The sequence below is a fragment of the Ochotona curzoniae genome, unplaced genomic scaffold, assembly GCF_017591425.1.
Source record: "Ochotona curzoniae isolate NIBS_2020 unplaced genomic scaffold, NIBS_Ocur_1.0 contig_2927, whole genome shotgun sequence".
Lineage (NCBI taxonomy): Eukaryota > Metazoa > Chordata > Mammalia > Lagomorpha > Ochotonidae > Ochotona > Ochotona curzoniae.
In genome coordinates this window covers 3460936-3530871 of record NW_024465654.1, presented here as the reverse complement: position 1 = coordinate 3530871, position 69936 = coordinate 3460936, and the positions used below count along the sequence as shown (strand labels likewise).

General features: G+C 50.9%; 2 protein-coding genes across 5 annotated transcripts; one reads left to right on the top strand and one right to left on the bottom strand.

The window, feature by feature from the left end:
- The first annotated feature begins 27786 nt into the window (after positions 1-27786).
- On the top strand, positions 27787-48733 carry FOXJ2 (forkhead box J2). 2 transcript variants are annotated; one of them, XM_040978846.1, is made up of 11 exons: positions 27787-28793; positions 35572-35918; positions 37309-37383; positions 38555-38623; positions 38765-38905; positions 39414-39609; positions 43109-43504; positions 43831-43932; positions 44746-44955; positions 45521-45619; positions 47540-48733. In XM_040978846.1, exons 2-11 carry the CDS (start codon positions 35586-35588, stop codon positions 47626-47628), a joined length of 1710 nt encoding a protein of 569 aa, XP_040834780.1. In that variant the 5' UTR covers positions 27787-28793; positions 35572-35585; the 3' UTR covers positions 47629-48733. The 2 variants fall into 2 exon arrangements, with proteins under 2 accessions (XP_040834780.1, XP_040834781.1); XM_040978847.1 differs by lacking the exon at positions 27787-28793 and adding an exon at positions 31014-32598.
- Positions 48734-52387: 3654 nt separating this feature from the next.
- On the bottom strand, positions 52388-59985 carry C3AR1 (complement C3a receptor 1). Of its 3 annotated transcripts, XM_040978848.1 has the most exons (3): positions 59847-59985; positions 55459-55519; positions 52388-54248 (listed from the first exon to the last, which is right to left on the bottom strand). In XM_040978848.1, exon 3 carries the CDS (start codon positions 54239-54241, stop codon positions 52796-52798), a length of 1446 nt encoding a protein of 481 aa, XP_040834782.1. In that variant the 5' UTR covers positions 54242-54248; positions 55459-55519; positions 59847-59985; the 3' UTR covers positions 52388-52795. The 3 variants fall into 3 exon arrangements, with proteins under 3 accessions (XP_040834782.1, XP_040834783.1, XP_040834784.1); XM_040978849.1 differs by lacking the exon at positions 55459-55519; XM_040978850.1 differs by lacking the exon at positions 55459-55519 and having other exon boundaries at positions 52388-54132.
- Positions 59986-69936: the final 9951 nt, after the last annotated feature.

The window sequence follows — 69936 nt, the reverse complement described above, 5'->3', positions numbered from 1 at the left end:
ACACTTTGCACAATGCATCTGGGTGGTCCAGGTGCTTGAATTCCTGGCACCCACTGGGATCCTGGCTTTGGGTTGGCCTAATCCTGGGTGCTGTGGGAGAGCTTGGGGAGTGAACCAGCAGAAGGAGCCTTCAGTCCTGCCCCTGCCTGCCTGCCTGCCTGCCAAATAACAGACAAATAAAAACGTAAAAGCCCACCAAATCCATAAACAGATCAGAAGAAAAGCAGAAGAGGTGACACATGCCTCAGGTGGGGGATTCTGCCACACTACAGAGCAGCAGGAAAGAAGACAAAAATTATAAAAATGGACCTATTTCTGAATAACAAAGCAGAGGAATAACAACAGTCCTACATATTTGTGTGTGCATGTGTGTGTGTGTGTGTGTGTGTGCACGCGTGCGTTCCCCAGTGGTTCTGGGCACCCTATCTTGAAAAGGACATGACCAGGATAACGAAGTATATGGAAGCAGTCATGTGTTGCAGAAGGAGCTGGGGTAATTAGGGGAATTAAAGATGTTAGGGCAGAATATAACAACGTGCTTTTCAGTAGCCCCAAAGAGAAGCGGGCAAACCACGCACGGCATACTCATACCCAGCACGCTGAAAGAGAAACAGCTTTCTGGTGAGTACAGCTACGCCTCGAAGTAACGTGCAGCTGACACCCTGTGCATAAGGCTCTCATTGCTGTCTTCTCCCGTTTCTAGGTAGCCACAGCCTGTCCTCACGTCTCCTCGAGTGGGAAAAAGTGCTTTTCAAACTTGGCCCAGCCAAAGAAGCCCTGATTTCTCTTCTAGGACCCCAACCTGTTCCTTTGCAAGCCTTCTCAGCAAATGTGATCACTGATCAATCACCCTGTTACAACAGCCTAGGCTCCAGGAGTGACCCAGGGCGTTTCCCACACACCCAATTCTCATCCATCAGCAAAGGCTGTCAGCATTTCCTCCCAAACAGCCAGATTCCTCGCACTCTCAGGAAAGCATCAGCATGTGTCACCTGACCCCTGCAGGTTTTGTGGTCGCCCAGGCCACTCCTCTGCTCTAACTCACCTTTCAAGAGCTGTCAGCACAGCATCTGGCCCCCACCTCCGTGCCCAGCCTCAAGCCTGCCACGTTTGCCTTCATTCATGCAATTCCAGTCACACGGGAATTTTTTTTTCTCTTTAGTATGAAATTCATTTCTGTCTCACGGCTGCCTAGAGATGCCTTTACGGAGCTTCAAATGCCTGGTTCTTTCTAGTTACACACATCAGGGCTCAGAAGCCAGCTCTCCCAGAGGCCTCCTTGAGAGCTAACACTGCCCTACGGCCACCCACACCTACCACATTACCCTGTCTTTGTTTTTTTTCCCCATGGATTCTATCATTATTAGAAATTCTTTTTTAAAAACTTTTTTTTAATTGTAAAGTGAGATAGAGAGGAAGAGAGACAGAGAGGAAGATCTGTCCAATGACTTACTCCCCAAGTGTCTGCAATGACCAGAGCTGAGCCGATGCAAAGCCAGAAGACAGGAGCCTCTTCCAGGTCTCCCACGTGGGTAAAGGGTCCCAAGACTCTGGGCCATCCTCGACTGCCTTCCTAGGCCACAAGCAGGGAGCTGGATGGGAAGTGGGGCTGCCAGGATTAGAACCGATGCTCACAGGGGATCCCGGCATATGCAAGGTGAGGAATTTAGTCACTAGGATACTGTGCCGGGCCCAGAAATTCTTTCTTTTAGAGAGAAGAACTAACCTACCCACTGGTTCACATCCCGGATGGCCACCACAAGCAGGACAGGGCTAGGACGGGTCAGGACGGGGCCAGGACGGGGCCAGGACGGGGCCAGGCAGGAGCCAGGACCTCCATCTGGGCCTCTCACCTGAAGGACACGTCCTTCTCCTGCCTTCCCATCAGCAGGAAGCTGGCAGAAAGCAGCACTTGGATAGGGATGCCAGGATTTCAAGTGGCAGCTTAGGCTGGTGTGCTACCACGCTGGCCCCAGGATGTCTTCTTTGCTTAGGTCCTGTTGTGACAGGGGCCTAACAGTAGTGCTCCCATTCCCAAAGTCTGGGAAGAACCTGAAATAAAACGCTCAAGTAAAATCTGTTAAATAAATGAAGGCTAAACAATGACATGGATAAACCAGGCAACACTTTCTATGTTGAGCAGGAAATTGAACCAGATGATCACATTCCTTTTTTTTTATGGAATTTTTTGTTTTAGTTGAAAGCCAGATTTACAAAGAGAAAGATCTTCCATCGGCTGGCTCACTCTCCAAGTGGCTGCAACAGCTGGAACTGAGCCACTCTGAAGTCAGGAGCCTCCTCTGGGTCTCCCACGTGGGTTCAAGACCCCCAAGATCTTGGGCCATTCTCTACAGCTTTCCCAAGCCATAAGCAGAGCTGGATGGGAAGTGCAGCAGCTGGGACACGAACTGGCGCCCGCAAGGTGAAGGTTTAGGCACTGAGCCATTGCTCCGGGCTCAGTGTAATGTGTAATTACAAAATGTAAAAAATGACATTTGTAATTACTGAGCATTACTGATCATTTAATGAGATTAATGACTATGAACTTAGTACTGACACCAGCCCTCTGCCCCGCAGTATCATTTTTCCAACATTCTAGATAGTTACCAAAGAAGGTATAAGCCAGCTCTAGGGACGTCTCCAGGGGGGGAAAGCAAGGGGCTGCAGGGTAGGACTCCTTCTGCAAAAGGCCAAGTATTTCAGACTCGATGGTGCATGTGGCCTCTGTAGGATGCACTTAACCTGGCAGCTGTGGCTCAGAAGTAGCCATAGACAATGAGACATAACGGCTGAGGCTGCGTTCCAGTACAACTATATTTGCAAACTGGTGATGGGCCCATCAGCGTTTCTTGACCCCTGATTTAGGAAACTTTAAAGAAAATGACAGAAGTGATAGACAACAGAATCTAACTGTATGGGTAAGAGAATTAAAAGGGATGAGGCAGATGCTCACGTGACAGCTGGAAGATCCACGGCCCTGACCACTCACTCACACGGCCAACAGGCACGATCGGCCTCGGCCCACAGTGCCAGCTCCATCTCTCCAAAGCACAGTTCTCTGCAGGGACCACTCAGTTGGCACTGTGCGGGGCTTGGCCCCTGCCACACAGGCTGGTCCATGGAGCTGCTAAGGCAGCACCCTGGTGGCATCGTAGCTGAGCTCCAGAGGCCTGGAGGCTGCAAGGCACCCTGTGGTCTCAGGAAACCTAGGACAGGCTAGAACATCACTTTTGTCGCATGTTACTGGGCTGTGACTGAGGCCGGTCCTGACAAAAGGAAAGGGAGCAAGGAGCTTTACACTCCACATTTCAGCAGGTGGAAAAGCAAACACTTTGTGGCCAGCTTTAATTTGCCAGGTGAAAACAGTATATTAGAAGTCTGAACAAGGTAGAAGACAGTTACTTTTAAGTATATGGTTTTTCCGGCTTGTGCAAAGCATCCATATGGGATCCCAGCGTGCACAAGGTGATGACTTGAGCCACCAAGCTACTGTGCCAGGCCCTGGAATGACTTCATTTTTAACAGGTAAATTAATCATATATAAACATATACATAAGTGCACATATGCGCACCAAATATGAAACAAACCAACATATTAACAGCTAATGCTAGCGTCAGTCTAACCTTTCATTTATCCGATACATATTTCTTCTGGGACAAAATAAAAGCTTACAGTGGAAAACAATTTTGAACGAGAGATATTTAAATACAGATCCAATTATATCACTATTGTGCTCTAAACCATTCAATGGCTTGCTGCCAACAAAACAAAACTCACAGTGATTAACGTTGCACTTACGGGTTTACACAGTTTATCTGGATTTTCATTCTGTTCACTTTCGGGGGGTGTGTGTGTGTGTGTGTGTCGTTTCCTCTGCTTAAAATCTGATCGTGCACTTTTCCTGCTTGTTGGCACATGGACAAGTCCAAGCTCAACTGTCCTTGCCCTTTTCACCCCTTAGAAACAATTAATGATGCGCTCTTGAGTGTTTGCAATAATATGCTTCTAGAAATAGTTCTGTAACTGAATCAGCCATAGCTGGTTGTTTATTTTGCAAAGATTCGTTTATTTACTTGAAAGGCAGAGTGACAAGAGAGGTAGAAATCTATTCACTGCTTCACTCCCCAGTGGCCACAACACTTAGGGCTGGACCAGGCTCAAGCCAGGCGCCAGGAACTCCAACTGGGATTCCCACAAACATGGCAGAAACCCAAGCACTCGGACCGCCATTTGCTGAATCGTTTAGCAGGATTTAGATTGGAAGTGGAATAGGCAGGTCTTTTTTTTTTTTTTTTTTTTTTTTTTTTTAAATTGGAAGGTCAGATATACAGAAAGGAAGATTTTTCGTCTATTGATTCATTCCTCAAGCAGCCGCAACAGCCAGAGCTGTGCCGATCCGGACCCAGGGGCCTCTTCTGTGCCTCCCATGCAGCTGTAAGGTCCCAAGGCTGGAGCTGAGTCAATCCGAAGCCAGGAGCCAGGAGTTTCTTCCAGGTCTCCCACGCAGGTGCAGGGTTCCAAGGCCTTGGGCCACCCTCAACTGCTTTCCCAAGCCACAAGCAAGAAGCCAGATTGGAAGCAGGGATGCTTGGAGTAGCACTGATGTCCATACGGGATCCTGGCATGTGCAAGGTGAGGACTTTAGCCGCTAGGCTACCATGCTGGTCCTAGGCAGGTCTTATACCAACACTGTCATAGGGGAAACAGGTGTGCCACGTCCCACTGTGCCACAGCACCTGCCCGTTCATATTACATCTAGGGGCACATATTGATTCCTATAGGGTCCCTTTTTTCTTCCAGCACTCAGGAACAGGGCCTAGAATTAGCGTTACGGTTCTGTGGGGAAGAAGGACAAGAGGCACCGTGGCTAGAGTAGCAGTGTGTCAGTGAGAGAAGCACAGCAGGCGAGAGGCCACCGAGAGGCAGGCATCGTGTCTGAGTTCACAGGAAGGTTCCCCCTGGCACGGGGGAGTGCACAGCCACCAGACCAGCATGGGGGACGCGGGGAGAGACACGCGGGGAGTGGCAGAGTCTGGGGGCATCAGAAGATGGCAGAGGGGACAACAGTTCCTGGATTGGGCACACCCGATGAACAAGGGCGTAGAGCACGGAACGTGGCCTGCTTCTGATTTTGCAAAGATTTCAACATACTAGTAGTAGAACTGCCAAGGGTGAGACGAGGCCAAGCCAAGGGGTTTGAATTCGATTCTGCAGAACTGGAGTATTGTCTAAACATTACTGAAGAACTGCCACTCGGCGGACCCTCCTCGCCCTATCTGCTGTATAGTCACAGAAAAACAAAAAAAAACATGACATTCTTGCGGCTTAAAGCCCCCGGTTAAGTTTCCGGCTAGGTGCCATCTGCATGTAGAGAACTTTCCCGAGGCCGGGTGGCCTTTCCTGCAAAGCAGCAAGTCACTAGAAAATGTTTCTGCTAAGCTCAGCGAGTCTATATTCATCCCAAACTGCTTTGAGCTGCTTGCCCTCTCCTGTGGTGCTGTTATCACCGCCCCTTTGGAGCCACTGATAAGACTTTTAAACCAAAGAACAAAAGCGATTTGGAATGTTGGGGACTCAAACAAGAAGAGCTGCCTGGGGGGAGTGCAGGTGGGAGAAGCAGGGAGAGGCGAGGCAAGCAAGAATGCCTGCTCGCCACATTCCCTCGCTGTCAGGAGCCACCAGTCCCTGCTTCAGATCTAAGAGGCTCCAGGATCTGAGGGATTAGAGCATCCAGGGTCCTTTCTACTTTTAACATTTTACAACTGTCACCCCAAGATAAGCCATCCACAGGCTGATTTCTGAAGAGAAGGAAATCTTTAACTAAGATGTATTTGACAGGCAGAGACAGAACCCCCAGTATCAGTCCACACCCCAAACGCCCCATCACAGCCCGAGGCTCCACGCGGGGAGCACGGCCCCCAGCGCTGACCCGTCCCCGCGCTCTCCTAACGGGCACGTCAGCAGGAAACTGGGACAGCAGCCCTGGGACTCGGATGTGGACTGCGGTGTCTGCTGCAGCTGGCATCTTAATTTTTGTTTAAAGATTTGTTTTTATTATTTTTTGAAAGTCAGATATACAGAGAGGAGGATCTTCCATACAATGGGTTACTCCCTAAATGGACCCAACAGCTGGCGCTGGGCCAGACTGACGTCAGGAGTCTCCTGGGTCTCCTACGTGGAACCAAGGGCCCAAGCGCTCGGTCCTCCACCGCTTTCCCAGGCACACACAGTGAACTGGATGGGAAGTGGAGCAGCCAGGGCTTGAACTGGCGTACTTGTGGGATGCTGGCATTGCAGGTATTGGCTTAACCCACTACAGCACAATGCTGGTCCCTCAAACGGCATCTGAAGCACCATTCCAAACCCTCATCTCCAGAACTAGACAGTAATTAAGGTTCAAGATTTGAGACTCAGACAAGTCTAGGAAGAGCACAAGTTGGGACTTGCAGTAATTCTTTCAATAGACTCCCTCCAAAGACATTGAGCACAGCAACAGCCCTTCAGCTCCAGCTTTCCACTAGAAGTCCAGTTAAATACGAATTTCATACCAATTTTACAATAATATTTTTCTTTTTAGCCTAAATCTACCTAAACATTTTTAAAAAGATGTATTTTATTTTTATTGGAAACTCAGATATATAGAGAGAAGAGATGGAAAGACAGGGATCCTGGCGCAAGCAAGGCGAGGACTTTGGCTGCTGGGCTACTGTGCCAGGCCCTGACCTAAACAATCCTTGAGACATGATACCTACACTGGGGGCTTCAGTATTGATCATTTTCAACTGCCTAGATTGTCCATAAAAGCGTTCAATTCCACTCACTCGGTACACTGCTGGTTCATTTTCCCACTTCCCATCTGTCTTAACTGTGGAAGAGGCAACATTTAACACTGGATAAAACAATTAAGAAAGGATAGCCGCCAGTGACTATTGAGAAAGTAATGAATCCGTCACAGCGGATTCACTGGGCAGCGGCTCGGGTCAGGCTGACTGGGAAGGGCCGTGGGCTGACATTGGGCTTAAGATTTGCACTTGCAGGATGGCGGCCCACGCTGTGCTAACAAGGCTAGCACATACATTTTAAAGTTGTCTGCAAACTGTAAAGTGTCCAGCCTGTTTTGAGCCTCCCAGTGTACCCGGAGTCAGTTTCCTGGCGGAGGGGTCACGCAGCAGTTTATCCTATGGGCAAACTCTATTCAAAGGCATTCCTGTTTACCTTCAGCTCGGCCGGTGGAGAGCAGTCGGCCCGGGAGGCATCACCTGCTCTTGAGACAAGCTTGACTCCCGCTCTGGACATGAGGCAACAGGCCTTCGCATCCTCCTAACACTCCGGCCACTTGCAGCTGCTGCTGGCTCTGTGATGTTGGCCCCTGCCCACCAGATGGCTGGGTCAGGCGTGCTCTCAGGTCACATCACCTCAGCTGCCGTGCATCCTCATCACAACACACACCTCCCGACCCACACATTCTCTTTCTTAGCATGCGCTCCAGTCTCATACCCTGAGACTGACTTTAAAGATAATTTTAGGGCCCAGTGCGGTAACCTAGTGGCTAAAGTCCTCACCTTGATTGTACCAGGATCCCATTTGGGTGTCGGTTCTGGTCCCGGCAGCTCCACTTGCCATCTAGCTCCCTGCTTGTGGCTTAGGAAAGCAGTGGAGGACGGCCCAAAGCCTTGGGACCCTGCACCCGCGTGGGAGACCCAGAAGAGGAACTGGGCTCCTGGCTTCGGATTGGCGCAGCTCCAGCTGTTGCGGTCACTTGGGGAGTGAACCACTGGACGGAAGCTCTTTCTCTCTGTCTCTCCCCATCTCTGTAACTCTGACTTTCCAATAAAAATAAATGAATCTTTTTTAAAAAAGGGATAATTTCATAGTTTGTAATCCATTTTATGCCATATCCCTTAAAAAGTTTTTAGTGTACAATCTGATGTGTAAAATTCTGACTTACCTTTGTTCACACTTTTTTTTAGGCCCAGCAGCCTTCAAATTTAGACACTTTTTTTTTTTGGTAAAGATTTATTTATTTTTATTGAAAAGTCAGATATACAGAGAGAAAAGACAGAGAGGAAGATCTTCCATCTGATGATTCACTTCCCAAGTGGCCACAACGGCTGGAGCTGAGCTGATCTGAAGCCAGGAGCCAGTAGCTCTTCAGGGTCTCCCACTCGGGTGCATGGGTCCCAAGGCTTTGGGCCATCCAGGATTAGAACTGGCACCCATGTGGGATCCCGGTACATACAAGGTGAGGACATTAGCCATTAGGCTCTCGTGCCAGGCCCAGTATGTAATTTTCCGGATCTCTGAATTTCATTTGTTTCCTTTCGTAAAACCTCTTTTTCCTTTAAAACATCCTGCCTGGGCACTCCTTTTTTTCTTCCTTATTTTGTTTATGTATTGACTTGAAAGATGAGACAGAGAGAGAATCTTTCATCTGCTGGTTTACTCTCCTGATGGCAGCAGCCAGCACTGGGCCTGGCCAAAGGCAGGAGCATGCTCTGGGTTTCCTGCCTAAGTGGCGGGGGCCCAAGCACAGGCCCGCCCTGCGCTGCTCTCCCAGGCCACTGGCAGGGTGCTGGAGCGGAAGCAGGGCAGCCAGGGCACCAACCACTGATGCCCTCCTCTGGGCACTGCACGACCCTGTTATAGAAAAGCTCACCCGTAAGCCATCTGCAACTGTCCCGACGCTACAACAAGGCACCGGATGCCCGCTGCCTGAAGAATGGTGCTGTCCCAAAAGGGCAGCGCCCCACATGAGCCAGAGCTAGTGCAGTGTGGTCTTCCAGGGAACTTGTTAGACACGCACTCTGTTCCACCCCAGCTCTGAGTCAGCCCCAGCCTGGGTGGCCCGGGAGCACCCAGAGCGCTCTACTTCATGAGCCCTCCAAGGGACACGGACTGAAGCCCGTGGAGAGGTTGGCACCATCAGTGGGCAAACAGGCCATTAAGACCCTCAGCATCTGTCTGCCTGAGTCAGGGGAGATGGCTGGCCTGAGCACATATGTTGAACATTTTTACTTGAAATAGAAAAGGAAGTGAGACTTTTTCTGGCAGGAGTCTGACTGGGCTCACAAGATGACCAACAAACCAACCACGGCTTGGTCCTCAGCATTCGGTTCCATAAGCCGAACGGGCCGTGTCTGCGGCCCCAGGTTTACACAGACACACAGCACAGGAAGTCCACAGGCCTAGGTGTCCGGCTGCCCTTGGGGACGCGGGGGTTCAACCCTGGTTGTGCAGCAGCTTTGGGGCTTCCCAGAACCTGCAACGCCGGCCAGACATTAACCCTTGGCAGCCAAGCAAAATACCTAAACGCCATGGCATTTCAACAAGGCGTCGTTTCGGCAGCAGAGCAGCCCCCCACACGGTGGTGGCGGGTGAGGAAGCCCAGGGGCAGAGTCCGGGCCCACTTCACCGCAGGCTGCCGGTAAGTCTGTCTTTTCTTGGGTTCCTCCTTCCGGCCTCCACTTCCTCTTCTCTCGACAGCGGATAATCGCTCTGCTGGACGTGGGTGGATGCACCTGCTTCGGAGTCAGGCCCTGGCTGCCCGCAGCTCCTCTAGGCGCCGCGGTGCCCTTCCCCTCCGGGAAGCTGGTCCTCCGTGCCGCCCGCCATCCTTCCCAGCGTCTCCGGCGAGGCAGCCGGGCACGCCCCGTCCAGGCCCGGCCGTCTGCCACCCTGCCCTTTCCCGCCAGCCGCCTCACGCGTTCTCCCGTCGGACGGCGCCCCCTGGCGGCCGCGGCCGAGGCTGCCGGCGCCATGGCAACAGGGCGCGTGGGCGGAGCGCTGCGCGGGGCTCCTTCCTCGGCACAGGCGTGTCCGTGCCAGGGGCTAACCGCACAGACCCATTTCTCCCCGGATCCTTTTCGTCGTTCGGAGCCCTGGGCCGGTGCCACTTTGACCAAGATGCCCTGCCCGAGGCTTCCGCTCGGCGGCTGCCTCTCGCTGGAGAAGCTCGGGAACTCCCTCCCCTGGGGCACGTGCCAGCAGGGTGCTGCAATCACCCACTGCTTTCTTAGTCACCGTATCCCTTCTCTCCCCGGGGATTTAAAAAAAAAACGGATTTACACCACCTCCTACTGGTCTCTCCCGCGCGTGAGCCAAAAGAGGATGTCCTACGGAATCCCGGTGCCACAGGCCCAGCAGGCCTAGCAGGCCCAGCCTGGTCATTCTCTGGACTTGGACCACTAACACCATCGCGCCTGGTGACGCCATCATCCTTGGAGACATGGCTCCGCAGACATGGCATCACTCTAACTGGAACATCAGGCCACTCACTTCCAGTCACCTCGTGTTCCAGCCCACCGCAGTCACTTGTGTCCACGGGAACAATCGGTCATGGTCATTACCAGCAAGGGAAGCTCAGGCTGCCCATCACTTACTCTCCACACTATTCACCCTTTCAAGTTTTCACTGCCACTTGTTACTCCTGCTTTTTCTTTCCATATCTCCTAACTTAAGCTTTTTTGATCTGTCACTCCCCTGTATAAACTGGCAACCCCCTGATATCTCGTTGCCCCTGCGGCATTCTATGGCAAAACCTTGACCTTTGGTTAACTCAACTTTATTTACTCCACATACTTGGAATCACCAACTAAATCAACATGACTAGAGGAAAAAACAAGATCATTCAAAGTGGTCTGGCACGAAAATTGGGCCAGGCGCAGTAACCTAACAGCTAAAGCCCTTGCCTTGCATGTACTACAATCCCATATGGGCGCCAGTTCTAATCCCGGCAGCCCTGCTTCTCATCCAGCTCCCTGCTTGTGGACAGGCAGTGGAGCACAGCCCAACTTGGGACCCTGCACTCGCATGGGAGACTGGAGGAAGTGCCTGGCTCCTGGCTTCAGACTGGCTCAGCACTGGCTGTTGTGGTCACTTGGGGAGTGAACCAGCAGATGGAAGATGTCTTCCTCTTTCTTCCTCTGTCATTCTCAAATAAGTCCAAAAGCAGGGCCTGGCATGATGGCTTAGTGGCTAAATTCTCACCTTGCACACGCCAGGTTCCCATAGGTGCCAGTTCTAATCCCGGCAGCCCTGCTTCTCATCCAGCTCCCTGTCTGTGGCCTGGGAGAAAACTGGAGGATGGCTGAAAGGCTTTTGAATCCTGCACCTGTGTCGGAGACCTGGAAGGAGCTCCTGACTCCTGGCTTCAAAGGGCTCAGCTGTGGCTATTGTGGCCACTTGGGCAGTAAACAGCAGATGGAAGATCTTTCTCTGTCTCTCCTTTTCTTTATAAATTGGACTTTTCAATCAAAATAAATCTTTTTTAAAAATTTAAAAAGCAAAAATAAGTAGTTAGTTCATCTGGGAAATAAGCTATAGGGCACCTGTTGATTTTCTTTTCTTTCTTTTTTTTTAGTGTCTTTTTTTAAAAGATTTATTTATTTATTGCAAAGTCAGATATACAGAGAGGAGGAGAGACAGAGAGGAAGATCTTCCATTGCAGCCACTTGTTGCGTGAACCAGCAGATGGAAGACCTTCCTCTGTGTCTCTCATCCTCTCTATATATCTAACTTTCCAATAAAAATAAATAAATCTTATCGTTTTAATTTGAAAGGTAGAGTTACAAGAATATACAGAGAGAGAGACTGAGAGAAAAATCTTCCATCCACTGGTTTACTCCCAAGATAGCTATAATAACCGGAGCTGAGCCCATCTGATCCAAAGCCAGAAGCCAGGAGCCTCCTCCTGGTCCCCACATGGGTGCAGGGACCCAAGGACTTGAGCCATCTTCTGCTGCTTTCCCACACCGTAAGCAGAGAACTGGACGGGAAGGGAAGCAGCACAAACCGGTGTCTATATGGGATGCCAGCTCTGCAGCTAGAAGCTTAACCTATGCCACAGCACTAGCCCAAACATTTTTTTTTTTGTAAAGAAAAATAAACAAAGGTTGCCTTTTATTTTGGCAAGTATTATTGGGGAAAAAATTGAAAGCTGGTAGGCATTCTGGAACTGGCCAAATTTGTGTTAACTGTACAAGCATGCCAGCATAATTGCCTTTTTCTTTCACTTTCTTCAAGAGAAGTGGGAACAGTGGGGAACGAGGGGACTGCAGATGGCCCAGGGAAGGGAGTCTGGGGATGTGTTGGAGCCGGGGAGGAATGACTTCTGTGGCCTTCCACGGGTCAGGCCTCTGCACCTGCAGGCAGGCAAGGGAGCCGAGACAGGCTGGCTTAGAGGGAGGAAACCGCTGGGCATGTCTGAAGTCAATCCAGGGCCCCCGTTCATGTGCGAGACCCAGGCTGGGCCAAACAGTATCACCGGCCACAAGCAGGGGCCGGGGGGCATGCCTGGCTAGGCTAGGCCACATCATCACCCACTTGTGGGCAGAGGGTGGGCCCCTGCACATCAGGTTGGTCCACTGCACTCACCAGAATGTAAGAGAACCAGGTGTGGGGGCAGATTCTGGACGGGCCTGTGGGTTTGCCTCTATGGGACTGTAGCATCCTTCAGTTTAAGCAAATAACTGCGGGGTGGTGATGGGCTGAACCAGGCAAGACCACAGAGCTCAGCTGACAGGAACCCTCCTGACATTTGCAGAGCTGGGGCTGGAAGAAAGCTGGGCTGGGCCAGACAGCAGCATCCACTGGCACAAGCAAGGGCTCGGGCAGAGGGCACATCATTCCAACCAGGCTTACTGCCTCTGTTGGCACGTATGCCATGGGGCTGGCTCAGTTGCAGTACCCAAAGGTAAGTGCTAGGACTAGGGGCCATAAAAGCACCCACCAGCACATGTGAGATCTGCTGCTAGAGGTGGGCCTGGAAGGGGAACTTGGGGAACTTCCCCTGCTAGGCTGCAGCTCCCTCTGGTGAGCATGAGAGCTGGGAAGACACGCAGGCTAGATCAGGTTGGGTTACAACAACGGTTGACATACACAGGAGCCAGGTCTGAGGGCAGGCCAGGCAGAGTCAGCCCACAGCATAGACTGGCACAAGTGAGAGCCAGAACAGGGTGCAGGCCAGGCTGGGTCGGACTGCAACACCCCTACTTCAAACAAGGGCTGGACCTGGGAGTGGGCCAGGCTGGGTCGGACTGCAACACCCCTATTTCAAACGAGGGCTGGACCTGGGAGTGGGCCAGGCTGTTAAGTGGCTGTACTCACTGTCAAGAGTTGGGATTGGGGGCAGCCCTGGCTGAGCCAGGCTGTAGCAACTGCTGGTGAATGCCAACACACGGAGTGAGCCATTTCAGACCAGGCCGCAGAACCTGTTGGCAGATGCAAGACTTGGGGCTGGGGGTGGGGCTGGTGGGGCACTTGAGTCTGAGAGTGGACCAGACTGCATCAGTAGTGCCTGAAGAGCCTTCTGAAGACGCTGGAATGAATCAGTGAGTCCCAGAGAACTACTCCATCTTTCCTGTGACACAAGAACAGTGTCTGACTTGCATCAGGTTTGAGTGGGCACCACCCATGTCTCACCCGCCCTGTTACTCTGCACCAGTCTGAGCTGAGCAGCGGGCAGAGTGGAAAACAAGCATGTTTGGAAGTGCTTGGGTTTGTTTTCCGGTTCTGCATTCCTTCCCGATGGCCCCTGGAACCTCAACTGGAATCCATGGGTAGATAAGAATCCAGGTTGCATTTTTCACAGTCCATATGCGCATGTATTCCTACTGACTTCTCTGGAATTTTGAACCTCCTGATCCATCTACTAGTATGACATGGAACAAATGTTCCCGGTCACTTTTATCTAGTTCGGTCAAAATGGCTTTGTCAACAGCAGAATCACTGTCATCATTGCCAGTCACAACACCAATAAATATTTTTAATCTTTATTTATCCTTAAGTGCCCCCATTTTCAGGGGGTTTTGTCCTTTAACTTCTGTATTAGAATGCGTCACAGATGTTCTGATCTTTTACAATAACAGCAATGAGGAGACATGACACCTTTACAATGATTATAGGGTAGGCAGCATTAGAGGCTATCCCATGATTTTTTAAATGAACACCAAAGTTATGCCGAGTCTCAACCAGAAAAATCTAATTATTACATGAAATGAATATGGCACGTCACACCCAGGAGAGCTTGGTGGGGACTCAGCAGGGACACAGAGACTCTACTCTTGGTAAATAAATGAACTCCTCTTCTGGGTACTGATGTGGTTGGGATGCTGGGTGTGGCTTCTCTTCCCTCCCTACTCCCCCAGTACAGGAAGAAGAAAAAAGAAGTTGGAACCAATGGTCTCATCCACATTCGTCTATTTCTTGACCCTTCTCAATCAGTGGTCCACATGGGCACATATCCTTCTCATCTCTATGAACACCAGCAAAAATACATTTTCTAAAGATGCAGAAGAAAGATGAACACCTATTTAAAGGCATCGTTCTTTGAATTCCATGTCTCAAACCTTCCTCTTACCATGCTTTGTTAAGACCAATGTCTTAACAACCCAAAAAACGTGTTGACTTGCCAGCTTTTCCCAAAAGATACGCTTTCCAGAAAAGCCACTGTTTCCCTCTGGGAAGCTCGTGGTCCCTACATGGAACCGTCACAATACTGAGAACAAAGGAAATCTGCTGATGGCAGATCTGAGCGCCTGCCGCACACCACCCAAGTGAGTTGTCAGGGAACAAGCTAATGGAACTGGACAGACCCCCAAGGGAAACCCCCAACGCTCAGGCAGTGGGCAAGCTGACGGCAGAGGGATGCCTTGCCTACCCACTTCCTGAGGCTCATATCTGATGCCCTCCGCCCATCTCCTCACAACACATCAGCAGTGACGTCACTCACGCAGCCGCTAGAGCCGCCTGCACAGGACCAGCGGCTGCCACCGCGCCTTTCTGTGGCTCGGCTCCTGTGATCACAGCTGTATCACGGCTCCTGTGCGGATTTCCTTCAGAACCAGCCACGGGTCATTTTTTACAGAGGCTGAACGTGGCTCTGTCATCCTTCTTCTACTCCTGCCGGTCCACGTATAAAGGCACACACCACCACAAGGGGCAAATTCCAATTCCCCCTGAAAGGCATCACGCCACCTGGAAGGAAGAGGTCCTCCCCCACTGCCACCGTGTACAGCACGCATGACCAAGACAAGCCCGGGAGCAGCCGGTACTGTGAGGACCACTGGGAGCGTGACCGACCGAGGCGCACCGCCCATCAGTTCTCAGTACTCACATCCTTGTCGCTCTCCTCCATTTCTCCGCTATTCTGAGACACCACTCGTCCTCCAATTCCTCTTCAGCGCAATGCTTCCTGTAAATCGTAATTGGCCATTTATTATTTGTTCTACCTGCTGAAGCTCCTGGAGACAAGAGGATGTGATGACATGCCCTGGACGAGGGGTATCATGCAAAATACAAAAGATCTTCCCAAAGCTCGTGGAAATATGTACAACCCAAACAAACAAGTATGGATTTCAAAATATCTCACCCTGAACCAATCTTTTATGGTTCCACAAATCAAAGTACCCTCGTATCTGTGTTAGAAGGTGAAATCTCACACAGCTCTAATGGTGTCTTAGATTAATCGGCGCTAAGCTCTCCAACAAAGCTCTCTACACTTGTCTGGCAGCCAGTGGGAAGAAGCTGACCAAGTGAGGAGTTTGGGAAAGGTATCACGGCCCTGTGGTTAAGCCTCGGCTGCTGACGCTGACATTCCACCCCGGAGGGATGGTTCACGTCCCGAGAATGTGCCAGGGAAGGCAGCAGAGGATGCCCCACGTGCTAGGACCGCTGTCCTCCACATGGGTGACCAGAAAGGGGTCTTGGGTCTCTGTCCCGGCTGTTGTGCACAGTGTCTGGGAATGAACCACCAGATGGAAGATCTGCCTTGTCTCCCTGTAACTGGCCCTTTCAGACTAAAAAAGTGGTTTTTGGGGAGGGGGGTGGTCCGTACAGTGGCATAATAAGCTAATCCTTCACCAATGTCACTGGTATCCCATATGGGCACCAGTTAGTCTTGGCTACTCCACTTCTGCCTCCCCCTCATTTGTTCTTTTACTATTATTATTATTATATTTTTTTATTGGAAAGGCAGATATACAGAAAGGAGGAGAGACAGAGAGAAAGAATTCTGTCTGATGATTCACTCCCCAAGCGGCCGCAATGGCCAGAGCTGAGTCAATCCAAAGCCAGCATCCCAAGAGCTTCTTCCAGGTCTCCCACGTGGGTACAGGGTCCCAAGGCTTTGGGCCATCCTCGACTACTTTCCCAGGCCACAAGCAGGGAGGTGGGTGTGGGAAGCAGGGCCACCAGGATTAGAACCAGCGCCCATATGGGATCCTGGCACGTTCAAGACTTCAGCTGTTCAAGGACTAGGCTATTGCGCTGAGTGCCTCTCCCTCACTTCTTCATCTCTCTCTCTCTCTCTCTCACACACACACACACTCAAAACTCCAGCACTGGGTGGATAATGGATGGCTTGGCATTTCCTAAGACAATACCAACTTTCCACTAAAACACTCCCACCTCTCCCCAGCTCCAGGCCTTGCTGCATTCCCCCCCGCCCCCCTTTCCTAGACTGAAGGGCACGGTCCGGGAGGAGTTGAGTAACCATTCCTTTCCACCTGTAGCTGCTGGGAGGGGCTGGGGATATGGCAGATGACCAGTAACAAATACCAGCACCGATGTTCCAGAGCTACCTGCCACCTCCTCCATGCCTGCTGGACCCGCCTGTCCCTTAAGTCCAGTCCACCTCTGAGAAGCCTCCCACTACTACCCGCCCTCCCCACTCGCCACGACTCCCTCAGCCTGGATCCTCGGTCTCCCACCTGCGAACCCACCATCCAGACCGGGGAAAACTGCGGTTGGCTCCTCCGGCGCCGCTCAACCGCCCATCACCCGGGCCACGTGCGCCTCGGGGCTGCTCCGGGGTGGCCGCCGGGGAGCTCCCCACAGGGACGCGGCCCGCTGCGCTCCAGGCCGCCGCGCCGCGCAGCCGTTAGGACACCGCCCGCTGCCCGGACGAGCCGAGGATTCCACGGCCAGCGATCCGTTGAGGGGGTGGCGAAACGTGGCGGCTCGAGTTCCCCGCGCCTGGCGCACGGAGGAGAACCGAGCGCGGCCACCCCGCCCCGCAGTCCCCAAACGTCTCACCTCCCACGCCCAACGGACGGACGGCAACCCGGCAGCCGCTGCAGCCGCCGTCTGGGGTCCCTCAAGGCGCCCCCCAGGCGTCTTCCTACAACGGAAGCGAGGGCAAGCTTTATGGGGAAACGGCCGTGGGCCCCAAGGTCCTTCGCGCAGCCGCCCAGGGGGTGATAACCTTGCTGCTTTAAGAGATATTCGCGTTCCCAGCCTCCTCCACGCCCCCCAGCCCCATCACCCAATGGCCGCCCCCCTCTTTCCCTCCTCATTTTCCCCTGAGAGGCCGACCGGAGTCCCGGGTCTTGGGGATGCTGAGGGCCGGCTCTGGTCATGTGTTCGAGGAGAGCTGTTTCATTTAAAAATATTTTAAAATGTGAGAGACAGCCGGTCGACAAGACAGTGGCTGTAGCTGGGCCAGGGGAAGCCGGGTGTCCCACGTGGAGCCCAAGGAACCCAGTTATTGGCGCCGTCGCCTGCTGCCTCCCAGCGGGGAGCCCAGCCCCGACTCCCCCACAGGACATCGGCCATCCTAACCTTTAGGGTGGCTGTGGTACATGCCTGCCTCCTCTCCCTCCCGGCCTGGTCGCCCACTAGCTGACTTTTTCCTTCACTGCTTTGAATGAACTTTAAATCAGTTCCCTGCTGTTCCCTGCTGCCTTCTAAGGGAGACCTTAGTAAAAAAAAAAAAAAAGTAGGAAAAAGTTGTGCTTCCTATCCCATCCCCAGCCCAAACAGGACCTAACCTGGAGCCTCCACACCACGTTGTGGACTTTAGCAAGGTGTTGTGAAGAGGGATTTTTTTTTAAAATCTTGTTATTAAAGATTTCATACATATAGACTACATTAGTTGTATTTCATGTGCTAATTACCACAGATCAAGGAAAACATAATATTTGTTCTGGGAATGGTTTGTTTTGCTGAGCATAATGGTTTCAAGTTGTGTCCATTTTTATTGCAAAAGACATGATTTCATTCTTTTTTTTTTAAAGATTTATTTTTACTAGGAAGTCAGATTTACAGAGAGAAGGAAAGACAGAGAAAGATTTTCCATCCACTGGTTCACTCCTCAAGTGGCCGCTATGGCTGGAGCTGAGCTGATCCAAAGGCAGGAGCCAGGAGCTTCTGTTGGAATTCCCACGCAGGTGCAGGATCCCAAAGCTTTGGGTCATCTTCTATTGCTTTCCTAGGCCACGAGCAGGGAGCTGGAAGGGAAGTAGGGCAGCCCACGAACCAGCACCAATACGGGAATCTGGCACATTCAAGATGAAGACTTTAGCCGCTAGAGTACTGTACTGGGAACCAGGACTTCATTCCTTTTATGGTTAAGTAGTGTTCCATTGTACATACACATTTTCTTTATCTGGTCACTGTGGACATTTGGGTTAATTCCATATCTTAGCTATTGTGAATTGAGCTGCAATAACATGACTATATGAGTATATAAGTACTCTCTTATATATTAACTTCATTTCACTTGGGTAAATTCTAAGGAACAGAATCACTGTGTCATATGGTAGATCTATGTCCGGATTTCTAAGGAACTTCCAGACTTCCATAGTGATTGTACTAGTTTATATTCTCACCAACAGTGGATGAGGGCACATTTCCCCACCCCATCCCCACATTCTCATCAGCATTTATTGATTTTTAATTTTTTATTTTTTATATTCTAATAGGCAAGGTGTTTTATTTGTATTTCCCTTATGGGTAGAGATCCGGAGCATTTTGTCATGTTTTTGTTGGCCATTTGTATTTATTTTATCCTTTGAATATTGCCTATTTATGTCCTTTACCTGCAATGGAATATTAGATAACAATGAGAGTGCACCCTGAAGCTGTATGGGTGAATCTCCCAACATTGAAGGAAACCAGCTGCAAAAAAGAACATAGTGAATTTATATAAAGGCCCCAAAACCACAAAACTAATCTGCAGTGTCAAAAATCCGGACTGTGGTTATGTGCTTTGGTTTGCTTATGGTTTCTTTCACTGAAAGTCACAATTTAATCCTGGGCCAGTTATTATGTGACAACCTGCCTTCTGATATGGGATGCCAGCATTGTAAGGCGTGGATTAACCTATTGTACCATAAGGCTAGCTTCTCAATGAATGTTATTCTGCTAGTGTTTTATTTTAAGATATATTTTTTAAAAGATTTATTTATTTTTGTTGGAAAGGCAGATACACAGAGAAGAGGAGAGACAGGAAGATCTTCCATCTGATGGTTCACTCCCCAAGTGGCCGCAACAGCCAGAGCTGCACCAATCCAAAGCCAGGATCCCAAGAGCTTCTTCCGGGTCTACCACACGGGTGTAGGGTCCCAAGGCTTTGGGCCGTCCTCGACTGCTTTCCCAGGCCACAAGCAGGGAGCTGGATGGGAAGCAGGGCTGCCGGGATTAAAACCAGCACCCATTTGGGATCCTGGCACGTTCAAGGTGAGGATTTCAGCTGCACTGGGCACCCAAAATTTTCTTTCTAATATTGTTTACATACCTGAGAGGCATGCACACTCGTGTGGGTTTCCAGTTAGGGTGGTGATGGTCAGGTATGGAGGAAGGTGGATGAAATAAATGTTTTCATTTTTTTTCTCCTGTGTTCATAAGGGAGGAGGGGGCCACTCCTTGCTGTTTAACCACATTAGAACCCAGGGATGGAAGACAGTCCTTGGATGATGCCTTAGAGACGCCAGTGTGAGGGAGAGGGTTTTGAGGCTCTTATTTGAATGATCTTGGCAATTCTGAGCAAATGCTGGTTTCATTGTTCCAGGGCTAAGAAAATATTTCAAAGATCTATTGAGAAAAATAATAAAAAGATCTATTGATTGGCCAAATCCACTTTAGTGCAACCACAGACCCAGGAACGTGTTGTAAAGCTTAGCCAGGAGAATCATCCAACCTGTTGTGCGTTCCATCCTCTAATGAGGCAGTTGATGTCCCCCGTTGACCTGGGTGAGCTGCCTAGGACGTCCTGGTGTGCCTCTGAACATACTGTTTACTGCACAGGCATCAGCAACCGAGGAGGCCCAGTCCTGATACACAACCTCTAATGATGGACTACATATTCTCTGATTTTTTTCCTCCCCTGAGGATAGTGTCTAGCTGGGGAGTCCCCCAAGAAACTTTGTCTAGAATGACCTCAGACTTGACTCTCATGGGGACCAGCCACTGCAGGGCCAGGTGTGGTTTGTCATTGCACCAGTCAACACACTTACGGGTGGATGCAGTTGCCAGATCAGTTCAGCCCCAGCCCCCTTTGTCTCGCGAACTGACAGGTGCTACAGACCAGCCAAGCCAGTCAGCCACAGACCCAGTCCTCACGCATGCCAGTGGGTGCTGGGACCTAGTCAGGGTGACCTCCATTAATCCCCTCCAAGCGCACTCCCAGACCTGGTTTTTGTGCATTTCAGCCTTTGCTGTGACTTAATCCAGCCCAGCTCTTGTAAACAATGGGTCCTGCAGCTTAACTCAACCCACCACGCTTCCAGGCCTAGTTCTCACTGTGCCCACAGGTGCTGCTGCCTAGACCAGCCTGGCCCACCTCAATCCCTGGTTCTTCTGCTCATAAGTGATAGGCATAGCCTAGCAGGGGACTGAAGAACAGTTCGCCTGTCAGGCATGTTCCCAGCCCCAGATTTTGCACCTGCATGAGGTACTGTGATCCAGCTTGACATGATTCACACCCAGTCATACTTGCTTGCTGGTGCCTCGCTGGCACACACCCCTGCCTCATCCCCACTTTTTAAAAAAGATTTATTTTACTTGAAAGTCTGAATTACACACAGAGAGGAGAGACAGGTAGATGTCCCATCTGCTAGTTGACTCCCCAAAGAGCTACCATGGCCAGAGCTGCACCAATCCAAAGCTGGGAGCCAGAAGCCTCTTCCAGGTCTCTTACATGGATGCAAGGACCCCAAAATTTGGGTCATTCCTATTGCTTTCCAAAACACATTAGTAGTGTTTAAGGTGGACCTGCTGGGACTCAAATCCAAGTTCACATCCTCACGCTCCCTTTTGTTCAGGTTAATTTTATTGATTTGAAAGAGAAACAGAGAGAAATATCTTCCACCCACTGCTTCACTCCCTAAATGGTCACAGTGGCCAGAGCTGAGCTGATCCAAAGGCAGGAGCCAGGAGCCTCTTCCGGGTCTCCATGTGGGTACAAGATCTCCCATGATGCCTTGGGCCATCCTCCACTGCTTTCCCAGGCCACAAGCAGGGAGCTGAAAGGGAAGTAGAGCAGCCAGGACACGAATCAGTGCCCATATGGGATCCCAGTATATACAAAATTTTCTTTAAAGATGTATTTATTTTTATTACAAAGTCAGATATACAGAGAGGAGGAAAGACAGAGAGGAAGATCTTCTGTCCAATGATTCACTCCCCAAGTAAGCGCAACAGCCAGTTCCGTGCCGATCCGGAGCCAGGAGCCAGAACATCAGTCTGGGACTCCTACACGGGCGGCAGGGACCTGAGTCCTGGATCCCTCATCTGCTGCCTCCCTCCCAGGGCCCTTCACTGGCAGGAAGCTGGAATTGGGAGCTGCAGCCAGAGTCAGAAATTCAACCTAGTCACTCACACATGGGACCCGAGTGTGCTGAGCAGGACCCCAAACACAGATCTAACACCTGCTCCAAGGGACTTGAGGTCCCCTCCTACAAGTCATGCTGGGAGCTAAAAGATTCTATCATGAACATAGTATACATGGTATACATGGTATCGCTCAAGTCTCCACTTGATTTTCTGTTCTGTGGGTGCAGATGGCATCTTTTCACAGATCCCATCCATTATTATTATTATTATTATTATTATTATTTTCTAGGAAGGCAATAGCCTCCCTTTAAAGTTTGAAGGTCTGAAGGCAGCATTTTCCTCTGCCAGGCAGCTTCCCAGCTTGGTCCGGAAGTCAACTGACTCCTGAGCTTCAGGCTAGAGTAAGGCAAGCACTAAAGGTGTAACACTTTTTTCAGGGTTGTAGAATGAGTGTAAACACTATTCGAAACCTCTGGCACCTCTGGATGCATCCAGCATATTATACAAGGGTCTTAGCGCTCTCTGCAGTTCATCCTACCATGTCAGGCAGGAGACACGGCTAACAAAACGCGGTCCGCACCCAGCAAAGGTTTCTGTAAGCCCTTCTTACAGATCTTCGCAGTTCCCTGCCTCCACGTTCTCCAGCCACTGAACCAATGGTTTCTTTAGTAACCACTCGCCCCGGCCCCGCCTGGAGGCTGCAGCGATGGTCAGTCTTAGTTCTCCAATATTAACGCCTGCTTTCCCATTCTTCACTACTGGCAGGATTTAAAGCCAGGGTTTTTGTTTTTTGTTTTTTTCCTGTAGCTCATTCATTTTTAGGTAACACAGATTCTGGGTATGCCTGGGACCAAAGGTGCATACGAATTTAATTATGCATATTCCAGACAGGCAGCGCAGCCGCCGACTGCGGAGAAGTAAACAGGAAACTATCGATCCCAAGCAGGAAATGACCTTATTTGAGGGCCGCGAAGGTGCTGCGGATTCCCCTTGGTTTCCCTCCATTCTAAACTCATTTCCGGGCTTCAACCAATTTGGTCCTTCCCTACAAAATGCCAGAGTCGGGATGGTTTTCCCAAGTCCCAACCCGCGGCCAATAAGCCCTTCCCCGTATTGACAATTTTACGCCTCGCTTGACGTCACTGCAAATCTCAACCAATCGTCAGTTGCGATAGGAGGTACCAAAATAGTCTTCACTTCCTCCCCTCGTCTGCGTCAATCTGTGATAGATGATCGGCCAGACCAATCAGCCAGCAGGTTTGGGCCCAGCCCACCCCAAACCCAGCCAATCAAAACGAGGACAGGGAATTGGGGGGGCGGGAAATGGAAAACTTGCCCCCTCTTTTGGAAATGGTTGGAAAAGGTGCGTCGCGAACCAGGGAAGTTTTAAGTCTTCGCGAACGATCGCGGCTGCCTCGTGCCTTAGGGGCGCAGGTGTCTTCCCCCCTCCGACCCGCCTCAGGATGGGCCCCTCACGGCTCACATTTTGCATTCGCATCCCTGGAGAGATCCCAGCCCCACACGGCCCGGGCTTCCCACGCTCCACCCGGCGTGGGAAGGGAGACCCCGCGGCCGAGGCGCCAGGCTTTCCGTTCAGCGCGTCTCTCCTCCCCGCCCCACGTTCCCGGGCCGGAGCCGACACGGGGCTGGGAGGAGCCGCGGGCCTGTTCGCTTTGGGAGAGGAGAAAGCTTCTTAAGGTGGACCGGCACGATCGAGTGGCCAGGCCCGCGATGCGCCCCTTCTGCCTCCACAGCTTGCCTTCTCACCTGAGCTAGTCTGGTTTTCAGGGAAAACTCAGCAGGTTGGCTGTAGACCGCAAAGGCGAGAAAGGCAGGGAACTTGGTACTGCAGGATCGCCTTTCTATGTTTGAGAGTCTTTTTTTTCCCTCAGAGATGACCTTTTAAAGTAGCAGCCGGAATTTTTCTGCTGTGCTCAAGTTGGTGCCTGCGTATGAAGGAGTCGTGTGTCTGGCTAATCTCCCCTGCTAAACCTGATCACAGCTGAAAGGGAGCGAGAGCCTGGTGTTCACTGGCTCAGGGTCCCTCCTGCGCGGTGGCGCACCGTCAAGGGGGAATGGAGGCGGCACCTCGCAGGTTATTTTAAAATGAAGAGCATCCCTCGGTGTGAGTGCTCCAAGATAGTGTGCAAATGAAAATGGGTCTTAATCGAGCCTTGTGAACAACCAATGAGGTACACTGCGCATGCAAAACACAGAAGCAATATCAAACAGCCCTTGCTATTCTCCAGCGTCTTTAACCGGATTTTAAAACAAGTTGACCAAACAGATACAAAAGTCCAGAACAATAATTTTTGAAAAGTTGTAACCAGCAACATTTAGCCATTCTAGTATCATCAATTCCCCTCTCGTCCATCACTTGGTTACTTCGAAGCTGACTTATTTCAAACCTAAATAGTCCATGATGCATTTTAAAAAATTAAAATTTCTAAAAAACAAACAAAAAAACACAGCTCCAGTAACATAAACTTTAGCAATAACTCTGAGTCACTACTGAGATTTCACAAGTCATCTCATAATATTTTCCCAGTTGTTTGTTTCCACTCAGGATCCTGCCCAAAGAACCACATACTGGGCCCAGTGCGGTAGCCCAGCGGCTAAAGTGTCTTTTAAGCCTCTGTTCATCTATGGCTCTTCCCCTTTTCACACAGTTCTTCACAATGCGGTAGGTTCTCTTGTCATTTCTGTTTTACTGATGACAAAACTGAATCACAAAGCAATGAAGTGACTTACCCAAGGACTCAGTTATTGCGTATTAAAACTAAGATTTGAACATTTGAGTCTTAGCCGCATTGTCTGTTTTGTGTAATACCATGGTCTGTATAAATGCTTTCAACGTGTGTGTATTGTGGGTACTGGTTGTCAATATTATGACAAAGTTTTACTCAAGGAAGACTTGAGCAAGGATGCATACAGAAATTTATACTCATATACTTGCGGGCATATATTTCAAAAGATAACTAGACAATTATACTTTAAAAACATGGTTTCTGGGCCCAGCGTGGTAGCCTAGTGGCTAAAGTCCTTCCTTTGAAACGCTCCAGGATTCCATATGGGTGCTGGTTTGAGTCTCAGCGGCCCTGCTTCCCATCCAGCTTCCTGCTTGTGGCCTGGGAAGGCAGTCAAAGATGGCCCAAAGCCTTGGCACCCTGCACCCGCATGCAGGGCCCAGAGGAAGCTCCTGGCTCCTGGCTTGGGATTGGCTTAGTTCCAGTGATTGCAGCTGCTTGGGGAGTGAACCAGCAGATGACAGCTCTTCCTCTCTGTCTCTCCTCCTATCTGTGTATCTGACTTTCCAATAAAAAAGAAAAGTGAGCTTCCCATACTTAATTTTAAAAAAGCATGATTCCCTTACTTAAGTACATTAGGACTATTACAAAATGGCTCCTGAAAATAATACTTACAGGGTTGGAGTTGTGTTTCACTGGCTTCAGCAGGGCTCGGGACACTGGAGCCCGTGGGGGTCAGTGCGGCTGCTCCCCTCCTGATCCGGCTATGTGTGGATACACGTGGGACGGCATGGCCGATCCTTGGACTCCTGTTACCTTAGGTGGAAGACAGTGGAGTACCGGCTCCTGGCTTCTGCCCGGCTCAGACCTGCCATTACAGGCATTTAGGGAGCGAACCAGTGATAGAAGACCTCAGCTTTAGTCTTGCCTTCTCTTGCTCTCATCTGCCTTTTGAATAAATCATTAAATCTTTAAAAGGACCTCTTGTGGGCCCAGCATGGTAACCTAGTGGTAACCTTGAACACGCCTGGATCCTATATGGGCACTGATTCATGTCAAGGCTGCCCCACTTCTCATCCAGCTCCCTACTTGTGCCTGGGAAAGCAGTCGAGGACAGCCCAAAGCCTTGGGACCCTGCACCTGCATGGGAGACCTGGAAGAAGCTTCTGGCTCCCAATCAGGGATCAGCTGTTGGCAGCCAACTGGGGAGTGAACCAGCAGATGGAAGATCTCTGTCCCTTCTCTCTCTATAAAATCTGTTTTTCCAGTAAAAATAAAATAAATCTTTACATTCTAATAGCATTCAGGCCTGGTGCGGTAGCCTAGTGACTAAAGTCCTTGTGTTGCATACACTGAGATCCCATATGGCCGCTGGTTCTAATCCTGGCAGCCCCACTTCCCATCCAGCTCCCTGCTTGTAGCCTGGGAAAGCAATGGAGGATAGCTTAAAGCCTTGGGACCTGCACCCACATGGGAGACTGGGAAGAAACTCTGGGCTCCTCGCTTTGGGTTGGTGTAGTTCTGGCCATTGCGGCCACTTGGGGAGTTAGTCAGCGGACAGAAGATCTTCTCTGTCTCTCCTCCTCTCTGGATATCTGACTTTGCAATAAAAATAAATAAATCTTTTTAAAAATAAATTCTAATAGCATTCTATTATTCAGGGGCAGCAAAATCTTTTCTATGTGTATAAAGTGAACACATTTCCTATTTTTAGCAAAATTTTTACCACTTATTCTAGTCAGAATATTTAGGTTGTTTCTGGTTTTCTGGTTACCCACAATGCTGCAGCTATAATACAGAACTTTTAGATTTCCAGGAAAGGGGAGTCTAATCTTCTGGTATTTCTGTTCCCCCACCTCTGCCCTCTAGGAAATGTCTTAAAGCGTTGAAAAAGGAAAAAATAAAATGCCCAACAAATGTAAACATTTGGCGTCCAACTATTTGTGTGTGGGAAGTTATTTAATACCTGCGGGTGGCGGGGATGCAGTTTCCAAGTGGCTCCGGGGAGCCAGCGAGGGAGAGCAGCTTGGCCACGCTCCCGTCCCAGGAGGCCCTTCAGCGGCTCTGCGCAATGGTCAGAGGTGACGGACCGGCTTTGCGTTCCTGGACGTAAGCCTCACTGCTGCTGCTACTACCCATTAGGTGAACCACGGGGGAATTATGTGAGCTAATTATGGGAATTCAGACACAGGCAGTCTCTCTAAATCATAATTTGCCCATCCGTCACAGAGGTTTAATCACAGAGCTGACGGGATTGCTAGAAGCAACAAATGGGGTAACACATCTGAAGTGTTCGGCATGTTGTAAATATAATTGTGATAAACCAACCTTCAGCGAGGTATGTTATCATATACTTAGCCAGCCCAGAAAAAGACTATCCGAAGGCAATATAAATGCGTGGTCTTGAGAATACAGCCTTTTTGTTTGTTCTGGGAAACTCAAAGATTATATAAACTTTGTTTTTTCTTGCGCTCACCTATTTTATGTGACACAAGTAGAACAGTTTTGAGAAAAGCTTCATAAAAGCAGAGGATGAAATACATAAGCACTGTTGGTGAGACAGTTGGATTCCAGCAGGAAAACGGGGATGGCATTGTCTGTCTTTGAGGGGGCGTGCTGTGCCACGCGGGGAGCTCACTGTATGTCCCCTTGCTGCTCAGAAAGATGTGTGCTAACGTTTGGTCAAGGGTACGACCAAGGCATGTCATATTCTTTAGCGTCCTGCGTAATGTAAACAGCATGCTAACATCACTCACCTTTGACCTTTGCTACAGCCTTTTTTGGGGGGTGGGGGGAGCAGGCCAGAGTACGGAAGTGCCCTCCGTGCTCACTAACCAAGGTGCCCCAAACTGGGGTCCCACACAAGCTGACAAAGGTGGACCACGGGGCAAGAACCGGAGCTTCGGCTTTGCCTGTCCCACATGCTCGCGAGGCCCTGCATGTTTTCACTTACTCAAGGAGCTGAACCCCAAGACGCCACCAGGGTGGTCCCATTCGGCTCGCCCCAATCCCTTGCCACCCCGGTATACGCTGACTGGGTGGCCGGGGCTGGGGGGATTGGAGTGGGTGGGGGGAGAGGAAGCCCATGCGAACCCTTTTCTGAAGAAGGCGCCAGAATGCTCCTCTGCACGCGCAGTACAATAGCATGACAAAAGGTCAGCGTGCCGGAGTTAGTGTGTCCATCCCAAGAGACAGCGCGGGCCGGGGTGTCCCGGAGGAGGCCGGCGGCCGGTGGTCCTCGGCCGCGGCCTGAGGTGAGCGGCGCGCCGGGGGCCGCGCGGGAGCGCACGGCCCTGGGCGCGGCGACGCCGCCCGCGCCTCCTTAACCCGCGCCGGGAGGCGGCGGCGGCGGCGGCCCGGCGGGCGGGGGCGGGGGAGGGGCGCCGAGTGCGGCGCCGAGGCCGGGGAGGAGCCGGGGCCTGCAGCGGAGCCGAGCCGCGAGCCCGACACCGGCCGTCCGCCGCCCTCTGGCTCTCCGGGAGCCCCCGGGCCGGCCTGAGCGCGAGAGCTGGCAGCGCCGGGGAGCTCCCCCGGCACGCGCCCGAAGCGAGGGGAGCGAGCGGACGGGACGGGACGGGACTGGAAGGAGGCGCGGCCGCCGCCGCCGGAGCCGGGGACGCCGAGTCCCGGAGCCGCGGCCTCCCCGGAACCCTTGCAGCCCAGGCCAGCTCCCGGAGAACCGGGGAGCGCGAAAACCCCACCCTGTGCGGGGCAGCCTGGGAGTGCGGGCGACCGGAGCTGCCTGTCCCCGCCCCACCCCACCCCCCACCCCCGCGTGGGAGAGGAGACCCCCGCGACCACGAGGGTGAAGGCAAGAGGACACCCCTGCTGGGGACCCGTCTGTGCTTCGTAGGGGCGAGGACGCCGCCCCCGCCCCGCCCGCGCGCCCACGCCGGCCCGGGAGGAGACCCCCAGAAGTAGAAGAGGGGGGGACCTTGCCGGACGGAGCCCGCCCCAGTGTCGCCGCCGCCCTCCGAAGAGAAAGGGGGCTGTGTGCACCCGAGCCGTCCAGTCCTCGCCTCGGAAGCCAAGGCCACCCCCGGGAGCGCCCCAGAGGAGTCGGCTGTCAGCCTTCCTGGAGTGGGGACGTCCTGCTTGCTGCACTCCCGTCACTGCCACCCTCAACTTCTTCCGAGCCAGACGTGGGCTTGGGGGGAACCTGGGCACTGCCCCCGCAGACGCGGGGCTCCCACAGGCGGAAGGAGCCCTCCAGCCACGAAAAAGGTCCACTTGTTGGGGAAGACACAGCTCCTGGCCGGGAGAGGCCGCCTCCCCAGAGCCAGAGAGAGGCTGCGGGGGGTGTGCCACCTTGCCCAGCCGGGTCCTCCCCATCCACGGGTGACCCTGCGCACCCTCTGGCTCAGGAGGCCCAGCCAGGTAGCCGGGAAGAGCTGCTGAGGATGACACCCGTCGGCTGTGTCTAAAGAGGGGGAGCCCTCCAGCCCCCAGCTCCAGGACCCGGTGGTCCCCTGCCTCCAGGTGGGAACCTAAAAGAGGTCAGTATCTTCTTGCGCCTTCCACCCGTGGGTGGTCATCGTTGTGGGCACCAGCTGGGAGTGCTGTGGTGGGGCTTGGCTGTCCCTCTGCTGGGGAAGGGCTCTCAGAGGGGCCTGTGGGTTTGAATGTGTGTCCCAGACACTCTGGGACTCGAACCCAGCACTTGGCTCCAGGGAGGGGGAGGGGCTTGGGGATTGATGGGGTGGCAATGTGGACGTTTCCATGCAGAGAACATAGGACATCGGACCCCCTGCCTTACCTCCCCATCACTGGGGGCCGTGTAGTAGCACGGTTCCTCCCAGCCAGGTGCCCAGGAGTGTGGTCCATGGGCCATTCCACCTACAGTTGGCCTTCCCAAAGGCAGGGTGGTGGCTGTGTGCCTGCCTTGTCTGAGGGGCGAGGCCTGGGTCATCCAGAGGCATCCGCTGTAATGACCGTCCCCTCTGGCAAGTTGGAAAGCTGTGTGTGCTCACTCGGCCGGTCTCAGACACCAGAGGCCTCCTTCAGCCAGTAGCCCCAGTCCTGAGCATACGAGCCCTCTACCCTTACATCTCAATGGAAATGGAAATCTCTTGTGGTGAGAAGGAGGTGTGTGCGGTGACCCTGGGTGCCTGGGCTCACATTCCCCCGACCCCAGGATGCCTGCCCTTGGCCGAGGACTCCTGAGGACGAGTTGGAGCGTGGAGAGGAAGACAGGAGGCCTGCCTTCTAGCTGCCTCCCAGCTGCTCACTCAGGCTGCACCACCGGAGAGGTTGTTCTTAGGAGGGCAGTAGAATTTCCTTCCAGGAAAGCACCTGCTGCGTCCAGTCTTCTCCTTTGCTGCTTCCTCTGTAGTACTGGAGTCCCTGTAACTTGCGTTGTAAGACAGAGAATTGTGAGGTTTTATAGTCTCCAGGAAAAGCAGAAGGGACTGGGAGACCTTGACAGCTCAGGCCAGTCCCGAGCTTGCTAGCTGGGTTCTCACCTGGCCATAAGAGGCGACATTACATGAGGCATGTAATGTATGCATGCCAAGATGCATACAGGCAGACCAAGGCGCGGAGGAGGCGACATCTGATGGGGCTTTCATGCTGGCCTCTCCAAGCCCTGGCCTGGTAGCGCAAGCCCTCGGGTGCCTCCACTTTGTCCTGTTAGTAGGGTATATGTGCCGTGGCCGTCACTCACAGGTTTGTACGGCCGTGCTCTAGGGTGAGTGTGTCTGTACCTCTGGGTTCTGAGTGGGTGTGTAAGTGAAGGCCAGCACGTGTGTGTGCTTCAGACCACACTCTGATCATGTAGAAATGTGTGTGTAGGCTTCTAGAAGCAGAACCTGGAGAAGGTGGTGGTAGGGATGCCTGGCCTGCGCCTGGCAGTTGGGAGTGAGAAGAGCTTCATTTCTGCAGAATCCAAGCGCTCCTCCTCTGCCTGTTCCTGACAAAGTGCTGTGCGGCAGGGTAGGGTCCAACTCTAATGTGTCTGGAAGGGGCAGGGACGGGCCTCTGAGCTGGGGTGCTCCTCAGCACCCAGCAGCTGGGGTTGGACCAAGCCTGCATTTAATCCTAACAACACCCCCAGAGATGGTGGCTCCCCAGGCGCCTCCCATGGCGCACACTGGCAGGAAGCTGGAGTCCAGAGCTGAGCCAGGGTGGCTGTGAAATGTGTGAGTTGGAAGTGGCATCTCTGCGGCTGAGCCACATGCTTGTCTGGCAGAGTACAGCTTCAGTGGCTCAGTGTGGGCTCTGCCGGCGCCTACAGGGCCGCTGCCGTCCCATTTCACTGGCCCTGTGTGCACCACATTTTCCCGGCTTTCCATGACTGTGTTGGGTCAGTCAGCAGCAGGTGCAGGTTGGTTTAACTGATTTGCAGGATGTTGTCTTCCAGCCGTGTGCCATGGCTCTGCCCGGTTCCCTCTGAACGGCAGGAGTTGTTATTCTCCAATCCTCGTTCCTGGACCTTTGCTAGCATTCATTAGTGCTGTGGTGGTGCTCACTGCAAAGGGCAGGTCTGAGACTCTGACAGCCTGGGAAGCGGTTTGCACACGCAGGGCGGGTTTTGTAACAAATCATTTCATGCTTGCCGCTCCTAGGCTTGTCTCTGCGGCCTGTTGGCCTGTTGATTTTCTTTCTTTAAAAGTTTATTTATTTGAAAAGTAGAGCATCAGAGAGAGAGAGAGAGAGAGAGATTTTTCATCTCCTGGTTCATTCCACACATGCCCAGTACAGCCAGGGCTAGGCCAGGCTGAAGCTAGCAGCAAGGAAATCTGTCTGAGTCTCCCACACGGGGACAAGGACCCAAGCGCCTGAGCATCACCTGCAGCAGGTACCTGCAGCAGGTACGCAGCAGCAGCTGCCCTGGGAGCAGAGGCAGGATTTTGATAGAGGCTGCCAGCATCCCCGACAACCTCCCGTGCCTCAAGGACAGCCCTGCCTGCCACTTTTCTACTTTTGAATTTCTAACAACAACAACAATAGTTTTCCCCTTCGAAAATGATCAGAGCTGCACTTCTCTAGCACTTACTGAGTCACTGAAAAATAGTAAGACGAATCTTCACCACAAGCCGTCTGAAGGTGCAGTTACACACGTGTCGGAGAGGACGAAACCAAGAGTCAGGGGTCAGTAACTTGCCGGACGGTGCAGAGACAGTAAGAGCTGGGGAGCAGGCTTGAAAGCTGCACCGGATTGGATCCCGGGAGCCTGCTTGGCCTGGAGGTGACCACTCCATGGCAGCTGGCTGGCCCCGTTCTGGGCCGTGGGGAGTAAATGGGAAGCAAACTGCTCACTTTCTTGGGAATCATGTGCCTCTCGCCCAGGATCACTGTTTCACACCCACGGAGGGTCTGGCCATCTGTTTTCTCTGCCATCCCCCACCCTCCCAGCTCCCCCCGTCCTGTGGTCGGCTGTCCTAAGGATGTGACAGGGCCTGTCCTTCGGCTGCCTTTCCCAGGTTCTCTGGGTATTTCCTTTCAGTCTTCCAGCACATGAGGAAGAATGCAGCCTGACTCAGGTTCTGCCCAAACCCCGTGGCCCAGGGCCCACCTGGAGAGGGAGAGAGGGTTGCACTGAGAAATGGAAGTGGCTCTTGTTTGCCTTTCTAATAATAACCCTGAACATTTGCCTCGTGCCATTATTTTGGGGAGCGTGGAATGTGTGGCAGCCACGAGCTCATTAAGCTTCATTCACTTCCCTCCAGGGAGGAAGCTGTAGCAGGGTTTCTGCCTCCATCCCTTTTCTTGAAGAGGGAAATCGAGGCACCAGGACTTCCCTCAGAGAGCCAGAGATGGCTAGGGACACTCCGTGAGTCAGTGTCAGGGCCTGGAATGGAACCCAGGACTCTCCAATGCCAAGGTCCCACGATGCGTTGGGCCACCCTACAAGAATGGGGAAGTGAGGAGGGTGAGGAAGTGGGATGGGTTAAAGGAGAGTGGTGCTGAGAGAGCAGAGGGATCAGAGCGTGCAAGCTTCTTGCAGCTGGTAAGACTGGAATTGGACTATGTGAGTGCTGGGACTGTATGTAGGGCTGGCTGGGAGAGCGCTGGAGGAAGGTTAAATTTAACCTCGGTGTCCTAACCTAGTGCTGGGCAAAGGGTAGGCAAGGGCGTGAAACAACCCGCAGAAGGCTGAGGGGATACATGGGATTGGTCTGTGCCCCTGGGTTCTAGAAGGCCCCTCATCCTGGGGACCCTCCCCCCCAGGCACTTGCCCACTGTTGGGAATGGAATGTCAGTCAGATGAGGCACTCCTGTGGTGAGATCTCCTGGGATGTTGTTTTCCCAGGAGGGAGTAGAGAACGGGAGGCCCTTTGGAGGAGGACCCAGGAGAGCCAGGTCATGGAGGACTGGTTTCTGTTCGGCTGGGATGACTCAGCTCCAAGCTGGCTGTGATTCTGCCGCAAGCCCCGTTGCTGTGACCCGGGAGGCTGGGGTGTCCTGACTTGGTAAAGTGCAGCAAGCCGGGAGCCTTCTTGGAGTGATGAAGTATCCTTAACAAGCTTCCAAGTTTCCAGGTGGTTTAGGGGACCTGGTTGTGGTGGGATGAGAGGAGGATGGCCCGCAGGGGTGGGGCGAGGCAGAGCTCAGAAGGGAGAGGGTTCCCCTGCCTTATTTCTTTCTATCAGGCATTTGTTGGGTTGCGATTGGGGCTCTTGCCCCACAGGCCCTAGAGCACCCCTCTCCCTGACTCCGACCCTGGGGTGCTCCCTTCAGCCTAGGGAACTGGGTGCCTTGGAGGTTAGGAGCACAGGCTGGGGTTGGCCGGAGAAGGACCAGGGAAGCGAGTGCGAGTCCTGACCTTCAGGAGCCAAGATGCACTGCCTGGGACTGAAGATGGAGTCCAGGAGAGCAGGCACAGTCACCACGTCTCTGGTGCAGCTGGAAACTCCCCAGCGCGTGGGTCTGTGCCGGGTGCTGGGTGCTGAGGCTGTGTCCTGCGCACCTGGAGCTCCCCAAGTGCTGCTTGGGGCCGGGTGTTCCTGCCCTGGCTGCTCGGGAAGAATGTCCTGGTAGGACTGAGGGAGAAATGCTGGCTGGAATCTGGAGGCTGTGCAGGCACAAACCTGTTAGGCAGCAAGTGCTGAAGGCTTGCTGGCATCAGCTCCGAGGGAGTGCCAAATGGCTACCGAGTGGTGCGTGCCAGCCTTTCCAGACCCCGCAGGACAGGCAGCACCCCGCCTTCCCCCACGGGGACGTCCCTCCAGCTCTGCCTCTCTGCCAAGCAGGAGCACCCAGGCGGTGTGGGTGGCAGCAGGGCATGCAAACAGCAGACGTGGGCGGCCTGGCAGCTCCAGGAGTGTGCACGGAGGTACGGCGAATGAGCCTGCGTGCCTTGCCGTGCCCAGCAGTGCCGGGCTGTTCTGGGCCTGGCCGGGAAGGAAGACGGGAGGAGGGCGGAGAAGGAGAGCCCGCTCTTGGCCCCAGAGTGGCTATTTTTAGCCAGGCTATCTGATTGTTACCGGTGCGCACAGTTGGGTGTCTCCCTGGCTGGGTGAAGGCCGGCGGGCAGGCAGAGGTGGGAGGTTCTTGGTGCTTCTTCCTGGTGGTGGTGTGTGTGGGCGGGAGCGTGCAGGGGATGGCCGTGAGGGCAGCCGCCAATTCAGGATTTGTTTCCTGTGTGTGTGACTCGGTGCTCTGCCGGTAACGCATGCTGTGTGTCTGATGGCCATCCTTGTGTGTGTGCACCGTTGTGTGTGTCTGCCTTGTACCCTCTGTTCTTAGCTGGTTGTCGCAGGTGACCCGTGCCTCACATGGCTGTGTGGGTGACGTGGGAAGGGCGAGTGCTCCTCAGCTTTCCGAGGTGGGACTTCGTTAGAAGTGCTGGTGTGTGATTTGTGAGGGTTTATTTAGACTTTTCCTTGACATTTATATTGGTGGAGGTTGTAAGAAAAAGTAGCAAGGATCCCATTGTTAGAAAACAAATAGCAGATAATTTTATAGGCTGAGTGTTTTTGTTTTTTAAAACTTTTCTATATACTTTTTATTATTTATTTTTATTTATTTTATTCAAAAAGCAGAGTTACAGAGAGAAGGAAATACACACACACACACAGAAGGGGGGGAGAGAGATAGAGAGTAAGAATCTCTTCTCCTGCTGGATTATTCTCTAAATGGCTGCTGTAGCCAGAGCTGAGCTAATTGAAAATCAGAGCCAGGAGCTTCTTCTGGGTCTCCCATGGCGGTGCAGGGGCCCAAACACTTGAGCCATCCTCTGCTGCTTTCCCAGGCTGTAAACAGGGAGTTGAATTGGAAGTGGAACAGCCGGGACACGAACTAGTGCCCATATGGAATGCTGGTGCTATAGATGAAGGCTTAGCCCACTATGCCATGACGTTAGCCCCAAACTATAGTTTTCCTTTATAGTTTTATTTTTAAGATTTTTTTTTAATTGGAAAGGCAGATTTACAGAGAGAAGGAGATACAGAGAGAAAGATCTTCCATCTGCTGATTTACTTCTTAAGTGGCTATGATGGCTGGAGCTGAGCTGATCTGAAGCCAGGAGCCAAGAGATTCTTCTAGGTCTCCTCCCCACGAGTGTAGGGGCCCAAGGATTTGGGCCATTTTCTACTGCTTTTCCAGGCCACAAGCAGAGAGCTGGGTGGAAAATGGAGCACCCAGGAAATGAAACGGTGCCCATATGGGATCTCGGCACATGCAAGGCGAGGATTTTAGCCACTGAGCCATCACACTGGGCCCTCCTCTATAGTTTTAAAGTATGTTGTCGGGGTGTAAGAAAGGAGCCTCAGGGTACGGGGGTTGATCTCTCCTTGGACCCTCCAGCTGGGCCCGGCCCACTGTAGGAAGGAAGGTGTGACAGGCTCGGAGTGGCTAAGACGCCAGTTGAGGTGCCTGTGGCCATCATCAAAGGGCCCACGTTTGGTACCCGATTCAGGCCCCGCCTCCAGCCTCCTGCTGACTCAGGGCTTGGGGGTCAGCAGTGAGGGCTTCCCCTCCTCCTGCCACGTGGGACACCTGGAATGGGTTCCCAGCTCCGGGTTCCAGCCCAGCTTGTCTCGGCCTCGCCCACTGTGGGCCTGTGGGGAATGAACCAGCAGCTGGGAGCTCCGTTTCCGTTAGTCTTTCTCCAAAAGCAGGAGAATAGCAATCTTATCAGCTGGTGGAAGGTTAGTGATGTGCATGTGTGCATGTGTATTTTAGGGTCCTGGGACCTTTGATTTGAGGGCCAGCCATGAGGCAAGTCTCCTAGGGGAACTCTAGAGGGAAGAATTCCACTTGCCGTAAATAGGATTTGATTATTGCGTGCCCGTGGGAATCACGTTCCTCTACCCTCTGTCCTCTTCGCTGCAGAACCCAGAGGTGCCATGGCGTCTGACCTGGAGAGCAGCCTCACCTCCATAGACTGGCTGCCCCAGCTGACCCTCCGAGCCACCATCGAGAAGCTTGGCTCTGCTTCCCAGGCTGGGCCACCAGGGGGCAGCCGCAAGTGTGCCCCAGGGTCCCCCACGGACCCCAACGCCACCCTGAGCAAAGATGACGCGGCAGTCCACCAGGACGGTAAACCACGGTACAGTTACGCCACCCTCATCACCTACGCCATCAACTCGTCCCCGGCCAAGAAGATGACCCTGAGTGAGATCTACCGCTGGATCTGTGACAACTTCCCCTATTACAAGAACGCTGGCATTGGCTGGAAGGTGCGACTCCTTGACTGCCTCCATCATCTCCTGTGCTAATTTTGTTTTATAACCTCCTGCCATCTTTTCCCCTGCTTTTCTTTCTTTCTGTACTCAGGTCCAGTTCACTCTACCTCAACTCAGAGATGTATAAACTTGAAATCCCCTATCTTCTACTGTCTCCTTTGTTCCAGAGGAACAGTGCTTGCAGTGTGTTAGGAAGACTCCACGATCCTGAGCCATCCATGTAGTTATGGGAATCTCAGAATGCTGCTTGTCATGACGTAGCGTTAGCCTCTGCCCTCCTTCAGCCCACAGGTGGTCATTGCTGTCCTCCTGTGTCCTTCCCACCTGGAAGGTGTGGTGGACAATCCCAGCAGGCTTTCTTAGTCCCTTCATCTTTGGCAAAATTAGAGACTAAGAGGATCAAACATAAGTAGGTCCTTTCTCAGGGAAGAATGGATAGCTGGTCCACCAAGCAAGGAACGCGAGGCTGCGTTGTTCTGCTGGAGCTGGGGACGAGGCTGTGCCTCCCAGGCCGTGAAGCAGCTGAGGCTCTTGGCTGGAGCCGTTCACCAGCTAGCAGTGGAGCAGGCGTGGGGAGTTCATGTTTGCAGTAAATGACCCATTGTCGTACAAGCCATAGGATGAGCTGGAGACCGGCGGATGCGTTGTGGTCCCTTTGCGGAAGGGGGGGTCTTCCAAACGCTCCTGAAAAATGGGATTACGAGCCACATTTCTTATTGTGCAGGAAAATGTACACACCCTCACGTATTAGGTGACTCGAGACGGTTCGTGGAGAGGTCCTGACGGTGAAAAATCTAAGTGTGTGCGTTTCAGAATTTTTTTTTCTTGTGCGCTATGATAAATTTACTTCTCAACTCCATTTCCATGACCTTTTCCAAATGCTCTGTCAGGTCCCTGCCAGCTGGCACAGCCTCTAACCACACCTGCCACGGCCGTACAACACCTTTGTCCTCTGCATGTGGCCGTGCAACCATTGAGAAAACAAAGCCTTTGTTCCACTCCTACTTTATGTCTCGTGGGAATTGATTGAAATAGCTGGTTTGCTGTTGGTAGAGTTGTGGGAGTTTTGAAGCATTTCTGTCCCTGTTGTCCTTTGGGTGGGAAGGTTGAAAGACTAGGAATCCACTTTTCAGAGACACCTGGTAATCACATTCAGATCCATTACCTCGAGTCAGTTTAATGTCTGCGTTTTTCTTGTGTCATCATCTCTCTTGTGTCTGACAGAAATAATTCCCTCCGTCAGTGTCGTTAAAAGGTGCTGAAGTTACACAGCTGTTTGGACTTTGTACTGTCATATCATGTCTTCTTGGAGTCCCTGTGATCCTAGGGAGACTTGTCTGCCTTGTGCAGTGTTCAGATCTGACCTGCATCTCTGCTTCCACAGAACTCAATTCGGCACAACCTCTCCCTCAACAAGTGTTTCCGGAAGGTGCCCAGACCTCGGGATGACCCTGGGAAGGTGAGCCGCTGCCGTTGGAATGGATGGGACGGGCAGCCGGGAGAGTGGAGTGTTGGGCAGGCTGGACCTGGCTCTTGTTATAAACTGAGCTTGTCAGAGAAGATCCTGAGGTTTCCTCCGAGGGAGAGCTTGTTGGAATGGCTGACTGAGAAAGGTTGTGCAATCTTTTTTTTTTTTTCCAACCTTTACATAAAACTGTACAGTAAAGTAGACTCCAATGTCCCCATTCTTTTATCTGGTACTTTTATGTAGATGTGGAAAGTGAACTTCCAGTTTAGAGTCCTTTCCACATACACAGCCCTGGTTTTCACCTTCCTAAGGGAGAAGACCCGGGTCCTTCTCTCTACCTGCCAGATGTCGAAGCTCAAGTCTGGGGGATTTGCTTAAATCACGAGGGAAGGGCTGGGTGATCCTGGGACATTTGCAGCCCTGGTCCGTTCTTCCCTGTAGTCCTGCACCAGGGACTGTGTGCAGTCCCCAGGGGCTGTGTGTGGTCCTCAGGGGCTGTGTGCGGTCCCCAGGGGCTGTGTGCGGTCCCCAGGGGCTGTGTGTGGTGCCCAGGGGCTGTGTGCGGTCCCCAGGGGCTGTGTGTGGTGCCCAGGGACTGTGTGCTGTCCCCAGGGGCTGTGTGTGGTGCCCAGGGGCTGTGTGCGGTCCCCAGGGGCCATGTGTGGTGCCCAGGGGCCGTGTGCGGTCCCCAGGGGCCATGTGTGGTCCCCAGGGGCCATGTGTGGTGCCCAGGGGCCGTGTGTGGTGCTCAGGGGCCATGTGTGGTGCCCAGGGGCTGTGTGTGGTGCTCAGGGGCCATGTGTGGTGCCCAGGGGCCGTGTGCGGTCCCCAGGGGCTGTGTGTGGTGCCCAGGGGCTGTGTGTGGTGCCCAGGGGCTGTGTGTGGTCCCCAGGGGCCATGTGTGGTGCCCAGGGGCCATGTATGGTACCCAGGGGGCTGTGTGCCGTCCCCAGGGGCTGTGTGTGGTCCCCAGGCAGGCTGGACTGGAAATGATGTCCACAGTGGAACCCAGTATGCTCAGGGTGCTGTGTGAATGTATAGCCCTGTTCTTTGCATGACTGACACACGCGTGTGCCAATCCTGCCACCCATCTTCGTTCCCAAACGGGGTAGCTTCTGTATGCAACCGTTTTGTCCTCTGCAGTGTCAGGTTCTCTTTCCAGGGCTCCTACTGGACCATCGACACCTGCCCTGACATTTCCCGCAAGAGAAGGCACCCTCCAGATGATGATGTAAGTCCCTCCTCCCCAGGAGATGCGTCCCAGCCCAGTCCCCTCCTGTACGTGCAGTGTTTCCCCAGGCTAGCGTGGGTTCCAGTGGAGGTGCACCCAGGGCTCTTGGGAGTGTGCTCAGCCTCCACTTGTGACCCTCAGCTGTCCCAAGACTCACCGGAGCAGGAAGCAAGCAAGAGCCCACGGGGAGGCATTCCAGGGACCGGGGAAGCCTCACTGCCTCCTGAGGGGAACCCTCAGATGTCACTGCAGAGCCCCACCTCCATCGCCAGCTATAGCCAGGTAGGATGCTCAGGAGGCCAGAGGCATGGGGCAGGCTGGTTGGATGGGCTGATTGAGCAGGTTCAGGGGTGTGTGTGTGTGTGTGTGTGTGTGTGTGTACAGGTACCTGTGATGCCTCCTGCAGAGAAGGTCGGGCTGGAGGGAACGGCAGGGGAGGAGAGATTGAGAGAGTCAAAGACAGCTGTGGGGTAAGAACTCAGAGAAGACCTGGAGGGAGCATAGAAAGAAATGAAGGGGAGCCGAAGCCACTGGGAGAGGGCAAGAGGGGTTGCATGGGACCTAGGAAAAGGACAGTTAGAGACCAGAGGGAGAGCCATGAGAAAAAGAGAGAGAGAAAGAGAGAGAGAAGAGAGAGAGAGAGAGACTGGGTCCAGGATGATAAAGTGCTGCCGGGCCATGCAGCAGTTAGAAGCTGAAGAGGACAGCAGGAGGGCCTGGTGTCCCCGGGAGGGTTGTGTTGTGCCCTCAGCCTGGGGCACGGGTCAGGACTCCACCTGCTGGTTTTCAGGGCACAGGAGCCGTGGATGGCGGAGCAGTGGCTTCGGGGGCTCCGGGCCGAGAAGGTGCTGAGGGCGCCCCTCCCCTCTATAACACCAACCACGACTTCAAATTCTCCTACTCAGAGATCAACTTTCAGGATTTAAGTTGGTCCTTCCGCAACCTCTACAAATCCATGCTGGAAAGGTCCTCTTCGTCACAGCATGGTGAGTCTGGGCTGGGCTGACGAATGGAATCCCGAGGTTACTTAACCAATCATGACGTGCTCTCCATGCCCTTATTTCTTGTTTTGTTTTCGTTTTTTTTAAAAAAATTTATGTATTAAGATTTTTAGTTTTTATTTTCATTTTGTTTGAAAGGCAGAGAGAGAAAAAGAAACAGACCGGTCAAGCTTGCATGTGCTGGTTCGCTCCCGGTGCCCAGAACAGTCAGGGCTAAGCTTGGCTGGGCTGAAGCCAGGAGCCTGGAGCTCAGTGGGTGCTGGGGTGGTACATGTGGCCTCCTAGGATGCTCATTAGCAGGAAGATGGAACAGGAAGTGGAGCCAGGACCTGAACTTGAGCACCCAAATATGGGCTACACATATCCCAAGCCATCTTAACCCTGGTGCCAAATGACCACCCTGTTTCTTATTTTTAACACAGCAGGAGGTTGATCGCTGGTTAGAGGAAGTGTGTCATGAACTAAAACTGTCTCCTGTGTCAGGTGGTGGGCTGGGTTATTAGCTTCAGAAAGTGAGTTGGAGGGTTACTTCTAGAACCCTGGACAGGGCTGTCATGGCTGCTGGCATTCCCAGGGTGACCGCTAGATGGCAGCAGAGCTACCCCCATCAGCGGTGGGGAGAGGGGGCGGATAATCCCTGTTTTATTGTGAAAGCAGTTTACTCTTCTATTTCAGCATTTCTATGTTTCTGTGACTTTTCCTTATGAAAAACCTCAAACAGGTACACAAGTAAGGAAGAGCATAATAAACTCCCTTGTGTCCCATCGCCAGTGTTAAACTTGTTTCACTTACTCCCTTTTTAAAAAATTGGGGTGATTTAATGTAATTCCTAGAAATCATGGCAATGTCCTCACAAACACAAGTGCAGTTGGCATCGCTCGGTTAGAGTTTCCTGTTAGTTACCTACGTGCCACACGCCTCCTAATGCTATCAGTAACACTGCCTTAGTGTCAGCTACTGCGTGTCTCTGTACACATCTCCCTGCTGCCCATGTGAGAATGACTGAAAGTTCTGAGTGGGCATCTCCTTGAGAGGTCGTCTCCTCTCTCCTCAATCCCTGTATTTTTCTTTTAAAGATTCATTTTACTTATTTAAAAGGTAGAGTTACAGAGAGAGAGAGAAAAACAGAGAGGTGCATCTTGCAGTTTGCTCCCCCAAGGACTGCAATGGTTGGAGCCGGGCCAGGCCACCACGACGAGTCGGGAGCTTCGTCTGGGTCGCCCACGTAGGTTCAGGGGCTCGAGCACTAGGGCCATCCCCTACTGGGTTCCAGTTGCGTTAACAGAGAGCTGGATCAGACCCTAAGCCACCAGAGCCCACAGGGAGAATCCAGGCAGTACAGCAAAGCTCATCTCACAATTCCTGCATTTTTTTTGGTAAAAGTTTTATTTATTTATAATTTTAAAAGATTTATTTATTTGAAAAGGCAGATTTACAGAGTGAAGGAGAGACAGAAAGATCTTCTGTCTGCTGGTTTACTCTCCAAGTGGCAACAGTGGCTGGAGCTGAGCTAATCTGAATCAAGAGCCAGGAGCTCTTCTGGGTCTCCCACACAGATGCAGGGTCCCAAGGCTTTGGGCTGTTCTCGACTGCTTTCCCAGGCCACAAGCAGGGAGCTGGATGGGAAGTGGAGAAGCTGGGACATGAACCAGCACCCATGTGGGATCCTGGTGGTTGCAAGGGGAGGATTTAGCCACTAGGCTACCACTCTGGCCCTATATATATATTTTAAAGGATTTATTGGAAAGGCAGATTTATAGAGAGGAGAGAGAGAGAAAAAGAGATCTTCTGTCTACTCCCCAAATGGTTACAATGGCTGGAGCTGAGCCAGTCCGAAGCCAGGAGCTTCTTCCAGGTCTGCCGCATCGTTCTAGGGGCCCAAGGGCTTGAGCCATCCTCCACTGCTTTCCCAGGCGATCAACAGAGAGCTGGATCAGAAGTGTAGCTGCTGCTGATTTGGGATGCTGGCTCTGTAGTCAGAGGCTTAGCGTGATACCCCAGCCCCTCTATTTGTACTTCAGGAGGCAGAAAAGTAGAGATCTGCCTTCATGTTCCCCACCTCCTATCAGCTGAACACCTAAGTTAGGCTCATTTCTGAGTCTTGGAACACAGTTCTAGATATTGATCTCCTGAAATATAAAAGAGGAAATCCAGAACAATTAATATATATTTTCCAAAGAGTGAGTCCTACTCATTTGTTTGTATTTGCATCAGTACCTGCTGCCCGCAGAGGGTCAGCATGTCGCACAGGAAGGCCCGGCGCCTCCTTGTGAGTGGTCATGGCAACAGGGCTCTGGCTTCGTCTCGATGTCTTCTAGCAGGTGGTGTGACTAGCAGTTAGGGAGCTTCTGGGCATGCCTGATTTCTGCATGCCAGCTTACTGCCAGTGCAAGGCAGCAGCTGACAGCTCAGGATGGGGGGCCGCTGCCACCCACACAGGTGACGCAGGTGACACAGCTTGAGTTCCCAGGCCGCCCCAGGCTGCTGTGGACATTTAGGGATAGAACCAACAGATGGAGATCTCTCTCTTTCTCTGACACTCCTCCTCCTTTTAAATAAATAAATAAATCTTAGAAGAAAGAAAGAAAATAGGAGAAAGGAAGGAAAGAAGGAACAAAGAAATGGGGGAGAGTTGTGGCATGGCAGGCGAGGTCTTTGCCCGGGATGCCAACATCCCGTATGATTCAAGTCCCAGCTGCTCCACTTCTGATCCGGCTCCCTGCTAGCATGCCTGGGAAAGCAGCAGAAGGTGGCTTAGATCTTTGAGCCCCTGCACCCATGGGAGAGACCCAGAAGGAGTTTCTGGCTTCAGGCTGGTCCAGCTCTAGTCTTTTTAGCACTTGGGAGGTTAACCAGTGAATGAAGAATTTCTGTCTCTCCTTTTCTCTCTGTTAAACTGCTCGTCCAGTAAAAGAAAACAACGTGAAAAAAAAAAGTAGAAAATGATCTGGAACAAGGACAACAAAGTGATGTTTGCCCAGGTTTGTGAGTAAATACCCCAGCTTCAGTGTCCAGCTCTCTCCTGCCCATCCTGCTTTATTTATCTGTATTGGAAAAGCAGAGTCAAAGGAGAGACAGAGAGAGATCTCCCATCCTTGGTTTACCCCTCAGATGGCTGCAGTAGCTAGAGTTGAACCAGGCCAAAGCCAAGATCCGGGAGCCGAGTGCCTCTTACACATCTCCCACGGAGCTGCAGGGCCATCTTGTGCTGCTTTCCCAGGCACTTTAGCAGGGAGCATGGTTGGGACTTGAACTAGTGCCCATAAGGGATACCAGCACTGCAGGTGGAAGCTTAGTAGGCTATTCCATGGCCTCACACGCCACCCCCTCCCCGTTTAAAGAAATTTTGTTTTTATTTTAAAGGCAGAAGTACAGAAAAAGAGAATGAGAAAGATCTTTCATTTGCTAGTTCGTGATCCAAATATGAAACTCACGTTTACTGACAAATGCTAAGTCACTTGTGTATTCCTTTTCAACCCTGCAGGCTTTTCGTCTCTCCTGGGGGACATGCCGCCCTCCAACAACTACTACATGTACCAGCAGCCACCGTCACAGCAGCAGCAGCAGCCGCCACCACCACCGCCACAGCCGCCTCCCCAGCAGCCCCAGCAACAGCAGGCACCTGCCCAGGGCCCCTCGACTGTGGGAGGCGCCCCTCCACTGCACACCCCAAGCCCAGAGGGCTGTACCCCATCAGGGGGAAAGCAAGCCGGGGCAGAGGGCTACGGGCCACCCCCTGTGCTGGCCCTGCATCCACCCCCAGTGCAGCACGGCGGCTACCACCCTCAGCAGCACCATGCCCACTCCCACCCTACCCAGCAGCCGCCACCTCCACAGCAGCAGGCCCAAGGCCAGGCGCCCATCAACAGCACTGGCTTTGGTGAGTGAGGAAGCAGGGTGGCTCTCTTGTTCTGACTTGGGAAGGTGTTGGCAGGCAGAGGGAGCTGTTTTCCCCGTGGGAGCTCCCCTGAGGGAATGGGCATTGCCACTCAGCGCTCCATGCCATGGAATTCCCAGGTGAGTTGGGGTTGTGTTACATCAGAGGCTGTGTGTGAGCTGGGTTATGCTCGGAGCACAGAGGGAGGGAGGGTCCAGCAGTGTCTTGGTGAGACGTGTGAGAGCTCGTGTGGATGCCAAGTCTTGCTGGCAGTCAGTCTCGTGTCTGTTGACTGGCTCTTCCCACCCACTTTCCAACCCGCCCTGCAGCCTTTCCTCCTGACTGCTGCTACAGCATTGACTCCTTAAAGGAAAGCTTCAAGATGGTGAATCGGCTCAACTGGTCCAGCATTGAGCAGTCACAGTTCTCGGGTGAGCACCAGAGGGTGCCGTCTGGAGGGCGGGAGCGTGGTGTGGGACAGTCCAGTGGAAGCTGGGACCGACACAGGCAGTTAGCTGAGGTCTCAGCATTAAGGATATCATCATTTTCCAGGTGTGTAATATCAATGTTGTTTTCAAACTGATTCACATTGATTCAAATATGGCTTATTCTAGACAGTTCTGTTCTGGGGAGAGGAAAGTTTCGTGGACATGCACAAGCCCTGGTCCCCTATTTTATGATTTATCACCACTTCCTGACAGTGTGATCATGGCTGATCCACTCAGTCACTTTGAAAATCTGTTTTATTCATCAGTAAAGTGGCTATTCTAATCAGAATTTCAATATGTGCAGCTCTCAAAGATGTGAATTATTATTTTTGATGCTTTTTTGGTGATTTTAGGGGGGGGGGACAGTTTTTAAATTATTTATTTGGAAGGCAGAGTGACAGAATTTTCCATACGCTGGTTAACTCTCCAAATGACTGCAAAAGCCTAGACTGTGCCAGACTAAAAGCAGAAGCCAGGAATTTCATCCTGATCCCTTGGGTTTAGGGGCTCAAGCCCTTGGACCATCCTTCACTGCTTTGCCAGGCACATGGGCAGGGAGCTAGGCCAAGTGACACCGCTGGGACTGGAACCTGCATTTTGACATGGGCTGCCATTGTTGCCGGCGGTGCTGGCCCCTAGTGGTGCTTGTTGTCAGTGCTGTTCATCTGTGATGTGGCTGGGCAAGTGAAACAGGTGCAGGTGGGCGGGGCTTCAGTGCCTCCGCAAGATTAGGATCGTGTGTTTCCCCATCTGCAGAGTTGATGGAGAGTCTCCGACAGGCAGAACAGAAGAACTGGACCCTCGACCAGCATCACATTGCCAATCTGTGCGACTCCCTCAACCACTTCCTGACTCAGACTGGTCATGTGCCCCCACAAGGGAGCTCCCACCGGCCACCAGCCCCTGCCCGTATTGCCGACTCCTGTGCCCTCACCAGTGGCAAACAGGAGCCAGGCATGAACCAAGGTACTGCACGAAGCAAATTGCCAAGGAGGTGGAGAAGGGTGAAAAGGAAGGGGAGGAGAGGGTTGAAAGAGAATTGAGAGAAATCGCTTTGTGAGCCGGGCTGCAGACTGAGCAGCGGGACTAGTTTGTTCGCCGTGTTGGCTGCACGGCTGTTGAGTTAGTGAAGTTCTGAAGAAGTGGCCTTCAGTTTGGGAGATCGCAGTTGCTTCAGATTTCCCTGTTCCGTCCGTGTCAGTAACCGCTACCCAGATCGTAGCAGGTGGAGTGGTGATTCTCCACACTGACAAAGTCTGCAAACCGGTAAAGTGAGAGAGATTTGGTGCTTGTGTTTCTGACTTGATCTCCTTATATCTTTGGTATTTCACAATTCTAGATCCTTGCCTTTTCATGCCAAGTACAAGGAGCAGTAAACTTTTGCATAGAATCATTCTGCAGGCTGGAGCTACTGACGAGGGCAGGGAAGGGAGAAGAAGCTGTTTGGGAAGAAGGGCACTTTGTTTTTCCTGCTTGCTTTGTTGACTCCAATGATTTCCCTCCATCACGTAACTCCTGCTTGCTTTGGCAGTCAACTCCTACGGGCACCCACAAGGCCCCCACCTCTACCCTGGCCCGTCACCAATGTACCCAATCTCTACCCAGGACTCAGCAGGATACAGTCGCCCAGGTAAGAGCCAGGGAGCATGGTTTACCACCAGCCAAGTGCTATCCATCCTGTGAGCTGTTCTGCTTTGTTCTGACTCTGGGTCTGTATTCTCTGCCTTTTCCTCTGTACCTGTCAGAGGCGGTGAGTCTTCATGATTCCCAAGGCCTGAGGAAGAGCTAGTTGCACGTATCAGGGGAGACAAGAGAAGACAGGTTTACTGTAGCATTGCCTTGTTGCTGCAGTCCTGAGAGGAGGTGAGAGTACACAGAGAAACAGGTGAAGGTGAGAGATGGCTCGGCTCTCTTTCTTGTTTCCTCATTGTCTGCCAAGCTTTGGAACCCAGTGAGAGTGCTAGTCGAAAAGAATCACAATGAATCTGTCAGTACAAACGTGCCTGCTTCAGACCCGTGTCCTCTTTCCTGCGGGCTGGCCGTTCGTCAGCGGTCCTGGATTGGGGGGCACTAACCTGCCATGGATAGTCCCAAGTAAACAACTAATTCATGTTTAAATACAGCTTTGAAAAACCATTGCGATCAGGCTGCCAAATGGCAAGTGTTTACATTTCTCCAGTGATGCTGGACTATTTATTCTTGGGATAGAAATGCGAGTTTCTGCACTGGTATTTCATGTGATAAAGTAAGCTCTATGTCATGTTATCATGGTGACACAGGGAAGCTTGTGGGGGATGTATCATATGTATTTTTAAAAGATCTATTTTGATCGGAAAGGCAGATTTACAAGGAGAAGAAGATACAGAGAGAAAGATTTTCCATTCGCTGGTTCATGCCTTAAGAGGCCACTATGGCCAGAGCTTAGCTAATCCAAAGCCGAGAGCCAGGAGCTTCCTCTGGGTCTCCCATGCGGGTGCAGGGTCCCAAGGCTTTGGGCTGTCGTTGACTGCCTTCCCAGGCCACAAGCAGGGAGCTGGATGGGAAGTGGAGCGGCCAGGATACGAATCAGTGCCCAAATGGGATGCTGGCCCATGAAATGTGAGGACTTTAGCCACTAGGCTACGGCGCCAGACCCAACAGTATCATATGTTTTAAAATTTATTTTTAATTTTAGATGACGTTAACATAGTTGGTTCAGAGTGGAATGGATCAGGGGTTAGGGAAAAGTGGGTGTGATCATTGTTTCCGCATTTTCTGCTTCTCCTTGTTTCAGGGGTGGCGGGGGAGGGATAAGGGGAGAAGCCGTACCCAGCCTCCCAACCACCCCAGTACCCAGGGATGGAGAATGGTCGCTCAGTATGAGGCCACGGTCCCAGTGTTGTGTGGCACATACTCCGAGGGTTCTGCCCAGGCGCTTTTGATAGTTCTGAAATGTCAGTCTGGCTGATCCAAGGCTGAGGGAACCCTTTCATTGTCCAGTGGCTGACATAGTTGAACTCAGAGTCTCCATTTGCCCAGATATTTGCTGTCATCATTTGGCTGGTGTAGTTGTCCAGTTTCTTCTGTCCTCCTTCCTCTGAGCTGGTCCAGATGTCCCCTGTAGAGTTCAGTGGGCTGCCATATCCTCCCTGTAAATCTGGGCCAGCTATCCACTACTCCATCTTTTCCACTGAGGAGGACCAGTTCTCTTACTTGGTCCAAAGATCCTAACCCGGTGACCTGGGTCCTGCTGGGCCTCCCCCCCACCCCTGGGGCTCACAGATCTGGCATCCCCTGTGCAAGCAGGCCAGGCAGTGCAGGCCCCGCCGGACCCCCAATCACTGGAGCTCACGGATCCGGCTCCGAGCGTGCAGGTGGGTCAAGGACCCAGGCCAGGTGACCAGGGCCCCCAGTAGTATCGTATTTTGCCCTGGCTTGCCCTGGTTCATCTCCTGAGACCACACCGACAGGGTGGCCTCCCGCTGGCCTCTGGGCTGCTGCTCCGTGTCCCTTGGGGATGAAGGCACTGCTCATCCAGGCTCCTTTCACACTCTTTCTTTCTTCCCGACAGCACACCACATGGTCCCTCGGCCCCCAGTGCCACCTCCTGGTGCCAACGAGGAGATCCCCGACGACTTCGACTGGGACTTGATCACTTAATGCGTCACACAGTGTGGACATCAGCCCAGGGGGTGGCCAAGTGCGGCAGTGGGCGCGAGGCGGCTGTCTCCCCTCGCCCCGCTTGTACATAGATATAATCATCCGTGTTTTTCTCTGTCAGAGAAGCCACCGCAAGATGCTGCCGAGGGTGCCCTCCCTGCCCCACCTCGTTCTTCTCTCTTCTTTCCTGGTCTCTCCTGATTCTTTAATTCTTCTGATGTTGTTGTTGGTTGTATGCCGTCTCCTGTCCTGACACCATAGACCATGTCCACCCCTTGCTAACTTAAAACCATCAGGCTAGAAGATAAGGGCATGACAGCGGTGAAGATGTTAAGCTCTGACTTAACTTTCTTCTTGAGGAACGTCGTGGCCTTCCCACCCTGGGGGCCTGAGTTGGTTCCTGTCACTGTTTCAGGTCAGGACTTCGCCCAGCAGCCATGAATCAGCAGGCTTTCCTCAGCGGTGCTAATCCTGCCCTTTGAGCTTTTCCTTGCCCTTGTGTCCCGTCAGTCCTCGCCTCTGACAGCACTCCTTCCCTGTCAAGGGTGAGAGTGTTGATGGCAGTGCCGGAAGGTCACAGTAAATGACTCATGGAACGGGGACTGGCCCGGGTCCAGTAGAACACGGTGGAGAATGTGTGCGGAAGTGGGTGGACGCCGCCCTGCCGCACAGGCATCCGCTGCTTTATTCCTATCCTAGCCCCTTCTCCAAGAAGGTAGGATTGGTCCTAGCCCAAACTCTGCTTCTCTGGTAGGGCATGAGGTCAGCTACTCCCCATAGGTTCAGCTTCTCAGAAATGCTTTCAAGTTAATCATTTTGGCGTTCCAAGACTTTCCTTTTTTTTCCTGTGAAAATTCACTGTGGCTGTTTCTTGCATTCGCAAATTGTCCTTCATCTTTTTTCCCTCATTCAGCAAATACTGTTTTGTCCTCCTCCGATGATGTGTCCAAGTCTTCCACCTGTGTTTACTTTCTGAGATTGTCAGGAGAGACAAGGTAACTCATTATCACTGCATGTTCCATCGCGTCCTGGACGCGGTGGGAATCCTCTTCCCGCTTTCCTGCTGGACTCATCTTGGTTGGAGGAAGGGCAGGAGAGGAAGAGAGAGCTCGGACAGGAGTGGGTAGGGCGTATGGCAGTTACTGATCCATAGAGACAAATGCTTGTCTTGGGATCCAGAGCCCAGGGGCTGAAGATTTTGCTATTAATCTTTTAAAGGTAAAGGAAATTCGCAAAGAAGAATAAATAGTCTAGAGGGAGGAGTTCCATGAACACCAACAGGGACTCCTAGACAGCGGAACTGGGACAGGGTGGCTCCTTTTACAAGGGGTGGCCATTTCTTGCTGCAAAGTCCTTGGTGTCTACTCAATGATTGAATTCTCATTACGAGAGGGAAGAAGCATTTTGCCTCCACCTTTTATTTCACTAAATTTCCACTTTCTGAAACATGTAGAACAAAATTGAATGACATGGACAAGGCTACCCTCTGTGGGATTTCTGCTTCCTGTTCCTATTTGATGTATCTGTATTTCCAAGGGATTTGGCTCTCTGCTCTCCTGCTTTTCCCTTCCGGAGAAGGGAGAGGGCGTGATTGTTGAGTTGGTTGAAGTAGCCCAGTGAGACTGAAGTTCACGGGCAGACAGGGCAGGTAACTAACAAGCACTTTATTTCTCTGAAGCCTTTTATAAGAAAGTATGTGGGCAGGGGGAGACAGTGGCTTCAATCTCTCATGATGTCAGAGGGTCCTTTGTGGGGTTGAAGTATGGCCTGACCTTTCCCGTCAGGGAAAGGAGATTTTTTTCTTAGCGGCAAAAATACCTTCGCCCCACATCCCTTTGTGAGGCGCCTTTTCCTTATTGCTTCCATCCAAGGTGCATCCTACACACCGTTTCCGTCGGTTCTCCCCAGCATCTTCCTTTCACAAGCACTCCGCCTTCCTTCATCCGTTTCCATCCCAGATCCCTCTCCCGTCTCAGGGGCAGGCGAGATCTGTGTGTCAGTGCCCCGTGTTCACCTGTCTCCCCCAACCTAGTCTCAAGAATTGAGAGCCCTGGTGGGCAGCCGGCGTCACTGGCACTGGGGGCTGGGACTGGACGTCGGCCCTCCGGCCTCCTGAGAGTCCAGCTCCACTCCCTGGAGGGCGGCCCTGCTGAGTGGCGCGGGAGAGCCGTGACGCCCCTTGAACCTCAGTTCCCCCTCCTTCCCATGAAACAGAATACTACTTTTTCTTGTTGGTCCTGCGTTGCTGGACATGACGTGTAGTTATTGTTGTTGTATCAGGTGATGTGTGCAAACTTGCCAGAGCTCACTGCCTAGAAGAGGAAATAAGGGAGAGATTGGAGGAGAGGGACAGAAGGAACCATTCTTTGGTGTAGGTCCACCCATCCCAGCCTTCCTCTCCTCAGCCCCCGTGTTTCTGGTTGGTGAGTCCTTCATACCACCCATGATGCTTTGCGTTGGTGCAGGCTGGGAAGGGGGGTGTATGGTCTCACAAGTTGTTTTTTTGCATGCTTTCTTAATAAAAAAAAAAGAAAAGAATGTTTATAGTTTTTCTTTCTTCTATAGTAGCAAAGGAGAGAAATGAAAGCTTTTGATTTCAGTCGGTCTCTAACCCTTTCTCTTGCACCTCCTGCTACTGAGTTTCATTAGGGAACCCTGAGATTTAAAACAATGATTTCTAACTTTTGATTTCTTTTATTTGAAAGGCAGAAAGTCATTTACACACAGAGAAAGATATAACCTTGTGCCTGCTGGTTCCTTCTACAAATGCCCGCAGTAGCACTCACTGGGCCACGCCAACTCCAGGGGCCTGGCACGCAGTTGCGTCTCCCCCCTGCCCTGAGCCATCCCCTGTTGCCTTTGAGGATCTGCATTGGCAGGAAGCTGCAGTCTGGAGGCACTGGGTCTTGAGCTCAGGCACTCGGAGACAGGATGCGGACATCCTAGCAACATCTTCATGGCTGGGCCACACACCTGCCCACTGGCATGTTTGGAAGACTGATGAGAAGGAGTGACAGGTAGGCTGTTAACATTCTTCTTTTCAGACACTCTTGAATCTGGTGATTCCTGTTGGGAGAGTCCTTCACACTTTGCCAGTTGGTGTGGAGAACACTGCCAAGGCGCTTGCTCCCTGGGATAGCTTAAACCAACATCTTATGCTTTGGGGAGGAAGCTGTTTCCCATCTGGGGAGGAGAGGGACCAACACAGTTCCAGGTACTCGCCTGAGTTCCTCACATCTGAAGGGAGGAAGTCTGAACTGTAGGAATTTCTTCAGAAGTGAATGGAACTCTCACAAGGCATCTGGAAATGCCCGTTGCTCGCATGTTGCGTGTTACGTCTCTGGGACTGCACCAAGTTATTCATCCTGAAATCTTAAACACTAACCCTGGGTCTCACAGGACGTGTCCTGACAGGTGTCTGGCATAGCCAGGCGTGTCATCCCTGAGAGCTGTTTGTTCCACTTTGCCAGGTTAGGATGTATTTTGAGGGTCAAGCAATTTAAAGGGGCCATGATTGCGTGAGCCTGGCATGCAGCCATGAGCACAGGGCTTGGTTCACACCCAACACATCCACACATGGAACAGGCAAGGTAGCACTGAAATTAAGTTTAAAAATGTTCTGCTTTATAACAGAATCTGCAGTCCAGATAATCCCTGAACTGTCGAACAAGTAATAAATCACAAATGTTAGATTAAACCATTGTGTTAAAGTCAGATTAGGCTGGGTTGTGGTACATGGATACATACATTTAATATGTAGAAGTTTTTTCATACATAAAAATGAGAAGTTAGTGAGAGTTGGATAATACAGAAAAAAAGGATAGAAATGGTCGTATAAATGATTGTATGTAGACAGAAAACAAGAAAAAGATGAGCACGAGCAGGTGAAAGTCGATTATTAATGAGTGTTGTGATCCATAAACAAAAGTTGTGAGGATTTGAATGAATATCTTCACTTTCCCAAGCAAGAAGTCCTACCCACAAAGGCAGCATTGTATCGAAATAAGCACATGATTTAGAAACGTGACAAATTCAAGAAAAGTCTGAAATGATCACCCGGGCTGTCTCTGGGAAATGAGAGCCATCGGGCTGAGCGGCAAGGAGCGCCCTCCAGTTCATTATCAATATCGGATTCTTTTAAACTATGTACATGAATTACTTTGGCAACAATGGAGATTAATTTTTAAAAACTTTAAAAATATAAATTCAGATAATTCAGGTGTGAAAGATACTACTAATAATTAGAATGTTTGGGGCCCAGCACAGTAGCCTGGCGGCTAAAGTCCTCATCTTGCATGCACTGGGATCCCATATGGGTGTTGGCGGCCCTGATTCCCATCCAGCTCCCTGCGTGTAGCCTGGGAAAGCAGTCAAGGATGGGTTAAAGCCTTGGGACCGTGCACCCGCGTGGGAGACCCGGAAGAGGTTCCTGGTTCCTGGTTTCAGATTAGCTCATTTCTGGCCATTGCAGCCACTTGGGAAGTGAACCATAGGACACAAGATCTTTCTCTGTCTCTCCTCCTCTCTGTATACCTTTACAATAAAAATAATAAACCTTAATAAAATAATTAAGATATTTGGTGGTACTTTAAAAAAATATTTATTTGAAAGGCAGAGTAACAGAATGGGTAGAGAGACTTCCACATGCTATTTCATTCCCCAAATGGCTGCAGCAGCTGGCTCTGCACCAGCCTGACACCAGGAGCCAGGAATGCCATCCTGGCCTCCCACATGGGGCCCAGGCACTTGGGCCATCGTCTGCTGTTTTAAATGGAATCTGAAAGGGAAGTTTGGTGATACGAAGGAAAACTGTAATGATGGAAAGCTCCCGCAGATTAGATTTGCAGTATTCTGTGGCTTAGTTTAAGGTAGCAATAGATTAATGTGTGATGCTCAGATGATGTGTTGACCAGAAACACACAGCCTGTTAGGCCTATCAGGCCCCGTTCTCCAGAGAGGATGATTGCACAGGTCTGGGGTCAGGCTGGAGAAGCTGTGTCTCTAACACGTTCTGGATGACGCTGAGGGCCATGGTCTGGGTTCATCCTTGGAGAAACAGCACGTTGACTGTTGGAAGGTTTCTGGATTCTTCTATTGACCACAGCCCTCATCCTTCCAGAACCCCACGCTAGTTGGAACCCCGGCAGAGGCTGCCTGTCCTGTGTTTTCAGACGGTGGTGCTGACACTGTTTCTTTCGGACATGACATTGCTCTGGGTACAGTTGGTAGAGGGTGTGAGTTCCTCACTGAAGGCTGCTTCCAGAATGCCCTGCAGAGACTGCCTGGCTTTCTTCCTAAAATCTTTCCCCAATAGGGCGTAAAGGAAGGGATTGAAACAACTATTGGCAGATGCTAAAGCAGTGGATAAATGGTCCCAGGATGCCAAAGCTGTCATAAAGGGAGCTGAATGAGCAAACAGTGACAGGACTCCAACCACGTGATACGGAGCCCAGCAGACAAGAAAGACTGTCACCACCACCAAAGCCACTCGGACCGTCTTGCTTCCTGAATTGGCAAAGCGGCGACTCTGCCTCATTCTGAAGACAATGAGACCATAACAGATCACCATAATGACCAGGGGCAGGAGGAAACCCACCACCAACCTTGTGAGGGTTATTGCAAACAGGGGTGTTAGCGTGGGTTGGGTGTAGGTGAATTCATCTAAATAGCTATACTGGAAATATTGTGATAATTCAGATGTGTATAAAGAATTGCTGGAAGTGCTGGGAAGAAGTTCTGAGTCAGTAGCCAGAAAAGCACCAGAGTGACCCAGCACATTCATTCTGTGCTCTTCCATGGGGAGCCCACTGGGGGATGTTGGTGGAACCACGCTGGTAGGCTTAAATAAAGTGTCCTGCGGAGGTTGACTGGGTGAATTTTGGAGCGAGTCTCCAGAAGGTCTTTGAGGTGCTTGAGAATGGAGGTCTGTGGTCCAAAGCTGATTATTTGTTTGGAAAGAGGAAGGATCAAACACATTATTCATTTCTTCAGGCAGCTGAAAACTGAAGTTGTGAAGAGACATGTTTCCCAGTAGATATGGATCAAGAAAGGGAAAGCCTGAATAATCATATGAGCTGGACGGACCAAAATTGTAACCACAACGACAATGGCCCTTGAAGGTGTCTGTTTCCCGGTATATGAACACGGGTATGCACATGATAAGGGCCATCACCCAGATGCACCCACAGACAATGTCAGCTGTCTTGGCATTGCGATGATTCTGGCACCAGACTGGCTTGAACACCACGAGGCAGCGGTCTACACTGATGGCCGTGAGCAGGAAGACGCTGGCAAACATATTGAGTACGATGACGGAGGGGATGAGCTTGCAAAGGAACCAGCCATAGGGCCAGTATCCCTGGAGAATTAAGTGAACCAGGGAGAAGGGCAAGGAGAGGCAGCAGAGGAAGTCCGCCACAGTGAGATGGAGGAACCAGAGTGTGGTCACCGTGCGCCGCATCTTGAGGCCAGCCACCCATAACACCAGCCCATTGCCTGGCAGCCCTAACAAAAAAGTAAGGCCGAGAATGACCATAGAGAGAATGAGGTGGGGGTCATCCAGTGTCTGCGAGGGTAATTCAGTGGAATTGGTCTCAGCAGAGAAAGATTCCATGGCTAAACTGCGAAAAAAAAAATAATGAAAGAAAATGTTGATGCTGAAATCATCTTTAAAATATATGCAGATTCTTAGACTTTTTTTTCTTACAGATTTATTGCTTTTTATTGGAAAGGCAGATATACAGAGAGAAGGAGGTGCAGAGGGAAAGATCTTCCATCTATTGGTTCACTCCCCCTAGTGGCCGCAAATGGCCAGAGCTAAGCCAATCCGAAGCCAGGAATCCAGAACTTCTTCTGGATCCCCTACGTAGGTGCAGCGTCCCAAGGCTTTGGATCATCCTCTACCGCTTTCCCAGACCACAAGCAGGGAGCTGGATTAGAAGTGGAGCAGCCGGGACAAAAATAGGTGCCTATGCGGGATCCTGGCATATGCAAGGCAAGGATTTAGCCATCATGCCATTGCACCTGACCCGTACTCTTAGATTCCTTGCCTTCATAATTAACGGTGTGGAAATACAAAGAAGGCGCTCACTGTGTTTCAATTTGCATTGCTTGATCTTACCCTTATTCTCTGCTTGACAATTTAAGGGGCGTGTGTTTGATGTGGCAATTGAATGGCTCTTTGGGACATCCTCCCCCGTCCTACGTCAGAGGTCCTGTTTCTGACCCAGCTTCCCGCTAATGTGCACTGAGGACAAGTGACGGGCCCAGCGCTCGGTGCGGGGCCTGGGCTGCTCTCAGCCTGGCCCGTTCTCCGCTGCGGTGCAGGTTTGGGAAGGGAGGTTGCAGGGTCTCATTCTCTGTCTCTCTCCATTGCACATAAAATGAAAAATAATAAAACAATGACAATTTTATAAAATCCACTGCATAGATTTAGATGTCTATCAAAATGACAATCTCATTTCAAAATCCATATAATGTGGGCTTGGTGTGATAGCCTATTGACTAAATCCTCACCTTGCAGCCACTAGGATTTCATGTGGGTGCTGGTTCTAATCCCAGATGCTCCACTTCCCACCCAGCTCCTTGCTTGTGGCCTGGGAAAGCAGTCGAGGACGGCCCAAGGCCTTGGGACCCTGCACCCGCATGGGAGACCTGGAAGAGGCTCCAGGCTCCTGGCTTCAGATTTGTGTGGCTCTGGCCAATGCAGCCACTTGGGGAGTGACAAATGGACAGAAGATCTTTCTCCTTCTCTGTATATTTGCCTTTCCAATAAAGATAAAAAAAAAAATCTTTATTTAAAAAAAAATAACGTGCCCATGTCAAATTTACCTTTTTTTCTTGTATTTTGAGTCTCACGTTCTTGCTAGTTCTTTTCTTTATCCAATGTTCTCTATCAAAAGCAAACCAAAGAAGGTGTTTAGCCCAGCAGTTAAGTCACCTGTGTTCCACTGGGAGTAGCTGGGTTCGCTTTTTCTGCTCTGGCTTCTAATTTCAGCTGCCTGCTAATGAAGATGTGGGGAGGCAGCAGGGATGGTTCAACTCTCTCTCTGCTTTTACTCACGTGAGAGAGGTGGAATGCACTCAGGACTTTCAGTGCTGGCTCCCATCCAGCCCCAACACTGGATCATTGCTGGAGTGAGCAAGCAGACGGGTGTGCTCCCTTCCCACTTCTCAAATAAAATCAGCAACTTTTTAAAAAAAGAAAATAGGAGCCAGTGTCATGGTGTAGCTGGTTAGCCTGTTGCTTGGGATGCCACGTGCCACAGGGAGTGCTGGTTCAGCCCCATCTTGTTCTGCTGCCAGTCAAGCTCCCTGTTTATGTGCCTGGGGAGCAGCGGGTAATAGATGGCTCAAGTACTTGACTTGCTGACACCCGAGTGGGAGACCTGGATGGGTTCCTGGCTCCTGGCTTTGGCCTGGCACAACTCTGGATGTTACAGCCATTTAGGAAGTAAACAAAGGGATGAAGATCTTCCAACTCCTGTCATCACATTGTCATTCAACTACATACAGAGATACATTAAGAAAATAAATAAGCGTGGGGTCAGCGTTTGCACAGCAGTTAAGCTACTGCCTGCGACTCCAGCAATCTATCGGGGTGCCAGTTCTAGTTCCTGCTGCTCCACTTCTGATTCCGGTTCCCTGCTGAAGTTCCTAGGAGGGCATCCATATTGGAGACCCAGATGGAGTTCCAGGCTCCTTGCTTCTGCCTGGGGCAGTCCTAGCTGTTGTGACTGTTCAGAAACTATCTCTTTCTCTCTTTCTCTATTCCTTACTCTCTGTGACTTTGCCTTTAAAATCAATAACTAGAAAAAACGAGGAAGAGTGGGCCCAGCACAGTGGCCTAGCGGCTAAAGTCCTTGCCTTGAACTCGCCGGGATCCCATACGGGCGCCAGTTCTAATCCCAGCAGCTCCACTTCCCATCCAGCTCCCTGCTTGTGGCCTGGGAAAGCAATCGAGGATGACCCAAGGCCTTGGGATCCTGTACCCACGTGGGAGACCTGGAGGAGGTTCCTGGTTCCTGGCTCCTGGCTCTGGATCGGCACAGCACCGGTCGTTGCGCTCACTTGGGGAGTGAATCATTGGATGGAAGTTCTTCCTCTCTGTTTCTCCTCCTCTGTATGTATCTGACTTTGTAATATAAATAATCATTCAGTTCTTACCTGGAATGTTTTTCTAGTTCCTTTGTGGTCTCTTCTAACTTACTTTTTGTTTTTAAGCTCCAATTCTTAATGGCTGTATTTACCTTTTGCATTTCTTCTTTATAGGAGCCCCAAAATGTTTTTGTAACTTCTGAGTAGTTTTGCTGAGTGCAGCGAATGTTGTCACAGGACTTTATATAGTTAGCAGAAGCTAAAGTGATGTGTCAACAAGATTAAAAAGCAGAAGTGATTCCCAGTCCCCTTCTGTGGCTGTATCCACTCCTGGACAGAAGCCCTGAAGACCTAGCTCAGTCCCTCGCTCTGCTGTGACTGCTGCCAGCCACCCTGCTCCACGGCCCTCCCAGCCCTCCCCGCAGATTCAGGCAGAAAACCACCACAAATGGTCAGAAGGAGAGCATCACGCATGCCAGGACTGCACGGAATCTTCTTGGCAATCATCTTTCTTTCTACTTGACTTTTTGACTTTGACACTGTAGATTGGGTGACTTTGACATAATCACTAGGAATTTCCCAAAGACTGTCAGATCAATACTTTTTTTTTTAACTGAAAAGAATCACATAACTGAAAAATCTGTAGAATTGTTAACAAAGGGGAAAGGACTGCACAAACGTAACCATCAAGGGCTAAAAGGAGCAAAAGCCCAACATAAAAGAAATGGAGATATCTGGCGTGAGCTGTGTTTTAAGTATCCTTTAAGAGGATACTTCAAGAATCCGTGGAAAATTGGAATTTAAAGATACATTAGGTCAGGCATCTGGACCAACAGTTAAGACTGGATTGCTTGTGGGCCCAGCATGATGGCTCAGTAGCTAAATCCTCCCTTTGCAACTGCTGTGATCCCATATGGCTTGTATCCTGGTTGCTCCACTTCCCATCCAGCTCCCTGCCTGTGACCCGGAAGGCGGCAGAAGCTGACCCAAAGCCTTGGGACCCTGCACCCACATGAGGGACCCAGAAGAAGCTCTTGTTTCCTGGCTTTGGATTGTCTTGGCTTTTGCCATTGAGGCCACTTAAGTAGTACACCAGTGGATGGAGAGCCATTTTCTGTCTCTCCTTCTCTCTGGAAACCTGCCTTCCTAATGAAATGAAATAAATCTTTAAAAAAGAAAAGATTGGACTGCCTGCCTCTCAAACATAAATGCCTGAGTTTGAGTCTTGGCTGCTCTGATTGGTCCAGCTTCCTGCTAAGGTACACCCTAGGAAGCAGCAGGTGTAAGGATCAGGAGTTAAACCCCTCCCCCCAGCGGGAGGCCTCGGTTGGGTCCCCGGCTCCTGGCTGTTTCCTGGCCAAGCTCCAGCCATTGCAGATCTTGGGGATACGAACCAGTAAAAGGGAGTTCTCTGTTTTTGTTTCTGTTTATTCCTCTCTGCCTCTCAAATTAAAGCAAATTAATATTTTTATTGGGAAGTCATATATACAGAGACGAAGATCTTCCATTTGCTGTTTCACTCCCCAAGCGACCGCAATGGCTAGAGCTGAGGAAGCCAGGAGCCAGGAGCCTCTTCCAGGTCTCCTACGTGGGTGCAGGGTCTCAAAGTTTTGGGCTGTCCTCCACTGCTTTCCCAGGCCACAAGCAGGGAGCTGGATGGGAAGTGGAGCTGTTGGGATTAGAACTGGTGCCTATATGGGATCCTGGCATGTGAAAGGCGAGGACTTTAGCTGCTAGGCTACTGTGCTGGACCCAAATAAGCAAACATTTTAAGTTAGACTTAGGGGGACTGGCATTGTCGCATAGTGAGTAAGGCTGCCACCTGCAGTGCCAACATCCCTTTGGGCTCTGGTTTGTGTCCCAACTGCTCCCTTCTGATCAAGCTCCTTGTTAATGGCCTCAGAAAATCAATAATGGAAGATGAGTCGAATGCTTAGGTCCCTGCTACCTATACGGGAGCCCTGGATGCAACTTCTGCCTTTTGCTTGTTGCCTGGACCTGCCCTGGCGGTTGAGATCATCTGGCAGTAAGTCAGTGGATGGAAAGTTTCTCTCTCTTCTCCCTTTCTCTTTCTCTCATCTCTGGAAGTCTGACGTTCAAATAAATAAATCTCTAAAAAAAGAGAGAGAGAGAGATTTAGTGGCAACTGCTTGAACTAGTGAGTGAGACACCAGCTAGAACACCTGCCTTCCATATCGTAGTGTCTGGGTCTCCATGCAACACTGACTCCTGACTGCAGCTTCCTGACAACGCAGACCCTCCGGGGACCGTGATCACTCAGCTAAGAGGCCCCCACTGCCGACACAGGAGAGCCAGACTGGGCTCCTGGCTCCCGCCCTGACCCATTGCTGTGGGGATCTGGGCAGAGAAGTGGTGGATGGAAGCCCTTCCCCCCTCATCTGTCTCTTCAATAAATTAAATAGAGGAAAGAGAGAGAGAGAGAGAGAGAACTGAGCTTTTTTTAAAAAAAAATTAAAATGCATGCATAGTTTTTAAGTAATACACATTGGCTGCAAATGTTTTAAATTGCTCTTATATCACTGAGTTGAAATAATTCAAATAGGAGTAAATGTGTGTGAGTCAAGGCTTAAAAGTCTTCAGTACAAGCTTACTTTTTACATCTGTCCAAGTTGTTTGGTCGAAAAAAAGCCATTATGTTTAAAATTAGTACAGGTTGTTTATATTTTACATTTTCAAAACTGAATTGACCAGCCATAACGAAAAAGACAAATGAAATCCTGAAGCTGAAATTCAATTACCCTCAGGAAAGAAAAGTCGCTTCTACAACCAAATGCTAGGATGACCAAGACAAGTGCAATAGGAGATGGGTAAACAAGCAACAACAACAACAACAACAAGGTGGAAATCAAATGAGAAAAAAAAAAAATTTCAAAGGCAAGGAATGATTTGATAAAACAGAGCTAATCAAGAAGGCCGAAATCAAGGGTCAAAAGGAGAGAGGGGGGAGTAATGACACAGAATTCACTGTTCCAGAAGGAGAAGCAGAGAATACAGAAGATTTCGAAAAAGACCCAAGCGCAAGATGAAGAACAGTTGGAGAAGGAGGGAAATAGGCGGTAATGAGCAGAGCCAGTGAGGAGAGCGTATCTGGCTTTTCTTACCGAAACACTGAAACGGGGTCGGAAGGACTCGCGGTCAGGCTGGGGTCCCTGTGAGTTTCTCTGGCTCCCCACCCTTGAACTCAAGCAAGTCCTGAAGAACGACTCAGAGATCTGCGCAGCTCTTCCTCCTCCCTCTGCTTCTGATAAAAAATAAGTTGGCTTCATGACCCAGGCTACTGCCTGACTTGACGGGGGAGGAGGAGTCCCTCGCTGATTCACGTCTACATAGCTGAGATAAGAAAGCAGAAAAACAGAAGTAGGAGAGGAGAACTCTGCAAGATCTTTCACAGGACGCAGAACGTGGCCAGGAGACGAATCTTTTACAACCCAAAGCTTTTGTCTCAACAGGTTTTACTTTGGCAATGGAAAGACCCTGGGAGAGAGGCAGGTTCAGGAACGAGCGAGGGGAAATGCCCTGTGCAAACCTATTGATTTTAGGCAACGTCTCAGATACTTGATTCATGTTTTTTTCATAAAGTGCAATGTCCTGCTCAGAATGAGATCATATTCCAACCTCTGAAAGAGCCCCTCCCCCAGTTACAAGGCAATCGGATTCAGGTGTAAGAACAGAAGCAGTATTAGAGGATGCACACAGGCTGCCATGTCATGGCCCAGCCTAACGTTACCTGTCCCCTGTTCTGACGCTCCTTGGTGGGTAGTGTGATCTAGCCCTGCTGGGTGGGCTCCCAGCCCTAGCTTTAGTGTGCACCAGTGGGTGGTGGTCAGCAGTGATCCATGCTAATTAGCCCAACTCGGGTCTCTCACGTGAGTGGGTGTATTGGTCTGAACCAGAAAGATCCTCCAGCTTCCCCCCTCCGAACCGCCCTGTCTCAGTCCCCTTGCTTCCCTGCAAGGACAGTGGCCTTGTCACATTGGGAATCGCTCAGAAGTCACTCCTCACCTGCAACACTCCCTCAGCAGCCCTCCCTCCCACACGTCCCTTTACCTCGTCCCTCAGCAATCTGGTCTCTGACCTTGGAGTGCATGGACTCCCCAGCCACATCTTCAAAAGCCCAGTCGTCCAGTGAGGTGGGGCACTGGCCTGGAGCTCTGCCCACCCACGAGGGTCCCAAGCTCCTCGCATGTATGCTGGTCTGGAACCTTACCCCTCTTCCCACCCAAGATCCAAACCCATTCAGAGTCCCCCAAGCCTGGTCCACCAGCACACCATGCCAGCATGCTAACCCCAGGGCTCTCCCCTCCCTACCACTGTCCAACTCCTAGCCTGCCCAGGACCAGTATGTAGGGACAATCCCCAGGCTGGCTCTACCTACCTGGACCTGAGCCCCCAGGGCTCTGAACGCCCTCTGCCATCACCATTCTCCAGACCCCTGCAGGCCCACATTCTCATACCCCTAGGAGCCTGCCACCCACACCAGCCAGTGTAAAGGCAGCAGGCATCTGCCTGTTTTAATTGAAAGGTGGATTTACACAGGAAAGACAGATATCTTTGATTCACTGTTTCACTCCCCAAATGGTAGGAATGGCTAGAGCTGGGCTGGTCTGTAGCCAGGACTTAGGAGCTTCTTCTGGGTCTCCCATGTGGGTGGGTGCAGGGGTACCAGCCGTTGGGCCATCCTCTGCTGCTTTTCTAGGCCATTAGCATAGAGGTGGATGGGAAGTGGAGCAGCCTGATCTTAAACTGACTCCCATAGGGGATGCTGGCACTGCAAGCAGGTACTTAACGTGCTGTGCAAACTAAGTGCGTTATCATAAGCCTGCACTCTGTTTCTATGTAGAAACAATGCTTAGGACTGGTGTTGTGGCACAACTTGTTAAGCTGTCCCCTGCTACCATGAAATATAAAAAACATGAAAATCTTCAAAATAACGACATGGGAAGGAGGCATGTAGCCTCTTGCAGCAGCAGCAGCAGCAGACAGCTCTTGTTGCATCCTGTGATGGGGATGGCAGGTGCATCTGTGGCTCCAGCAGGATCATTGGTGCCAGTGGCAGCAGCAGTGACAGAAGTCAATGAGTTCCTAGATTCTTGCCAAGTGGTAACAAGAGACCCCAGTCTTAAAGACAACCACAAGCTTGCTCGTCCTAATTTATATCTCTTCCCATTTTCCTCTTCCGGGTTGGGGAAGCAGTCTTCTGTAGCTACTGAAACACAGAAGACACCATTGTTTTCCTCTTTATTCCACTACTCTTTTTAATACATTTGTTATCAAGTCCTTGTAGTAAATGCCCTTTTTGATGACTTCCAATTTCCTGGCCAGATCATGACTGATTTGGGGAAAATCTGCTACCTTCACTATAGAATTATCAAGAATAAATTTATTAATGCAAATGAAATTTTTAAAGTGGTCCCAGCACATAAGCCTCACTCAGTGTTAGCTATTATCATGTAAAAAGTCACCAAATGTGCACTCAACTTGATTTTTAGTTATACACTCTCCCACCACAAACCTGAACCAATGATGTATGGAATGTTTTATTCTCAGTGTGAGATCAAACCCTTCTTGCTGAATTAGAGCCGAATCTGGCTTCCAAGGATGTGAACTGTACATATTCTTGCCTCCCTAGAGTATAACTGTCTGATTATTCACACAGTTATGGCAAAACCAAGTAACAGCACAAGTTGGGGAGCCGAGTTGTTGAGGGATTTTTATCTTTCAAAAGATTTATTAGAAAGGCAGATTTATAGGGAGGAGAGACAGAGAGAAAGATTTTCCATCCACTGCTTCACTGCCCAAATGACCACAATGGCTGGAGCTGAACTGATCCGAAGCCAGGAGCCAGGAGACTTTTCTGGGTCTCCCATGTTGGCGCAGGGTCCGAAGGACTTGGGCCATCCTCTGCTACTTTCCCAGGCCATAAACAGCATGGAGATGGATGCAAAGTGGAGCATTTGAGACGTGGACTGGTGCCCCTATGGGATGCTAGCTTTTAAAGGTGAAAGATCAGCCTGCTGAGCCACAGTACTGGTCCCTACTGTGGCAATGGAAAAGCAAACAAAACAAAATAAAAACTGGCATCCCATCAAAATAACAAATATTGGATACATCTATGTGTGGCTCTTGAAAGAAACCAGACGAATTTGGCATTAGAAATCAGCCACAGCACAATGGACTTGGGAAAATTCACAAAAGACACACATTATGAAACTGGAGGGGAGAAGAAAGGGGAGTGGAGGGAACTTGGCAGAGGGGGAAGGGAGAGCCCAGCACCAACTACAGTGTATCAAAAACAAAACAATAAAGAAATCAGCTGCATCTGAGTGGCAGAAACTCTAAAGGACTTTACCTTTGCCATTGACTTATCCTCCACCCATTTTCCATTAAGTACAGATCTAGGACGCCCAGGAAGCAGAGACAGAATGGGAACTAAGCTGAGAATAGACGTGACTTTTGTGAATCCTGTGACCTTAGTTCCAGGAAAACGAAAGTGGACAAAGAGACGCATCTGCAGTCTGGGTTTAGCACATCTGTTGAGAAAGCAGGAAATGTGTTGGAAAGAGTGGACAGGGTTGAGGACTTTTGGGGGGTACATGGCTGTTTCATGCACATAGATAAAGATCAATTTTTGAGTCAATTTTGATAAAACTATTGGCTATCCTATGCATTGCTTTGACAAATTTTTTTGTCTTTCTTTGTCTTTCATTTCATTTCCATAGAATGCAGGCAGAGGAAAATGACACACACATTTCCCTTCTAAGTCAGTGCTGCGGGGTGAGGGGAGCACATTTGTTGGCCTTTAGGGAGAAAAGGTGCTAAAATAGCAATTGTATTTAGTTGCATATATTCTGTGTATGCATCTTCTGAAATATTAAAATAGTAGGCTGTCAGTGTTATCTAGCTGAAACCACATAATAACTCTTATTTTGAATATAAGTTAGTGTTCATAGTATAAATAACGCACACATTGAGAGTGTATCAGACTGTGCTAAACACTCCTTCGGCACCTGAGCCACCATCGTTGTCTTTCAGGTGTGTTAATGGGAAACCAGAGCCAGCAATCCTATATGGGATACGGGCAGTATGTGAACTGGTGGTGAATGACCATACACCAGGGGTCGCTTTTAAGAATAACAAAATAAATTGTGTTTTTACTAAAACATAAAGATTTATAGAACTTTGCAGGCAAGCCATGCACAATGGGAATCTACACTTACCATTAATGTTATAACATTATTTAGTGAGGGCTATGATGTTACCACTTTGGTTCCACCGAACTTGGCCATTTACAGAGTCTAACATCAGTCAGACTTGGCCAGAAAGCATATTCTAAAGACTGGTTAGCTGCTTTGAACCAATGCACTTAGGTTATAAAAAGCAAGGTGGGGGAAGTAGCCCATCAAATGAAAATAAAATTACCTCTCTGCTTAAAATAATAAACCTTAGTAAAGAAAAACACCCACTCCTCTACAGCTCACCAAGACACCACCTTTACTCACAGTGCTTTATGCACAAACCACCATGGGGGAAATGAGTACTAGCAGAAGGCTCCCTGCTTCTAAATGTTTATGCAACAATCCAGGCAACACTCACAGCCTCTGCTCACGCTCTACAACAGTGAATTAGGACAAAACATGGATTTGCTGATGCGCATTGAATCACCAAAGGATGGAAGGCATGTGGGCTTTTATTCTGTGATGCTTCTAAGACTGTGTCTACCAAAAAGCAAAACAAAAAGGAGGAAGTCCCAGCAGAACAGGGAAAGTGACACACACTTGATGATCAGATCGATTTAAACATTCTTCTTGGCATGCAGCCTGGTCTACCTCCAGCTGTCTCCATGGCTGGAGCCTCTTGGGTCTGCCATGGCTTCACTACAGCATTTGCTAACAGAGCATATGGGCTGGGAACACTTCAGGGGTGGCTTGACAGCAGAGCTCCAGGTTCCCAGTTTCAACCTAGCCAAGTCCTAGACACTGGGAGGGCTGGGGATGGCCACTCTTTTCAAGTATCTGAACATTCTTCCCAACCTGCCTGTATTAAGAGCATGTATTTTGCTTCTAGGACATGCTGTAGGGACTGCGATTGAGGATTCGTCTGGAAGGAATAGTTCAAGGTTTAAAGTTCCTCCTCAAGGTTGACCAGCAGTGACAGCATGAAAATAGCGAGTGGATGTTGCTTCAGCTGGTTCGGCCTTCCTGCGAGGAACTGGCTATGCCAGAAAACGCTGGGTTTCCTTGGTGATCCTGCAGGTCAGCCTGGCCATCTTGGCTTTCTTTTTTCTTTTTTTAAGATGAAAGGAACCTGAATGTACTTACATACTGAAAGGAGGGAATGGAAAATGGGAGTTCTAAGAAATAAATAAGTGATCAGTCAAGTCCCCTGGGAGGTTGGTGAGTAGAGAATCCAGGACAGGTGGTGATGACCCAGTGGGGATGAAAAGCAAAGAGGACCCTAAATAGGTTAGTGTGGAGAGAGTTCACACGCGCTTTGGGAAAGTTTAATGCAGTCAGGTTCACAAACAGCGGAAGTGCTTAGAATAACCTCAGGAGGGAATCAGAACAAAAAGTAAACCACTCTGGGTACCGAGGGCAAAGCTGACCACAAAACCAGAATTCTCATGGCCACCAGTCATTGTGATTGTGTCATTTGTTCTTTAGCGAACAGTTGGAACAGAGCAGGAAATGACGGTAGTCCTATGGGCTGATGACTGTGGAAAAAAACAGAAAAGGGAGTTTACCCAGGCTGGTGGGGTGGCAGCAGCTGAAACAGAAGTAAACAAGGAAGTCTAACAGTGTTAGATGCTTCTGACAAATCACAAGGTACAATGGGACTTTAATAATTAGAGAATCTAGAATAAGAACTTGTGCCCGCTAGATGTTAGAATCCAAGCTTCCAGAAGCAGTTATTTGCATTATCTCCAGACTGTCACATATCATTTTCGTGTGTGTTTTAAAGATTTATTTATTTTTATTGAAAACACAGATATACAGAGAGAGAAGGAAAGATAGAAAAATCTTCAGTTTGTTGGTTTAATCCCCAATTGGCTTCAAGGGCCAGAGCTGAGCTGATCCAAAGCCTGGAGTCAGGAGCTTCTTCCTGGTCTCCCACATGGGTGCAGAGTTCCAAGGCTTTGGATGTCCTCAACTGCTTTCCCAGGCCACAATTAGGGAGCTGGATGGGAAGTGGAGAGCAATCGGGATGGGATCCTGGTGTTTGCAAGGTGAGGACTTCAGCCACTAGGCTAATATGCCGGGCCCAATTAGTGTGTGTTCTAACCTGAACTGACAATGTTATATGTGCTTTCTGCAGTCAGCTATTTCTTATTTTCAATAATCTTTAGTTTCTTTCAAAGGCTGTAATATCCAGTGCAAAACATTTCATATAATAGAAACATTATTTTTATTGTGGATACAGTTTTCATTTATTCACTATTTCAAACAATTCCAGAATAAACATATTTTTTGAACACACAGATTTGTCTAAAATACTCATGAGCAGAATTCCCAAACTGAAAGTTATGTACAATGAATGTTTTGACCCATTCCACTAATTATCCCCTTTAAAAATGTGTCCATTCCCATTTCTGTTAACAGTGTTGCAGGGAAAGTTGATTTTTCACATCATTGTCAATGACTTTGGGCAAGAGAGGAATTTTCTTTTTTTTTTAAAGATTTATTTTTATTATTTTTTCATTGGAAAGGCGGATATACAGAGAGGAGAGACAGAGAGGAAGATCTTCCATCCGATGATTCACTCCCCAAGTGAGCCGCAACGGGTCGATACTATGCCGATCCGAAGCCAGGAGCCTCTTCCGGGTCTCCCACGCGGGTGCAGGTTCCCAAAGCTTTGGGCCGTCCTCAACTGCCATCCCAGGCCACAGGCAGGGAGCTGGAAGGGAAGCGGGGCTGCCGGGATTAGAACCGGCGCCCATATGGGATCCCGGGCGTGCAAGGCGAGGACTTAACCACTTGCGCCACCGCGCCGGGCCCAAGAGAGGAATTTTCAACCAGCCAACCTTACTGAGGTCACTACTGCTTTGGTCTGCAAGGTTTTCCCACTTGCTTATTTGGTCGTTCATAAATTAGTTATGTTTATATTTAAATTTCACAGTGTTCCTTAGGATGTATCATTGTAGCAGAACTGACAGCAAATAGTGGACATTAGCATATTACGCTTCTTGAATTTGTGTTAAGGAGTTTGGGGTACCTGAGCCAGGTTGGACTCAATGCTTGGGACCCTGGCCATGGCCACTGCTGCCAAGTGGTGAGCAAGTCCTGGGCTTTAGGTGGCCAGTGTGCCAAGTGGCACCAGGTTTCTCCTGCTGGCTGCCCTACAGCAAGCTCTAGGGTCTTGGGGATATGTAACTGCTGCCTAGGGACATCCATGGTAAGGCCACTGTACGTGTAGGTGAGGAATGAATTCTGTGTGACTCCCAGCGATGGAGTCACTGTACTCACAGTAAGTGAGGGAACTGAGACCCGGAGGTTTAGAGGGGAGAGATTGGAAGATCTGTATGGGTTAGTTGATGCACCAGCCCACATGGGAGTCCTGAGATGGGCTATTAGCGCAGAACATCACTGACTGCCACATGCCAGTCCACATGAATGCTATGGCTAGGGGCATGTGCTAGATCCCAGTACCTGACTGAGTGGTGGAACAGGGGACAGGCCACATTAGGCAGGGTCATGACACTAAATGGCACATGAGAGAACCAGGTCTGGGGGTAGATTCTGCAGGGGATAAGTGGCTCTGACCCTGTGGAAATACAAGTTTTCCTGGTTAGCTCAAAAGTCGGGCTGAACTAGATGTGAACATGGAACCCGCCAATACTCACCGGTACTGGAGCCAAAAACAGGCTGGGCAGGTCCAAGCTGCAACACCTGTATGTGCATCCTAAAACACAGTGTGGGGCAGGCTGGCCTGTAATATCCTCCAGCTCATACAAAGGCCAAGATGGAGAGGCAGACTATGCCGGACAAAGGCCTAGCACCTGCTGGTGATTGTAAAATCTGGGTCAGGGAGTGGGCTGAGTAGGGGAACCTGGGAAACTCCCCTATGGGGACATAGTTTCCACTGGTGAGCACGTGGTCCAGGACTTTGTGTTGGGCAGGCTGGGCAGGGTAACTCCAACTGTTGGCTAATGTGTGGGTTGGTTTTGGAGGGGGTGGATCAGGCAGGGCTGAGCAAACCTCAGCACACCAACAAGAGCAGAAACCAGGCTGCAGCACAGGTTAAGCTCAGCTAGGCTGTCACACCTACTAGTTAGCATGAGTCAGGGATGGGAGCAGACTGAGCAGGGCCAGGTTCCAGCACCTGCCAGCAAGTGGTGGGACCGGGGTCAGGCCAGTGGAGCCTAGGCTACAACGTCCAAAGGCAAAAATCATGACAGATGAGGACATTGCCAAGCTGGGTCAGAGCATGTGCAAGATCTATACCTGGGAACAGATCAGGCTGGGAATCTAAGGGGACACCCTGGCTGGGTTGTGGTTTTCACGGGTAAGTGCGGGGACTGGAATGGGAGCTGCATTCTGGTCTGGACATGGCTGCAGTGTCCCTTGGCACTGGGGCTGAGTGTGTCGGACTGGGCTAGACCCTAGCACCCACTGGTGCTCATGAGAATCAGGGTAGGTGTATGATGAGCTAGGCTAGGTTTGCCCCTGACGAGCAGGTATGAGCTGCATCTGCGTGTGGACCATGCTAGACTGGGCTGTAACACCCAACAATAATAATAGGTTCAATAACGGTTCAATTGAACCCAATAATAGGTTCAAGGCTGGTCAGGAAAAGTTATTGTTCCTGCTAGGACAGGAGGTAGACTAAGTAGAGCTGTGCCATGCACCTGTGTGCACAAAATCTGGCATTGGGAGAGGTTATGATGGAGGAGTTTGGGAAACTCCTCTGCCAGGACACAGTCTCTGCAGGTGAGCGCAAGAACCAAGAAAGGGAGCATCTCAAACTAGACCAGGGAAAGACACTCACTGTCACACATTTGGTGCAGGTTGGGGGCGAACCATGCTGGGCCAGTTCACATCACCTGCTGGTGAATCTGAGCACCAGAATGGAGTGTGGGTTGGGTCAGGTTCAGTTGCAACACATGCCAGTACATAAGAGGGCAGGAATTGGGTGCTGGCTGGGCTAGGCTGTAGCCCACACCAACCTGAGCTGAAATTGCGGGTGGGCAGACTAGACCAGGCTACAGCACCCACTGGCAAAAGCAGAGGTGAGGCAGGCTGTGCCAGACTGGGCTGCAGCACCCACCAGCACATGCGAGACGCCAGGCGGGGGGAGGGGATATAGCCGATAGTGGGGCTGCATGGGTTTTCACTGCTGGATCACCACTCCCACTGAAGAGCGTAAGTTGGGATGGGAGCAGACCAGACCAGCAGGTGTCATGTGAGCCAGACCAGGAAAAAGCCAGGCTGGGTTGTCTGCCGCAGCATCAGCTGGCAGATGCTGGCACTGGGGGGCTAATTCTGTCATCCAAACTGCAGAACCACCTGGAGAATGCATGCTCTGGGGGTGGGAATTGGCCCAGTAGGGAAACAGTGGGCACCTCCCTTTTGGGTTGCTACTTTGTCTGGTGAGCATGAGAACCAGGACTGGGAGGTATGGCTAGACTGAGAGTGGAACCTCCCGGCACGTGTGTGGGTTGGATAGTGGGGCTGGTTTGGTTGAACTAGGCTTCAATGCCCATTGACATGAGAACTGAATGGGATGTAGGACAGACTGGACCAGTCTGCTGTACATATTGGCAAGACTGGGAACCAGGGCAGGGCGGGGGGAGGCTGGTGGTGGTTAATGTGAGTCACTCCAACTAGGCTGCAGCTCCCACTGGTTTGTGTGAGGGCCAAGTGTGAGGTGGGCAGGATCAGGTTGGGCTCCAACACCCTCTGGTTTGTGTAGAAGATGGGGCTGGAGGCAGAACTGACCCAGCAATTGCAAATACCAGCATATGCATAGGCTGATTGGGGTGACAATCTGTGCTGGAACCTGTACTGGCCTAAAAACACAAGAATCAGGTCAGGGATCACCTCTGACAAAGTTTTTGGGGATTCTGCCCAACTGAACCGCTGCACTCAGAACCCCAACCATGAAGAGAATTGTTGGCTCTATGGTCTGACTGTGGAGTACATGTGTCAAAGCTGAGCCTCCTCAGTGGCTTAGTTGGAGCAGTGGACAGCATATCCA

Excerpts from the sequence above, each read along its gene's own strand:
- FOXJ2 (XM_040978846.1), top strand. The coding sequence starts at position 35,586 with ATGGCGTCTGACCTGGAGAGCAGCCTCACCTCCATAGACTGGCTGCCC. Across the intron at positions 37,384-38,554 it reads CTCGGGATGACCCTGGGAAG|GGCTCCTACTGGACCATCGA; the intron begins GTGAGCCGCTGC and ends TTCTCTTTCCAG. Across the intron at positions 38,906-39,413 it reads CCATCGCCAGCTATAGCCAG|GGCACAGGAGCCGTGGATGG; the intron begins GTAGGATGCTCA and ends GCTGGTTTTCAG.
- C3AR1 (XM_040978848.1), bottom strand. The coding sequence starts at position 54,241 with ATGGAATCTTTCTCTGCTGAGACCAATTCCACTGAATTACCCTCGCAG.